The sequence below is a fragment of the Electrophorus electricus genome, chromosome 9 (genome assembly GCF_013358815.1).
Source record: "Electrophorus electricus isolate fEleEle1 chromosome 9, fEleEle1.pri, whole genome shotgun sequence".
Taxonomy (NCBI): Eukaryota; Metazoa; Chordata; class Actinopteri; order Gymnotiformes; family Gymnotidae; genus Electrophorus; species Electrophorus electricus.
The window spans coordinates 12,512,844-12,583,122 of record NC_049543.1 but is presented as its reverse complement, the minus strand read 5'-3'; the positions used below and the strand labels follow the sequence as shown (position 1 = coordinate 12,583,122).

Genomic DNA, 70,279 nt, shown 5'->3' with positions numbered 1-70,279 from the left:
CTTGCATAATATGTCTTTATAGGAAAGAAAGAGAGAGAGAGAGCGTGTGTGGGTGTATGTCATGGTTTTATGTTCTTTTTAGTTTGTTGACATACTGTTCATTCTAATGCCAGTCAACCTTGGAGTCTGAGCTCTTAGAGACGTAGCAAATTCCAGGCAATCCTGAGGGCTTTCTTGACATTTGTAGCCAATATAGCAGCAATCTTGCACCTAGCAACAGGCACACAGTGCTCTGTGTGCTGTGGCTGCACTGGCTAGGTGGGCAGATAAAAGGAGGTGTTGGGTGGTGTTTGAAGAGCTCCATCAGTGGGGGGAGGAGTGGATGATTGGAGATTGGGTGAATCAGGAGGCGTTCGTCACGGTGAACCAGAAGGCGTCACGGAGAACCTTAACCCTTACCCTAACCCTAACCCTTACCCTAGCCCTAACCCTTACCCTTACCCTAGTCCTTACCTAACCCTTACCCTAACGCTTACTCTAGCCCCAACATTACCCTAACCCTAACCCTTACCCTAGCCCTAACCCTTACCCTTACCCTAGTCCTTACCTAACCCTTACCCTAACGCTTACTCTAGCCCCAACATTACCCTAACCCTAACCCTTACCCTAGCCCTAACCCTTACCCTAGTCCTTACCTAACCCTTACCCTAATGCTTACTCTAGCCCCAACATTACCCTAACCCTAACCCTTACCCTAGCCCTAACCCTTACCCTTACCCTAGTCCTTACCTAACCCTTACCCTAACGCTTACTCTAGCCCCAACATTACCCTAACCCTAACCCTTACCCTAGCCCTAACCCTTACCCTTACCCTAGTCCTTACCTAACCCTTACCCTAACGCTTACTCTAGCCCCAACATTACCCTAACCCTTACCCTAGCCCTAACCCTTACCCTTACCCTAGTCCTTACCTAACCCTTACCCTAACGCTTACTCTAGCCCCAACATTACCCTAACCCTAACCCTTACCCTAGCCCTAACCCTTACCCTTACCCTAGTCCTTACCTAACCCTTACCCTAACGCTTACTCTAGCCCCAACATAACCCTAACCCTAACCCTTACCCTAACCCTAACCCTTACCCTTACCCTAGTCCTTACCTAACCCTTACCCTAACGCTTACTCTAGCCCCAACATTACCCTAACCCTAACCCTTACCCTAGCCCTAACCCTTACCCTTACCCTAGTCCTTACCTAACCCTTACCCTAACGCTTACTCTAGCCCCAACATTACCCTAACCCTAACCCTTACCCTAGCCCTAACCCTTACCCTTACCCTAGTCCTTACCTAACCCTTACCCTAACGCTTACTCTAGCCCCAACATTACCCTAACCCTAACCCTTACCCTAGCCCTAACCCTTACCCTTACCCTAGTCCTTATCTAACCCTTACCCTAACGCTTACTCTAGCCCCAACATTACCCTAACCCTAACCCTTACCCTAGCCCTTACCCTTACCCTAGTCCTTACCTAACCCTTACCCTAACGCTTACTCTAGCCCCAACATTACCCTAACCCTAACCCTTACCCTAGCCCTTACCCTTACCCTAGTCCTTACCTAACCCTTACCCTAACGCTTACTCTAGCCCCAACATTACCCTAACCCTAACCCTTACCCTAGCCCTAACCCTTACCCTAGTCCTTACCTAACCCTTACCCTAACGCTTACTCTAGCCCCAACATTACCCTAACCCTAGCCCTTACACCAACCCTTAACCCTAACCTTACCCCTTACCCTAACCCTAAACCTAACCCATACCCTATCCCTAACCCTTATCCTAACATTAACCCTAACCCTAACCTTAACCTTCTTAATGCTATTGTCAGAACATGTCAAGAGTATTGAGCTTGATATAAAATTAAAAGTAGATTTGTGAAAAGTGGGAAAAAATGTTATGAAAATAAAAAGACTGAGCTGAGAGTGTGCAGTCCCACAGGAAAGAACTAATAAATGAATGAACTATCAATTAATGAAGGAACACTAAAATCACTTAACATAGTATCAATTAATCATGAAACATTTTACTCAAACCCACACTCCAGCACACTCACACTCCAGAGCATGACCACTTCAGTACACTCTGTTTCACATTATTAGAACATTTATTTTCCACAAACCTGTCATTTATTTTCAATATTTTCCCTCAGAGCATATTACAAAATGGTACTCGAAATATTATAAATTAATGGTATAAAACATCATTATTCAGTTAATTATAACTTATTATAACCATGTATCTAAAGTGCAGCTTAGAATCCCATAATAGCCCATTCAGGTCATTACAAGGACCGTAAAGGTTGCGCACTGAGGGAGGGTAATTAGAAAAAAACCCACACCAGTGCAGGCAGCTTAGACCTTCACCTGGAAGTAGATCTCACACCTCATAAGACACCATCCTTCACCTGGAAGTAGATCTCACACCTCAGAAGACACCATCCTTCACCTAGGCGTAGATCTCACACCGTAGAAGACACCAACCTTCACCTGGAAGTAGATCTCACACCTCAGAAAATATCATCCTTCACCTGGAAGTGAAGGAGACACCAACCTTCCCTGAGACTCAGCAAGATAACAGTGTAAACATTTTTTGAGAAATTCAGCCCATCTAAGGTTTGCCAGTCTCTCCCAGTCCTGCAGATGCCCAGTACTGCTCAGTTCAGTGGTCCTCTGCTTCCGCACACCTGCTCACCTCTCCTAAACTTTAGAAGACGTCTGGAGGACCAAGGGGTTCAGTTCTTCTGGAGAGAGTACTAGCAGTTGAAGCACTATGGTCCCGTGGGCGGAAGAGCCAGGGTCACCTCGAGGTCAGTTCTAGAACACTCTAGAATTTGACTCTAGTTTGACTAAAGAGACACTGTGGTCTTACAGGGGCAGTGGGCCAGTCAATGCAAGTTCACCTTTCCACGGCTCCAGTTGGGTCAGTTCTGAGCAAGGAGTCCAGAACCTCAGTGTTCACTGTAATGATCAGAGGAACCAGGATCCATCATTGTAGTGCTCTGACTGATGAGTCAGACTGGCGCTCCTATAGGCTGGGCAGGAGACCAGACACAGAGAGCGAGAGAGAGCACGTGCGAGTGTGTGTGTGTGTGTGAGTGTGTGTGAGAGGCTCAGGGTTTGCCAATGTCCACGGTGATTTTTGTGAAGAGTTGGCCTTTCTCCACTTTCACCACAGTGTACGTCAGAGAGTTGATGCCGTCGGTGTCTATCGTTTCTCTCGTGTGGGCAATTCTGTCAAACCTGCACATGAGAGAGTAGTCTTCACATGCCTGTGTGTTTGTGCGTGTGTGTGTGTATGGAAGTGTTTCTCTGCACATTTCACCTCTGAGGGTTAGGATCGTTCATCTTATCTCTTTCGTGATGAATCATCTTGCATTTGCCAGTCATGACATCAGGCCGTGATATGGACATTCCTCTAATCGACAACCTCAGATAAAAGAACAAAACAAACCGACTAAAAACCGGCGATAGTCACAGATAAGAACAGTTCTGATCACAGGCCGCCCTCACAGGCCCCCCCGTACTGAGCAGGTTATGAAACGTCTGCTGTCACTGCACAGCAACCCTAGAACAGACTTAGTTTATGGATTCCCTTAGTCAACCTCATGTCTCTCTTAGAGGACCAGTTAAACCAGTCAGTGGCTCTGTGGAATGACCTGCCGTGTTGTAGGTTTCAGTCCGGGTTGTGTAAGACAGTAACATCTCACTCTTTTAGTGCTCTTAGAATGTTTAAGCACTCAGAGAATAAAGACGTAATTAACAATGTAATTAATTATTCCAAAAGTAGTGTGATAATTCAGTCTCTGATTGGTTAAAGGAACTGCACTGTGACTACAAAAACATGGACTGGGTCTGGATTCATGGGGTAGTGAATGAGTAACAGGTGATGGTTACAGTGGATAGGGTTTATGTGGTTACAGTGGGTGGGGTTTATATGGTTATAGTGGGTGGGGTTTATATGGTTACAGTGGGTGGGGTTTATGTGGTTACAGTGGGTGGGGTTTATATGGTTACAGTGGGTGGGGTTTATGTGGTTACAGTGGGTGGGGTTTATATGGTTATAGTGGATAGGGTTTATGTGGTTACAGTGGGTGGGGTTTATATGGTTATAGTGGGTGGGGTTTATATGGTTATAGTGGGTGGGGTTTATGTGGTTACAGTGGGTGGGGTTTATGTGGTTACAGTGGGTGGGGTTTATGTGGTTACAGTGGGTGGGGTTTATATGGTTATAGTGGGTGGGGTTTATATGGTTATAGTGGGTGGGGTTTATATGGTTACAGTGGGTGGGGTTTATGTGGTTACAGTGGGTGGGGTTTATATGGTTATAGTGGGTGGGGTTTATATGGTTACAGTGGGTGGGGTTTATATGGTTATAGTGGGTGGGGTTTATATGGTTATAGTGGGTGGGGTTTATATGGTTACAGTGGGTGGGGTTTATGTGGTTACAGTGGGTGGGGTTTATATGGTTACAGTGGGTGGGGTTTATGTGGTTACAGTGGGTGGGGTTTATATGGTTATAGTGGATAGGGTTTATGTGGTTACAGTGGGTGGGGTTTATATGGTTATAGTGGGTGGGGTTTATATGGTTATAGTGGGTGGGGTTTATATGGTTACAGTGGGTGGGGTTTATGTGGTTACAGTGGGTGGGGTTTATATGGTTACAGTGGGTGGGGTTTATGTGGTTACAGTGGGTGGGGTTTATATGGTTATAGTGGGTGGGGTTTATATGGTTATAGTGGGTGGGGTTTATATGGTTACAGTGGGTGGGGTTTATGTGGTTACAGTGGGTGGGGTTTATATGGTTATAGTGGGTGGGGTTTATATGGTTACAGTGGGTGGGGTTTATATGGTTATAGTGGGTGGGGTTTATATGGTTATAGTGGGTGGGGTTTATATGGTTACAGTGGGTGGGGTTTATATTGTTAAAGTGGGTGGGGTTTATATTTGAGTAGCTGTGGCTAGTCTCACTGTGTTGATTGGTGATGAGTAACTGGGTTTTTGACTGATCTCAAGCCAGCTTCTCTAACTTCTCAGGAGACTTAAAGGTGCATTAGTCAAGAATAGAGAAACACCACCTCAAACAATTAAGCATTTGAACACAACAACACTGGAACGATTTTTTCACTCTTCGGCTCTGCCTTCCAATCTTGCCCATGAACACAAAGCCACGCCTCTAAGATCTACGGTGGCCAGCGGAGTTCAGTTACAGTTTTCTGGCCAGAGTGGGACCCCCGCATTGGGGGGGTGTGATGGTATATTTTACCCTGATATGTGGTGTTGCGCACTATGAAATGTAGCCTATGGAAAGTAAAATGATAAACTTTTAAAGACTTACAAAGCTCACAACAAGCTTCTAAATGTATTCCCTGCACAATATTCTTTTCTAATGTACTCCCAGCAATGACCTGCATTACATATATTTCCCTTACAGACAGAGATGGGGCGGAGTTTAAGGGTGTTGAGGTGTGTCTCATAAAGTCTGACAGGAGAAAGGTAAGAAAAGGTGGGAGATCAATTAATGCACCTTTAAGGGAAATGTATTTGTTTTTGGATCACAGGCCACTTCTGCCCAGTGACCAGCAGGGGGAGGATTGAGCTCTTTTTTTGTAATCTGCTCACTGGGGGCTTCATCTGGGGATCTGGGGATCAGCCATTTTTTTTGGGGGGGGGGGGGGGTTCTCAAAGTTAAGACAATAATCTGAATTTCAAATAATTCTTAAATTACTTTAAAATGTAATTTCATGTCACTGTATGTTTTAAATGTATACCCCCAGTGTGTCCTTACAGTGTTGGGGTTTATGTCTGGTTATGAGGGACTGGTCCCAGGTCAGTGGAAATGTATGTTTCTCACCTGTTGAAGATGTCGTCATCCTCTCCCCCCCAGCCCCAGTAGTTGTTGGGGAAGCCATTGATCTTCAGGTACTGGTCTTTACTCATTGCAGAGACGCCACCAAAATACTGATTATATGGTAGCCTACAATCCCACACCGCACAATCACACACAATACTACACAGTCACACACAATACTACATAATCACACACAACACCACACAATCATACACAACACCACACAATCACACAAACACCACACAATCATACACAACACCATACAATCATACACAATACTACACAATCACACAAAACACCACAAATGCATACACACCACAAATACTGCAGGAGGAAGTTTGGTTCTCTGCGAATTAGGAGCTCCCTCACCCTCTCTCTCTCTCTCTCTCTCTCTGTGTCTCTCTCGCTGTCTCTCTCTCTGTCTTTCTCTCACTCTGTCTCTGTCTCTCTCCCTCTCTGTGTCTCTCTTGCTCTCTGTGTGTGTGTCTCTCTTTCTCACTCTCTGTGTATGCCTCTGTGTGTGTGTGTCTCTCTCACTCTGTCTCTTGTTCTCTCACCCATAGCCGAACTTGTCCATGGCAACGGCGAGGTGCCGTGGTTGGTCGTAGCAATGGTACATGTTGCGGTCGTCCATGGGGACGATGTCGATGTCGCTGAAGACAAAGCAGTCATAGTCGTAGTCTTTCAGAGCCTCAGCGTAGCCAACATTTAGCAACTTCGCCCGGTTAAACGTGTCCTCTCCATCCTATAGAAACACACACGCAAAAATAAATGCACAAAGATGTAAGAGTTTAGGTTGTAAACACAAAGGTCCAGCTGTTTGTCACCCAGCTGATTGTAATAATTAGTTCTGCCTGCTCTTACAAAGCCAGGTAGTTGTAACAGTTCAGAGTGACACTTTCCTTTCTGTTCAGGCCAAGACATCTGGAATCAAGTAACACAGGAGGGATGTTGGAATGCTCACGAACACAAAAGGACTTCTGAACTGTTGGTGTTGACTGAAGGATTGGGGTCAGTTTCATGAAGGACCCATCAGACAGCGTTCGTGAGTCTCATGATAAACACAGTGTATATAGCACAATTCAGGGTGAACCGCACAAAAGGATATTTATGAGTGACAGCAGTGCTGAATATGTCCTACATCAGAGGCAGTATTCCATGTACTGTCTACTGTTCCCTGGTAGTGTGGTGTGTGGTGGTGTGTGATGTGGTGTGTGGAGTGTGGTGATGGGGTGTGTGGTGTGGTAGTATGGTAGTGTGGTGTGTGGTCATGTTGTTTGTTTCCATGGCAACAGTGAGGGTAGGTATGGGTCACAAGAAGAGTTTTACATGCAATGTCACATGCAAATGACCGAAACCATAACAAGCTTCTGGGAGGCTGAAGCCTGCAGAAGAACCGTCGTGTTTCCTGGTACGGAAGCTGAATCCGTGGCGTGAGGTTATTCCCTGTCGCCAGTGTAGTATTTTATGGACATACTAACAAGTTTCCAGTCAGAGACGTTCAGTATACCCAAACACACACAGATCTGTGTGTGGAACTGTAGTCTGGTGATATGGACAGGCTCCGTCATGTTCAAAAGGACAGACACAATCATGCGAAAGACATTGACAAGGAGCAGGATAGGTCACACCAACCTCAGCCTAATGCAAATAACATCCCAACACTTGCAAATAGCCTTGTTTCTTTGCTAGCCACGCTACCCTTGAGAGTTAAATGATTCCCTTAGGTTTCAGCAGGGCCTTCTGGGTAAGACCAGGTGCCATGGCACTCTTGTTTTTGACTGCACTGTGCTGGAGGACTGACTCAGACAACAGCTGGTGCGTGTCGCTTAATGCGATGTCTTTGGATCGGGGGGGGCAGTCTGCGGGCACTGCGGTCCGGGCGTTCCTTCCAGCTGAGCAGGAGGATTCTGGGACTTTGTGAAATGCCACGTTTTAAAAGCCTCATTTACACCCTGATTCCCATTATCTGACACACACAGTAAGCAATGTTAACACGCATGGTAAAACACTGCCTTAAAAAATACGATCCAACATTAGCACTCCCACATGCTTTCTAGTTGTTTTGTGTGTGTGTATGTGTGTGTGTGTGTATGTGTGTGTGTGTGTGTGTGTGTGTGTGCTTCTTAGTTCAGAAGGTTCCAACAGGACAGGAAACAGGCCGTGTACTGCAACCATGGTCAGTGGTCAAATGTGAAAGTTCAATGACAGAGCTAACAATTTATAGGAACTTCCTAAAAAGCACGCACACACACTCACACTCTCGTAGACTCACACACACACAGACACATGCACCTACAGACAGACAAGCTGGTTAATTTATCAAGAGAGAAAGTGGTTGGAAGGAACAGCAGAGATAGAAGGAATGACTAAGGGAGAGATGGGGAGAGGAAAGGGAGGGTGTGTGTGTGGGTGTGTGTGTGTGTGTGTGTGTGTGTTTGTTTGTATGTGTGTGTGTGTGTGTGTGTGTGTGCTGCTGAGATGTTGTTAGTTGTGTAAACGTTACTCTTGCTATCAGGAGTGTGACGTGTAAGGGAGAGAACTTGAAGCCTGGAACTTGATGCCTACTTCTGGGGTAGGAGGGGCTGAAATAATTGAAACACTTACAAACACACACACACACACACATACCTATGAAACACACATACACACACTTGCACATTCATTCGCTGGTGCGTAAACATAGTTTCACAATGCTTGTGTATGTGTGTGTGTGGGTGTATTATTGTAACAGGAAGGCAGATATTTAACGTGTACAGCACATTCCTGAAAATAAGGTGTAGAGCGATATGACATTTGTTTAATTGTAAACTGTGTGTGCCTATGTGCTTATGGTATAAGAACTGATGAGTTATGGAAAATTGAAAATTAATTGGATTCATAAGATTGCAGGTTATTGATCGAATGTAGCTATTAGAAATAATAAGACTATCTGCTACGTTAACTTAGTATATATTTAACTACTGGCATTGATCTCGGGAGTGTATTCTAATAAATTATGGTGAGATATGAGTTCTGAATATTTACTCACACACCTTAGGCCAATTGGAGGATACTGAGAGGCTAACCTGTAGCCTAATGGTATGATGTAGCCACGTCGTTACCAGCAGGTCTACAGGCTACAGATCATATATTCTCATCATCTCTAATTCAATTAATGCTGGAAGGTTTGAGCGTAAATTTTCCGAACATAGTTTTCACTACACTGGGAGTGTATTCCTTAAATTCTCAATAGATAATGAAAGTTTTTCTAGGGGACACCAATATGTTGTCTGTGTCAAACATCAGTAGATCAATTCCAAAAAGGGAAAGGATTCCGTGCTAATTAAATCCCCAATCCAAACACTGAGTAATATGATCCCCTGTCAAAGTGGACCATAGGCATGATCGGGAACGTTAGTATGAGTTATACAAAATATTGGTGGAACTGCAAGAATATTCCTTCATTAGTGTCTTTGATCTTCAAACTGTCATCTAATCAGAATTATACGCTGACATGGCGATGTTTTCTTATATTGAATTATATATTAAATATATTGTGCTATACAGATATTAAACATTTGCCTTCCTGTTACGAAGAAATGACTTCTGGTCACACTGAAAATTGTTTTACACACACAAGACCACACACATGCACAAGCATTGTGAAACTCTGTGATTACACAACAGTGAATGAATGTGCAAGTGTGTGTATATGCAAGTGTTATCATATACAAGTGTAAGTAGTAGGCTATTTATGTGAAAATGTTTCATATGTGTAAGTAGTGTGTCTGTGTAAGTGTTTCACTGATTTTGCCCTAAACGGCCCCTCATACTGGGGAAGGCTCTCTTTTTCTCTCCCTTTCTTTCTCTCTCTCCATCTCACTCTGTATCTCTCTCTCTGACACACCAGCACACAGGTGTCCTTCTCTTCCACACTCTTTTACACACAGCTGAAGGCTAACAAGGACCTGCTGGTTCACCTGGGAAGCATCTATAGCAGAGGTCACATGCTGCATGAGGACCAGCAGTACTTCACTCAGGCAGTAGTGTGTGTGTGTTTCTCAGTGTGTGTGTGTGCAGTAAGACTGAGGTAGATCTTTATATTTACTAGCTAACTGCGTTTGCCAGAAATGTTTGTGTGTGTGTGTACGCTTTAAGGCTGAGTGTCACCTGCTCAATGATGTAGACCCCATAGTCCAACTGTTGTCTCTGCAGAATGGGATGAAGGTAGTACAGCCAGTATTTGAGGTGGTGCTCTCTGTGTCTATAAGGGATAATGACGGCCACTTTCTGGACAGACAGACACTGGGGCGGTTTGTAGTGTCCCCCCTCCACCAGCAGGGGCTCCTGTCGGATCTCCTCCAGATCCACCGGATCAGAGAACTCCACACGCAATGGACCCACTGTTGGGGGAAGAGACTAGAAGGAGCATGACCTTGGCGGTAAGTGCATTTGTGTTTGTTTATGTTTATATATCTCATAAAATGTGTATACTGCGCAGTAAACAGACTACGCAAAACAGTCGGCTTGTGTTTGTGTCTTCTTACCCATGACAAAGTATGTTTGTTTGAACAAAAGAGAAGGTGTGTGTGTGTGTGCACAACAAACTAAGATAGACACTATGGGTGTGTCTGTGTTTGTGACACGGCGTGAAGGCGTTTGTGTGTGACACGAAGTGTTGAGTGTTTCTAAGAGTTCTATGTATGAGACAGGATGAGTGTGAGTACAGATCTGCACTGTCCTCTCTGGTGATGCTTTATCTTTGATTGCTGCCTGAAGTTTGTGACACACACAGATGTCATCAGTCTTGTTTCACCAGTTAGTTCAGGTCAGAAAACACCACGGACCAGTTATTCATAGATTACAATGTATGTGTGAGAATCTGAGTGTTTCTGTGTCTGTACGTGTGTGTGTGTGTGTGTGCGTGCATGTGTGTGTGCATGAGGGAGGCTATCTAGTTCTACTAGTTACTTTACTAGAATGGTCAGGTCCAAGTTGCTTGAGTCTCAGTAGTTACTTTAGTAGTATGTTTGACTCTCAGTAGTTACTTTATTAGTATGTTTGAGTCTAAGTAGTTACTTTAGTATTATGTTTGACTCTCAGTACTTTGGTAACACTTTATAATAACAATAGTTTATAGAGCATTTATAAGCCTGTATAGTAGTATGTTAGAGTCTTAGTAGTTACTCTATGTAACGATGATCAGTAAGGAGGCTGACACATATGCGGAGAATGTATTCAGGGCAAATCCAGAATCAGAGTCGTTATAACGATCCAGGGTCACCTTACCAACACGCAGAGTACGGGGATACACGATTAACAAACAAAAACACACGAAGGCAAACGGGAAGCACGCTAAAATAAAAGACGCTTGGAAAAACTTAGCCTTAGGGCTAAGAAATACGAAAGCTAGGATAAACAAAGGCACGGAGTACAAAGGAACAGAACCATACGAAATAAACATTAAATAAACAGCCAAAACGAAGGGAACAAGGCAGGACTTAAATACAATCAGTTAAACGAGGGACAGGCGTTGAAAATCAAGAGGGGAGGACAAAACGAAACTATAGAACGGAACTAAAAAACACAAGACAGCGAAAACACAGAACACGGAGGATGGGAGGAACTGATCGTGACACTTTAGTAGTATGTTTGACTCTCACTAGCTACTTTAGTAGTATGTTCAGGTCATTGTCCTGCTACAAATAAAACATCACTGACCAGTTATTTATGTATTACAATGTATGTGTGTGAGTAAAAGGAGAGGTATTTGTGCGTGCGTGTATTCAAAGAGTACGGAGAAAGGCAAACTATAGCTCTACATTTCCTGTTCGTCTATCTTTCTCTCATTTTCTGTCTCTTGCTGTTTTTATCTTTCAGCAGTCATGGGTTTCCGCAATCTAACGGATACAGTACCCATTATTCTTTGCTGCAACAGTTGGCCGCGTCTCCGCGTGGGTTGTTCATCTCTCAGCCACCTTAGGCTCACGTGCCTAACCTCCAGCTTCCTCAGAGAGGAGACACGCATGCATGCGCACCGCTGAGTCCACGAGGGCGAACTTCCGTGTTTTTACACACACTCGTCCAACATTCACATGCATCTCTCAGTGTTTAGGACCCTTAACGTGATCTCTCCCACGCGCAAGGCGAAACATTTTTCGACATGCATTCTAGACCTGGTCCTGTGTTAGCTCGGGTGTGCTTGAGAGGGAAATGATAAGACTGGGCTGGAGTCCTGCCCTCGAGGAGCAGAGGTGGCGAGCCCTGTTTGACGACACCTCACGCGGTTACAGGCGCTTGTTTTTCTTGGTGTTCCAGTTGATTCCACTCCGCATGGTTTTGCTGAGGAACTTATTAAAAGTACCCCCCCCCCCCCATTGAATGAACTTATTTTGTTAATGCATATTTTAGAATTGCAACAAAGATTATAGGCTATATGTCTTTTTATTCTTTTTTATTTTAAAGCAAATAATATTGGCATTGTAAGCCCCACAGTTTCATATGTCCAAGGTACGGTTACATTATTTAAAAATAAAATTATACGGTTTAGATAAGACGGCCATATAAATGACAGCGCAAACGACCCGCTTCGGAATCGATCACCTGGCTTAAAGTTTTAGCACAAGTTGTCACGTACGTACCTAAGAGCGGGGACGTCTCGGGACATTTCTCCAGCGGCGTTTTAAATGCTTCAACACCGTTCGCTTCTTCCGTCACCTCGGCGACATCCTCTGCTCTCGGCTCCGCGATGAGCGCTGCCGTAGTCGCCGCGGGCGACACGAGCTCGATATTCGTCGTGTTCGGCGACGACGTCGAATACGCTTGTACTTGCATATGACCGTCGGCTCCGGAGTTTCTCAAGTAATAGAAAACCATTACGGAGATATGGAGCGCGCACAGAGCCACCACGAGAGTGCAAACTCTACGTTGGAGACAAAAACAATGACACTCCCTCATTACTTTCGTATTACAGAAAACCTATTTGTCATAAAAATGTCCCGGGAGGAAAAAACAAAGTTAGTCTGGCTTTTTTTCCTTAATGCAAAAATACTCCTTCAGTGAAAGGAAAGCATGTTGGCTTGGCTTTGATGTCTTATTTAATCCAGTTGGCACTTGTTCATCGGACCCTTCGGTTTTCTGAAGTTGCTGCATTACGCAGGCTTTAGTGAACAGGAGAGGTTTCTTTTCTGACAGGATGTGGGCGTTATTGACGCTGTCATGAAACCGTAGAATGAGAAAGGAGATGCCTAACTTGGTCCTTAGGGAGTAGCGTTTAAAGTAACTGGCAGATGTGGTATCGGTGTGGTACTCTTTAAGATTTTAGCATCAGTTAACCAAAAGAAACAATTAAATGTTGAACTGTTTACATGTGTTAATAAAGCTAATTGAGTCGTACAACAAATGTAAATTCATTCATAACCCCAATGTGCAAATCCTTTTATTGAATAGTGAGTAGAGTATCATTTCAATAAAACCCACTTTTCTGTCTTCGACAATAAACTCGAGATTAACAGCAGGCAATTACATCGATCCGTCAAACCATAATTGCGTGTCATAATCATAACTTGGTGAACAGCGCCCTCTTGTGTCAGTTCTCGTGAACTACTCTTGTCATCCTTTTTCTAATTGAACCTCAGATGTCAGTAAGAAGTCTTCATAAATATTTCAATTAGGTTGCCTACAATCTTAATAAAAATATTTAGGAACTGAAGTCCCAGAGACCCCAATAAAGGTAAAAAGGATATAGACGTAAAACCGATAACGGAGCCTCGAGAACAGTCCGGTGTAGGCCTACTACTTGAGTCTTTTAGGGGGGTACGCTTAGAGGTATCGTTCTGCCTGTTCACAGGATACAAATATGGATGTGGTGTGTTTGTGTGTGATTTATAAGCATCAGGAGCCCACCCCGTTAGTGGTAAACGTCCATCATCCTAAAAAGACACTTAAACAAGTTTAAAAGATACATAAACGAGTCGCAAACACGCACATTCATATTTTCTGTTTTTTCACCGGTGCAAGAATCTTTGAAAAGAACAAAATGGCTTAAGAAATTGAGTCTTCAGTACTGGGCTACGAGCCTGGGTGCGCTGTGCCGGTTCTGTATGGGCTGACCCGTTACCGAGTGTCTGGCCCGAGACGTACTTGAATGAGGCGTTCAACTACCGAGCACTTCCACTGAACAAAAGAAAAGAAGAGATTCAGAGTTGCATAAGACCCAAGACCTTCCCAGAATATACGCTTATCTTTTTTTTTTCCATCGGCTATCCAATTATACATCGGACATTCCTTTGTTGTAACAAAACTAGTCCATTTCCCACATCTGCCCATTCGTTCACAGCTTCCATGACCACACTCTTTTTAAAGAATAGAGTTGACTAAGATCATATAGTACCCAAGTCTTCGATGCACTCCTCTGTCCTGGAATTTAAGAGATTTTGTCCCAAGGAACATGACCAACGAAGATGATACCGTAAGCTATTGCCCACTTGTCAATAGAAGATAAGTTTGTTTAAATTTAAAAGATATATTTAATTAGAGGTGGGGGCTAGAGTCGCTATTGTTCTATTCTCGTAATCGTTTATCTGTTTATCTGGCGTTGTCTGTCTCTCCAGAATTTACTGCTATGACTGAAGCGACTACACAACGTTAGATCTTAGCTCTAACGCACAAAACGTCGGAAAAATGTCTTGTCGGTCTTTTGTGGTGTTGCCCCTGTGGCACGTTGGCCATTTCCATGTGTCGCATGAAAATATTTTCACGTGAACAGGACAGAGACAGGACCACATATTTTCAGTTTATCTCAGTTCCCGAAGTGCCTCGCGCATGCCTCGAGGTGAGGGGTCTCATCACCGCCACAAAATTGATAAGTTATGCTTCAGTTTCCCCATCGCGGAATCAGGACGTAGTCTGTCCATGAAAACCAACCTAAACAACAGACTTTATTGGATATAAAATCGGACATTATAGGCTCTAAAATCAATAGTACGCACTGTTGTTTTTTTGGGGGGAATTCACTCGCGTGAAATCTGATTCCCTTGGGCGTTGCCTCCTGCACTAACTCAAGTTGCAACCTTCCCTGCTGTTCCTGGCACGGCTCAGAGCCCTAGAATCCTAACACCATGCCAGTGTCCCTGATAAAAACATAATAAATAAACCTTAGTTCTGAGAGAACCCTTGTGTAACGATCCATGGGGTTTTTTCAGCCCGTCGCCATGGAAGCCCTGAATGATGCTAAATCTGGGGAATTTAATCTGACAGCAGTGCACTGTTGGGTCAGTTGAGTCAGTCAGGAATCCTTCATTCTTAATCCCTATTGTTTATCTGTATCAGCGTGGGAAACGATGGGGTTGAAATCATAATTCTTTCCACAGGGTTCTGAAGTTCCAAGTGTGTATATCAGTTCTATTTCTTTGAGTTTCCTAAATTCATTGCTCCCATAGCAAATACTAGCAATGCAAACAGATATGTCATTAATGCAGTGTCCATATATAGCACATAAATTCTGAAATAAAAATTAGATTTTACACTGGAACTCATCTTGAAGCCTCCATCAAGTCCATATGTAGCTACCCTAAACTTCTGTGAAGTCCATATGTAGAGAACCCTGAACTTCTGTGAAGTCCATACGTAGAGAACCCTGAACTTCGGTGAAGTCCATATCTAGAGAACCCTGAACATCTTTTCCTGCTCACTGCCATAGTAGATACAAGGTCAGTGAGGATAGTTAGAACCTAACAGCGTGCTAGGTTAGCGTGTGATTCGTGGAACATGACTAGTGTCTGTGTGATTGGTGGAGCATGACCAAAGCATCCATGCAATTGGTGGAGCGTGACCAGAGTGTCCGTGTAATTGGTGGAACGTGATCTAACAGCCTTTTCTCTCACCAGGAACATTATGGGCTTTCCCTGGCAGGTAACGGGATGTGAGTAACAGCTTGTGCTTTCCTTTATGTTCCAAAGTCATAATGAGTGCAAGTGTTTAAAGTGTTTCAGATGATTCACATGTCTTAACTTCTAAATCCAATTACAGTTTATATAGCCTAAATGAGTATATCTATAAACTTTATTGTGAATCTTCAAGCTGTGTTATTATATGCCATTTTTAAAAAATCCCAGCAATGACCCCATGAATTGGCATCACTCACATGTTCTTGACTCCCAGTGGCTTACACGTGTTCAACAAAACCTGGGACTTGAAGTTCCACCCCCTGCATAGCTCTTTGGGCCGACCCAATAGGAGAATCTCTCAGGCAGCTCTGCTGTGCTGGTGAGAGCGCTTTGGTCCATGGCTCCCATAACTCAAGTGCCGTTCTTATGCCGTTCACCAAGTGTACAGCAGCCACTGCCGGCCTCCTCCTTGGTCGACACTGAGGTGCCCCACCCAAGGCCCCCGAGGCTCAGCTCCCCCATGGGGGATTCCGGGTTGGGGCAGCCTGACATTGCTCCCTGTCCCTGGGGCTCTTTGATCAGCTCCTCCATGGCTTCCACTCATCACCACTATTGCCACTGGAGACAGAGCACTGTGCTGTCTGCCCATGTGTCTGACAGTGAGCTCCAGCTGTAAAACGGAGTCGCACGCCCACTGAAGTGAACATATTAGGACAGACTCCCTCTCTGTTTTACTTCATATGATGCAACCACAGTTCACATGTTTCACTTCCTTCTTTCCGAAAAACCTAGAAGCACCCCCCCTTTATCAGACCCACCCCTAACCAGACCCTAGATAATGCAAGCAGAATGGGTACTTGTGCAGAATTTTCCAGTTTGCTTGATTCAGTTCTGCATTCTGACTGTTGCAACTGTTGCACTTGTTGGCTGTTAATATACCACTAGCTCAAAAACGATATTACTACTATTACTATTACTACTACTACCTCTATTACTATTACTACTATTACTACTACTACTACTACTACTAGTAGTACTACTATTACTACTACTACTACTAGTACTACTACTACTAGCACTATTACTATTACTACTACTAGTACTACTATTACTCTTATTACTATTACTACTACTACTACTATTACTATTACTACTACTACTACTAGTAGTACTACTATTACTATTACTACTACTACTAGTAGTACTACTATTGCTATTACTACTACTACTACTAGTACCACTATTACTATTACTACTACTACTACTACTAGTACTAGTACTACTATTACTATTACTACTACTAGTACTACTATTACTCTTATTACTATTACTACTACTATTACTACTACTAGTACTACTATTACTATTACCACTACTAGTACTACTATTACTATTACCACTACTAGTACTAGTACTACTAGTACTACTATTACTAATACTACTATTACTACTACTGCTACTACTAACAACAATAATAATTATTATCACCAGTCCAAGAACTATATTACTATTACTACTACTATTATTACTATTACTGCTACTACAATTACTAATATTACTATTATTACTACCATTACTACTATTACTAATATTACTACTATTACCACTATTATTACTATTACTATTACCACTATTATTACTACTACTACTACTACTGGTCTCCTATAGTGTCAGCCAATAGGGGCACTAACAGGCCATCACAGGCTCTGGTAATTTCTCTGTGCAGACTCCTAAACGACTCAGTGGGTGTGTAAAAGCTGTGTATATAAACGCATACCTTCTCCAGAAGACCAGCACTGCCCAGAGCATCCTTTACTGCAGAGTGTCCGACACCCGCACTGCTCTCAACTTGGTCCACCAGTGTAAGCAGCCCAGATAGTTGTAGAATGTTTTTGCATCGGTGAGAACCAGGTTCTTTGTACCGAACCACTTTGTTGGAGTACACTGATTTAAAACATCTTCCCTTATAGGAGATCATGGACTTGTCTATTTCAATAAAATTGCCAAAGTACTCTGTTACAAACTACACAGCACAAAAGAAAATTCAATTAACGAGCTAACTTATACTTAAAAGGTAGATAATGTCACAGCCAACCAAAAACGAATCTCATGTTAACATTGACAAGATCCTGTGTCCGAAATAAACAAATCTCATGTGCACATGAAAAGAAAATCTCGTGTTCAGGATTAACGAAGCAGACAGCTGTCAAAGGTTGTTGTGTTAATGAAAGGCACAAACAGCACGGAAAGATCTCACAAACGTCCGTGCATTTCCAGCCACAATTGGCGTGGGAAGGAATCAAAGGACCCCAAACGCACCCGGAAGTGAACTGAAGCTACATGAAGGCTCCTGCAGCGTGACAATAACGGGAACCGGTCACTTGACTGGAATAAATAAATCATAAGAAAAAGGAGCAACTTACTCCCTTCTAGTCATCTCCACAATTTTTACATGCAACATTTATCTAATTGATACCTTTATTTCTCCAACTGGACGGAATAGTTATCTTTAGTCACTAGTGCCACTGAGCTGTCCACTAGCCATACGCCCTCTAGTGGACTTCCAGCGCAATTACTCACCCAACACATTCAGCTAAACTACAGGGCTTGGGGGAGCTAGATTTGTTTATGTTTACAGTCACGTGTGTCACGTGTGATCAGGGCAGGGACTGACTAACACTAATGTGGGCAGTGGTAGCTCAGTGGTTAAGGTAGTTGGAAGGTTGCTGGTTCAAACCCCACCCCTCTCAAGATGCCACTATTGGGCCCTTGAGCAAGGACCTTAACCCTCAAGTTGTTTTTAGTCATAATTGTAAGTCACTGTGGATAAATGTGTTGTAAATTTGTACTCAGTTATACAGGTGGCCAAATTTCCTGTGTTTGGGTTTCCTCATTGGTTGCTTTGGCTTAACAGTGGTTAACTACAGAAGACCTAGAAGATACAGGTGTGTCACACACTGACCCAGCTCTACTAAGCTGGCAGGTCAGATTAGGGCCTCTGGCCCTAAACTAAGTCATCTCATAGTGCTTTGGCTCTTTTACATTTTAGAGAAGAAAAAAAAACCAAAAAAGGTTTCCTTCCTTGGAATTGGAGCTGCAGAACAACACAGACCTTTTGTTGTAACACAGACCTTTTGTTACTCAATCTGTAGTGTAGTTTAATCTGTGTCCTACTTTAACTAAATATTTGTATGCCTAAACCTCTGTAAGCAGAAAGAAAGACTTGTTTAGCGTTTAATGTTTCTAATAAAAGCAGTTCTTAAAACAGCCAAAGAAACACACCACACATATATACCCCATCAACATACACTCCACCCTGCAGATATGCACTTATGCGTGTGTGTATGTGTGTGTGTGGTGTATTCATGTGTGCGTGTGTGGTGTGTTCATGTGTGTGTGTGTGTGTGTGTGTGGTGTGTGTGCATGTGTGTGTGTGTGTTTGTGCGTGTGTGTGCGTGCGCGGTGTGTACATGTGTGTGTTCTCTCTGTGCTGCAGGTGGAAGATGGCTTGTTTGTTCAGCCTCAGCAGCTCCAACATGTCCGCAGACTTCTGAGACCTCCTGAACAGTTTACAGCATGCATAATCACACACACACACAGAAACACACACACACACACACACACACGGCCGTCATCTCCCTCATCGGACTCTACTTGGTGTGTGTGAGTGAGTGTGTGTATTTGTGTGTGCAGGGCACTCTCTGCTACAGGTCATGCAATGTGAGATTTATGTGTGACTTTATCTTTGTTTTCCCAATAGTTCATTTTAACCGAGCAGATTCTGACTTCAGAAGGGATCTTCTTTACCTCTATAATGCCTGGCTCTTATTACACTGCAAGTGAGATCACCTTCGTTTTAATTCTTTTTTATTTATTATTTTTTTGTCCAAAACTTTGCCTTTTTTTGCTTTCTAACTGACCAATATTGGTTTGCTTGTTTGTTTTGTTGTTTGTTTGTTCTGTTTGGTTCATTTGTGGTTCTTTTTGTTTGTTTGTGGTTTTTGTTTGGTTGTTCTGCTTGTTTGTTGTTTGTTTATAGATACCTGGTACGTCACCACGGCTCTAGCTGCGTTGTCGTCCGTGGCTCATATCGGCCATGTGCTGGTCTGTTACAGGTACGTAGAAACACAAAACAGAAGGCAGCAACCCTGCCATGGAAATGGAGCATTAACCAGTTAGAAAGGCTCATTTATGTCTCAAGGAAATTGGAAGGTCCTGCATATTCACCTGAATCCGTTTATCCTTGAACCCCCAGAGCAAACTAAGATGTCATTTATTTTCTTTGTTCATTCGTTCATTTCTAACGAACATCAATGAGCACCAACCTGTTCATTCCACTAACTGAACAGGAAGCACATCAAGAGGCTGTGGGTGGGAAACAGGAGCTTCCTGCCGGAAAAGTACCGCACGCCAAACTCTGCTGATAGCGTGGTGAGTGCATGTGCGTGTGTGTAGACCAGTGACCCAGCTATACTACACACTTAATGTTTCTCCTAGGTTTGCCTCAGCAACTTTATGAAGAGCTTGGTCTTTGGCCAATTCCAAGCTCCGCCCCCTTTAATAATGCTAACCCCAGGCAAGTTTTTGGGTATTGAAGAGGTAGCCTATAAAACACATCCCTTCTGTCCTGTCTGGGTGTTTTTTAGGGGAGGTGGGGTTTGGAATTGGTCAGTTAGCTGTTCCCCTGAGACCCAGCCCTGCTCTTGGAGATCTACCCCCCATGGCTTCGCCCTGCCCCACTTTGCAGGGAGGTGGATGTTCCAGATCGTGGTCAGGCACCCAATGTTGTAGACTCATCTCTGAATAAAACATCATTCTGAAAACATCTCCATGTTCTCTTACATGCTAATCATAATTAAGAATGATCAATAGTAATCAATAACCTGCCTGCAGGCTGCGCTTGCAAAGTACCCGGGTTCCCAGATCGCCTTCGTGCTGTGGGGTGAGTACAAATCTGCCTGTTCCTCACTGTCTTGCTTGAACATGCCTAACTGATGGATTGAATTATTGGATTGGAGAGTTTTGGTTAATCCAACACTGCTCTGTTAACATTCTGTTGCAGGTTATGAGATTGTGCACATCTGCCTCTTTCTGTTCGGCTTCGTGTTTGTGCATCTGGTTGTTGAGCTGATCCTAAAAGATGGATTTTTTTACTGGCTGCACAGTCTGGTTCTGCTTGTGTGAGTGAGAGTACTTTAAGGGCAGATTTCACACCAAACATCATTTGTCTGTCTAATCGTGTATTTTCTGAACTGAAGACGGAGTTATCCAGTAACAGAACACCACCAGTGTGAGCTGATCAGGGGTGGCTGGTATAAGTGCACTAGCGGGTCCAAGCCCTCCCCATCCTTCAGCCAATATAGAAAAACAAGGCAGGTCCCAAAGGAGCCAGGGACCCCTCTAAAGCCTGACCCCCAGTTCAGATGGTCTAGAACCATCACGGTAGCTGATGCTGTTGCATCAGTGTGATAAAGGGATGACAGATGTTATAACAGTACAGTGATTGGCTGACTGATTTTATAACAGTACAGTGGTTGGCTGACTGATGTTATATCAGTACAGTTATTGGCTGACTGATGTTATAACAGTGCAGTGATACTAATTATTATCAACTACATATTTATCAGTTTATTTGTGACTGATGGCGGCTCCTGTGTTCCTGTGTTATGGCACCAGGTCGAATTTCTTCATTGTGATGGGGCTGTTGATGATGCAGGTCCTGCTGGTTCGATTTTTTTTCCTGCAGGACAAACTGTCACCTGAGGACCAGCAGAAGCCCCTGGCTCTCAACAACAGGTGTGAAAAACACGTTATTATGTTTTAATATATAAATAATTGCAGGTCATTTCTGTGGGCATGGATGCTTCAATGCTAGCCAGTGCTTGCATGTTGGTGATCGTCCGTATCTCTCTGTGTGTAAGGCCAACAAAACTGATCTGGGTGATTCATTTAACTAGGAGCTATAAAGGTAGCTAGCATGATTTCAAAGTGTGACTTGTAAACACGTCACCAACAATCCAGGAACCTTATCGTGCCAAACTTTGCTAACCTGCCTGGATAATTGAGTTTCCCCTAAACAGTGCCAGCCTCCGGTTCAGTCAAACTCCCCTGAAGCGGAAAGTAACTCATTCTGAAGACCGTCACTAACTACATGGGTGGGCTTTTTTTCCCAAAGAACCCGTAAATGTCTTCCTTTCCAAACTAGCTAGGAAGGACTTTCATCTAACCTAGCCTTCCTGCTTACTGGCTAACAGTGGATCAGGCGATTCTGGGCAAGTTCATGTGAACTAAATTCTGAGGAGTTTTTTCCCTCCCAATCAACCAATGAGAAGTTTGGAGGTGGTGCATGACCGGAGAGGATTCTGTGTACAACACTTACTAAAACAAAATAACAAACAAGTTTACCTACTAATGATAAAGTTATTGTTCCCTATAGAGCATCAGGATGCCTCTTGGTTGTATTAACATGACTGGTCAAACTAATTGCTTTAATATGATTTTATCCTCCCCAGGAAAGCTTTGTGATTGGTCAAACCAATTTCCGGTGTGTCAGTCCTCTGAAGGAAAGCTTTGTGACCGGTCAAACCAATTTCCTGTTTGTCTGTCTGCCCCAGGAAAGCTTTCCACAACTTTAATTACTTCTTCTTCTTCTACAACGTGATCTTGGGTGTGGGGAGTTGCGTCTTACGACTGTTCGCCAACAGCTTCGTGGGTTTGCTGTTGGTGTCGCGCATCGACAGGACCATCATGCCACGCGGCTACGAGCTCATGGACAAGGGTATGAAAGGGTTCCTCAAAACTGATCTGAAATCAGTTCTGCTCTTTGCTTTATAATGTCTGTGAGCTGCTGTGGTGTCACCTCACTGATGGTGTCAGTCAGAGTGAGCATTGTGTTGCTCATTTAAGGAACAGATCTGACATTTTAAAAAGTAGACTGGGAAGGGTAAAAATTCATATGATTCATTTGATTCATTTATTCATTGCTGGTGTTTTGATCCTGCTTGTTTAGGCTACCGTACGTGGATAGGGATGATAATGGCAGATCATTACCACAGCAACCCTATTATGGTCTGTTTCTGCCACCTGCTACTCAAACTATCTGTGGAGAAACAGAGAGATTCAAAGACTTATTCACGCCTAAACAGCACCTCAGGTAATCAGTCTCAGACATACACGCACGTACACATCACGTGTAGACACGCACCTTTCTTCTCACTCCGCCTCCCCTTCTGCTGTTCCCCAGGCAGTCCAACAGAGGGCAGAGCACGCGCTCGCTGGCTTCTTGTCTACACTCTGCTGAGGAACCCCAAACTTGTCCTACTGAGGAGCAGACAAAAACGCAACCATGATAACCGGGGAGAGCTTGCCTTCGCCTGGGCTCTGACCTCACAGATGCAGCATGACAAGGACGCATCCATTGCACTAGGAGACTTGCCTGCGTGAGCTCTGTATTTCCATGGTTTTCTTAGAGTAACCAAATTTCCAAACACACACACAACCATGCACAGATTAAAATGTGCACTGGTAAATTCTTTGGACACTTACCCTGCTTTCTAACTGACAATGCACCACACTGAACCTTGTGTGGTTACAAATTCCCTGGATCATACACCTGAGCTGCAAGAAATCAGGCAAAAATGTATCATTGTGTTCTGTAGGATCTGAATAATTGTACCACTCTTCCAGTCCAGTAGCAGTGGAAAGGACAAACCTTTTAAATTCAGGGGCTGACTGGCAACCCAGCACTTATTGCCATACGAGAAGAGGAAACAGGGTGGAAAAGTGCATACGACATGCTTCGGCGATTTGACGTGAGCCAGTGCTGCCCAGCAAACTGGCCACTATGCGGTGAAGAATACTGCGCGTTAATCTACCCCTAAAATACGACACGACAGAAGAACCGGGAATTAGCTGCGTTCGGTTTAAACGCTGAGTAACAGCTAAGATAGTAAATTAGCAACAGCTCCTAAACGTTCAAATGGAATTATCACCTCTGCCATGACTGGAAATAAAGAACCTGACCCAAAAGACCTATATCTGCGATGCACCGCTGCACAGGTTTTGTCCAACGAGCGCTGTGGCTGCGACGGTGAAATTCCCGCGCACTAGGATACAATTCGGCCTGCTTCGTGCAGTACCTCGCACAGTTCCCAAGATCCGCCACAGGGTGTCGCCATAAAACTACGAATGATTCAGAAACAGCCCTCAGAAAAACATCAAAAGCAAATAAAATTGCTGCCAAAACTAACATATATGTAAAGTGTGAGAGTTTTAGGTCTTTGTGAGAGACAAAATACTTTTCAAAACTGAAACTAAAACTACTGCCTTGCAGCATTTTGAAAGCCATGGCGTTTCAACGCACGCTTGCTGCCATATGTACTGCCCTTTCAAACACTAGCATGTTTAAGTTCATGTAAATCAAATCATACAACGCTAGAATTATGCTTTGCTTGATGGTGCGTGCGCATATGTGTTCCCATCCACGTTGTCCCTGTTCAGGTGTTACGGTTACCATGGCGATAGCACTGCGTGGTTTTGGTTTAGTTTTGGCGCTGTCCAGTCATGTGTTGCACTTTATTGAATTTACGTGTCTGGTTTCTCCCTGAGCTACCTGTGCATATACGTGTATTCCTATCTTGTTGGGTCGTACATGATATTTTTCTATGTGTCTCTCTTGCTTTTCCTTGCCTGCGGTCTCGCTACGTTTCGTATCCTTACATATTTTCTGATTCTGTGTCTCTGTCTCCCGTTTTATTGTCCTTAATAAACATCACCGTGTTAATACTACTTCGCCTCTACGACCGAGATGACAGATTTAGGCATATTATTACAATTTTGTTGTTGTTGTTGTTGTTACTATTGCTGCACGTTTTTACATAGTTTTGTATTTGTCAGGATTATACATTATAGCTCAAACTATAATCTTACGGATTTAGAGTAGATTCCGCTATTATTGCGACACATTCATTTTTAAGGACCTTATTAAATCTAAATGCCTACTTATATGCGTCATCGTTGTGTAAGGATAGACGTGAAATAACGCGTTAATACATACATACAATATCCTATACAATATATTTTATGACCTGTTTAGCTGGTGAATAAATGGAACCCACACTGTGGGTCTGTAGCGCAATCTACATTTTCGTTGACGTTTGCTAGCCAACGATAGAAATAAAGTTTTCAACAGCATAATATTAAATACAAACACATTAGGCGAAATTATAAGAGCATATTAGTTAATTGTCATTATGATACAGTAAAAATAACGCATTTACACCTGGAAAGAATTACATGTAATGCTATGTACTTACCTCACTGCTCGCCTCAGGACTGGCGACGCGCTCTCAGGTGAACAGTTGTTTTCTCGCTTTACCTCAGAAAGCTTTTCCACATCCTCGTAATGTCGTAATGTGGTAATGTGAAGGTAGGTTTTTACTGGTTTCAATCGCGATGCGATTTGAGAGGTTTTTAAATGCCCTTCATGCCCAGCTGTTTTTTTTTAATCTGAAAAATTTATATTTTTGCAAATAATGTTATATTTTCGTTACCTTCCATCTTTTATCTTAAAATGAAGTTACAATGGGTGTTTTAAATGTTCTTTTAACAGAAAATAACGGAACTAATGGAAAAATATTGTTGCCACAATAGTAAGAGCTTTAATAGTAAATGGTAACTAGAGTGCAAAATTGTGAAGATGATGTAAGTTAGTTAATAATAATGAAGCAATGAAGTTATGTAAGTTAGTTAATAAAAAAAGATACTGGCATATTTTAAACCTAGTTTGTATCTAACAGTATTCAAGAAAAAAAATGACATTGCCCAAGTAGGTTAGATGTTTTGGTAATCTGATAGCAGTCATGGCAAAATTGAAGCATTTTCATGAGGTAAGAATGGCAGATATTTGATGTAAAAATTCTGGTTTGAGTATGTTATGATAAAATCTGAGAGACCCATGTCAGTATTGTATGGACTATACCTAGACAAATGGAGAGAAACACAGAGAGAAGAAGACCGAGGGCACATTTTGACATTTGTTACCATGCACTTTGGAAATTGTTAAAACAGATGTCTAAACCAACTAATGTAATCCCATGTTATCATCTCCAGTCATATCAAAACTGAATATTCTGTTCATCACCCAGAAATGCCCATCTGAGTTTGTGCTGTACAGTTCATCAAATTTAAAAATGAGATACATGCTTCAACTTTAAACAAATATAACTTTAAATACATTCTTACAGGTGAAGATGATGATATTGTAACGCGAGGTGGCCCGAGTGATGCAGGGCGAGGCGCAGGACGCACAGACACCAATGTCTGGGATGTACATTTATTCAAAGACAAAGACAACGGCACTCACACGTGTTACAGACAAAGGACACGAACATGAAACGATTAATATTAAATGAACACGATAAATACATCTAACAATGACGAGTATTACATTAACATTATTACTAACAACAACACACCACATTAACATGTGATGTCAACAATGACCAACGATGCTGCACACCCTCACGTGGGTTTAAATACACAGACAAACGAGGTGCAGGTGTGGCCACTAACGAAGGCCCTCTCACTGCACGTGGCTGGCCAAACCACGTGCCTTGCGGGAGGCGATCGTTCCATGACAGATATGTGTAAGCAGATCATGTTCTCCCTTGATGTCTATCTGTTGTGTGTTGCTGTGTTCTCTAGCTTCCACCTACTGCTGGTATATTCCCACACCCGCTGTCCCTACCTGTAGTCTCTCATTTACAGCACAAACACTTACAACAAAAACCAGATATCACACCTGCATCTTGCTCATATATAGGCCTCCAAAACAGTGAAGTTTTCTGGCACAAGTTTGATTGATTGATTGATTGATTGACTGATCAGTGCTGAAAACAGTGAGGTTCTCCTGGAGACAGACTATGTAAATGGTTACTGTGCATGATGTCCCAAGTACAAAACCTCTACACATACAAGGCAGTGTCTGTGACCATCAAGAACCTGAAGAGGGGTGTGGCCAGTATGCTAATGATGCAGCTCAAGTCTGGAAAGATGGTGGACGTAATGGCTGATGATGACATCGTCAACAAAAGAATGACACAAATGGATGGTCTGCTGATGTCATATAATGGGTTAGTATAGTAGTTGGTGGAGGTAGTTGGAGACAGAATATGCAGTGTGGGGTAATCTGGGGTAGGCCAGGTGAAGCAGTGTGGGGTAAAGGGGTTTAGACAAGGTGGAGAAGTGTGGAACATTGTGTATGTGTGTGTGTGTGTGTGTGTGTGCATGCAGGCTTATGTGTGCCTGTATCACATATAAGGTGATCTGCACAAAACAAATAGAGAACTGCAACACCCAGGAGACACGATGCATTAGTGTTATGTTCCCAAATATATGTGGTTTATGTTGCTGTTACTGTATTCTTCCCAGATGTATGCTGAATTTTCCCTTTATGTTCTTCAGAGACTCCACCTGAGTCCGCTTTCATATGCACTCATCCGGATCAACAGATCAGCTGACCAACAGGCTCCCCTACAAAAGGATTCACGAGAGAGAGAGAGAGAGAGAGAATGCAAATACGAATGTGTTGGTTTTGAGTTTGTTTGTTGTGTGTTTAAGTGAGTTGTGTAAATACACTTTACTCACACTCTGTTTGCTTTCTCTGTGTTAAGGCCTCGTCACCTAGACTAGGGGTGAGCATAGCTGTCTTACCTGCAGCTGACTTGGGTTCAGTTGGTGGATGTAATATCAGCCATAGCCAGGTCAGCACACACACATACACACACACACACACACACACAAACACACACACACACACACTTCACCTTTAGAGTCTTATACTCATGTTGTAGTCTCACCCCTACTATTACTAGTCTTTCAATTCATAAACACCAAAGTCCCAAAACCTAGTCTCATCGGTTTATACACAGCTATGCAATTTGTTTGTTTATCTCTCCATTTCCCTACTTCCCACTCCCTCTCTCTTACAGGTTCTGGGTATGCACAGGAAGTCATCCTTGGGAACAGTCATAAGTCTGAAAGATGGTTTCAGGCAGCCGGCAAAGACGCCATGCGTGTGGTGAAGAGCGTAGATGCCAAGCTCTTCTCTGTGGGCGTGGTCACGAGAAAGACACAGTGTAAAGGATGCCCCTCCGTAAGTTTCTGCACACGTGTCCACCCGTGTATGAGCCTGGGAAACAGCAGTGGGGTTGAGTTTTTGATTTGAGTTTTGAGGGATTTTCATTATATGGCCATTAGGTGTTGTACAAGTGATTGTGTGCAGGTGTATGTATGAATGCGTAAGACACTTTCAGAGTTAGTGTGTTTGCATGCATGAGTGTGTGTGCACAAATTAGATATAAACTCATGACTAAGCATGGTGTGTGTGTGTGTGTGTGTGGCTGTGTGTGTGTGCGCGCACATGCACACACAGCTGAAAACCACATGGAATGTGGTATGTGGACACTGTGGGCCAGCTGTAAGACCTGCTCTATCACTATCTCTGTGCAGCAAGAGCTGCTCGATCACTATCTCTGTGCAGCAAGAGCTGCTCGATCACTATCTCTGTGCAGCAAGAGCTGCTCGATCACTATCTCTGTGCAGCAAGAGCTGCTCGATCACTATCTCTGTGCAGCAAGAGCTGCCCGATCACTATCTCTGTGCAGCAAGAGCTGCTCGATCACTATCTCTGTGCAGCAAGAGCTGCTTGATCACTATCTCTGTGCAGCAAGAGCTGCTCTACCACTAACATTTGTGGTGTCTGATGCTATATCTCTGTCTGTAAGAGCTGCTCTGTCGCTATCTGTTCTGTAAGTGCTGCTCTATCGCATACTGTTCTGTAAGAGCTGCTCTATTGCTGTGTGTTCTATAAGAGCTGCTCTATCGCTGTCTATGTGCAGTAAGAGCTGTCCTATCACTGTCTGTTCTGTAAGAGTAGCACCTGTAGCACAGAGACAGTCAGCAATAGAGTAGGCTGACTGTCTCTGTGCTACAGGTGCTACTCTGTCACTGTTTGTAAGACCTTCTCTACCAACTACAGTGTCTGTTTTGTTTTTGATCACTGGATTGGAATAAAATATCATATTGAAATGCTGGAGATTAATTAGGTTGATGAAAGTGTAGAGCAGTTACTTCAACCTAGACACATGGCAGCGTCAGTGACGCCCATTGTTTGAATAAGACACACAGGGCTCTCCTTCCGAGACTGTAACTAAAGCCTAGGTAATGCAGAAACTGCATAAAACCAAGACGTGTCCATGGAATCCTAGTTTGACGTTTACACAAGGAGGCGATTTGGGAATTGGAAAATGAAAAACAGGTGAAAACAGTTTTTCCTTTTCTGTAGAGAAGCGCTGCACATCTCAGTGATGCTATTTTACTACTTGAGAAACTACGGCGCTGGCGGGTATGCGCTGACCGGGCAAATCGCTGAAGTGACGGAAGAAGCGAACGGTGTTGAAGCATTTAAAACGCTGGAGAATTGTCCCGAGACGTCCCCGCTCTTAGGTACGTAACTGACCACTAAGACAAAAACTTTAAGACAGATGATCGATTCCAAAGCGGCTCGGTTGCGCTCTTTCATTAAGTGTCAATCATATAAACCGTATTTCTAAACAATGTAGCTGTACCTTTTGGACAAACGAACTAGACAGTTGGGATTACATGCTAGAAGGTGATCTGCTTTATAATTAAAAACTAGAAAGTAGACTTCGGGGTGTCTTGCAAAGACCATTGTAACAACTATGAAACTATGACTATTGAATTTACTTGGGTCCTGGGGTAACTGCTTTTCTACAGATGTTCCTTTGTGATTTTATTTCCGTCCGGATCGTCCAAGTAGGTGTTTTTCTTCCTGCTCCCCTGATAAAATTACAAGGCGAATTGCTGTTTCACCAAACCCAGCTAGTTATAGTAGTCATTGACGCAGGTTTCATTTCAACTTGAAAAACTACCTACAATTTTCGTTCCGTCCGGACACAAATTCAGGTGATTTTTCCCCTCGCATTGGAAAAAATATAAATTTAATAAATAGAATTTATTTGGACGCAGTAAGCGAAAGTTATTGCCGCTTGTCGCGCGGCAAACCTGCAGTTTCTACCTAGAAACAGTACAAGCTTAAGTATTCTTGTAATATCATGCAGTCTCGGCCAATGATCAAAACAAAAAATAGCTACTATATGTCACTCAGCAGCACTGTCTAGACTTACATTTTCTTTATTTATTCTTTATTTTATTTTTCTGTGTCCCTTTACACACGGACTACCGCGCCGAGTCACGTCCGGTGTGAAACAGCGAGCCGTTCTGCCTCACCGTTTATGGTGTAAGGCGGGTTAAACTCGTGGTGCGCAGATTCAGCAGCGACCCTGCCGAAATCACAAAACGAAAAATGCAAACGCCTCCCTCATAAATGAAATCAGTCCTGATAGCTATGCCGATTGTTAATACAAGCCCTATCATTATGAAGTGTGTATTATTATGTGTCAGAAATCGAACGTTTATATCAACTTTGATGAATCTACATTAAACATTAAAAGAGTTTTGACATTATTTTCAATTGGAAGATGGAGGGATGAAACAAACAGTAGAAATGATAGATAGTTAGATAGATAGGCAACTATTCAATGCAGTTTTCTGTTTGGTCTCAGTCGTTTAAAAGGATAAAAGGAGTCGAAGTGTGAGTGCCACCGATGCTTCTGTAATCGACAGAACAGGTAAGACACTTACGGATAAAGGAAATAGATTTGTTTATACCGAGAAGGTAGTTAGAGGGAGAATCCAAAATTCGAGAGAGAGAGAGAGGGAGAGAGAAAAATCCAATAACCTGTGTGTTCTATAAGAGCTGCTCTATCGCTGTCTATGTGCAGTAAGAGCTGCTCTATCACTGTCTGTTCTGTAAGAGGAGCACCTGTAGCACAGAGACAGTCAGCAATAGAGTAGGCTGACTGTCTCTGTGCTACAGGTGCTACTCTGTCACTGTTTGTAAGACCTTCTCTACCAATTACAGTGTCTGTTTTGTTTTTGATCACTGGATTGGAATAAAATATCATATTGAAATGCTGGAGATTAATTAGGTTGATGAAAGTGTAGAGCAGTTACTTCAACCTAGACACATGGCAGCGTCAGTGACGCCCATTGTTTGAATAAGACACACAGGGCTCTCCTCCCGAGACTGTAACTAAAGCCTGCGTAATGCAGAAACTGCATAAAACCAAGACGTGTCCATGGAATCCTAGTTTAACGTTTAAACGAGGAGTTGATTTGGGAATTGGAAAATGAAAAACAGGTGAAAACAGTTTTTCCTTCTCTGTAGGAGTCTTTGGATTATGAGGAACACCCAGACTTTTTTCTGCCCACTTTATTCTTTATTTATAGTTTGACAGATTCTTGTGACGGGATACATTTTACCTGGTGGCATGGGGTAACGTAATTACCCGCGTTCCTCAGTGATTTGAGTCCAACCCAAGACCGCCATATCTGTCTTTATCTATTTATTTATTTATTTATTTTTATTAAGCGCTGTGTCGTCTGTCTAGAGTTCTTTACCAACTATACAACGACCGAGAGAAAACTAAATTTCCTCTTACTAGAAGCGGATATATTAAATATAAAAAATCTGAATAGAAGATGGGTGTACGCTTACAGACAAGTGAGTGAAGACTTTAGACCATCTCTAAGTTTTTTAACGTTTAATTAATATTTCATGCAGAAATAAAGTTTTTTACCTGTAAAGGTTAAGGTTTGCGCGTGATTTGTTTGCATAGCCACTCCCACCTCTGTAATATATATCGAGATTTCTTATTCCGTAATAAACACTGTAGGCCTATTCAAATTACGGGCATATGTCCATCCCGTTCGAATAGTACCAATTACTCTTTCTGTAATAGGAAATTCATGGAAAAATTCAGTCATTTTGGTCTTTTCAGTAAAACCTACACTGTCATAGTGGTACTGGGAGTGCTGCAAATCTCAGTGATGCTATTTTACTACTTGAGAAACTACAGCGCTGGCGGGTATGCGCTGAGCGGGCAAATCGCTGAAGTGACGGAAGAAGCGAACGGTGTTGAAGCATTTAAAACGCTGGAGAATTGTCCCGAGACGTCCCCGCTCTTAGGTACGTAACTGACCACTAAGACAAAAACTTTAAGACAGATGATCGATTCCAAAGCGGCTCGGTTGCGCTCTTTCATTAAGTGTCAATCATATAAACCGTATTTCTAAATGTAGCTGTACCTTTTGGACAAACGAACTAGACAGTTGGGATTACATGCTAGAAGGTGATCTGCTTTATAATTAAAAACTAGAAAGTAGACTTCGAGGTGTCTTGCAAAGACCATTGTAACAACTATGAAACTATGACTATTGAATTTACTTGGGTCCTGGGGTAACTGCTTTTCTACAGATGTTCCTTTGTGATTTTATTTCCGTCCGGATCGTCCAAGTAGGTGTTTTTCTTCCTGCTCCCCTGATAAAATTACAAGGCGAATTGCTGTTTCATCAAACCCAGCTAGTTATAGTAGCCATTGACGCAGGTTTCATTTCAACTTGAAAAACTACCTACAATTTTCGTTCCGTCCGGACACAAATTCAGGTGATTTTTCCCCTCGCATTGGAAAAAATATAAATTTAATAAATAGAATTTATTTGGACGCAGTAAGCGAAAGTTATTGCCGCTTGTCGCGCGGCAAACCTGCAGTTTCTACCTAGAAACAGTACAAGCTTAAGTATTCTTGCAATATCATGCAGTCTCGGGCAATGATCAAAACAAAAAAATAGCTACTATATGTCACTCAGCAGCACTGTCTAGACTTACATTTTCTTTATTTATTCTTTATTTTATTTTTCTGTGTCCCTTTACACACGGACTACCGCGCTGAGTCACGTCCGGTGTGAAACAGCGAGCCGTTCTGCCTCACCGTTTATGGTGTAAGGCGGGTTAAACTCGTGGTGCGCAGATTCAGCAGCGACCCTGCCGAAATCACAAAACGAAAAATGGATGTTTAACTCAACCACTGGTCTGGGTGATAAATCTCTCACTCGATATACCTGGGAGATAATTATTTTTTAACTCAAATATCCGGGTTGGCAGAAAATACAACACGATAAACTCGCTCGTCCTGTATTAATTTATATGCGGTCCGGATTCCTGACTTTCATAGCTGAGTAGACGGAAAATGTTTCGTTACAAACGCCTCCCTCATAAATGAATTCAGTCCTGATAGCTATGCCGATTGTTAATACAAGCCCCATCATTATGAAGTGTGGATATATTTTATGTCATAAATCGAACGTTTATATCAACTTTGATGAATGTACATTAAACATTAAAAGTGTTTTGACAAATTATTTTCATTTGGAAGATGGAGGGGTGAATCAAGCAGTAGAAAAGAAATAGATAGATAGGCAAATAGTCATGGAACGCGCCCCTTCCACTGGTCACGTGGTATGGTCCGCCGCGTGCTCTGGGAGTTCTTCGTTGAACGTGTCTTGTTTGTAACCACGCCTCTGTTGCTACGCACAGACCTGCAGCGGTTTAGCCTTGTTACGTTTGTATGTATTTAAACCCTTGTCAGTGTGAGCAGAATTGTTAGTCATTGATCACGTTATAAGTGCGTGTTGGTGTCTGTAGCGTATGTTAATAAACGTTTGTTTCCACCAAGCGAGTCTGTACGTCCTGCTCCTTGCCCCAGCGGCACTCGGGCCGTTACAATATATATATATTGACAGAGTCAACAATTCATTGCAGTTTTCGGTTTAGTCAGTCGTTTTACCCATGATGACTGTATCTTAAAAATGTAGGGAGTTAAAGTAACCAGGTTCCTATGGGAACATGCCAGCTGAAGGAAGAGATAAAAGGAGTATAAGTGTGTGCCACCGATGCTTCTGTAATGGACAGAACAGGTAAGACATGTACGGATAAAGAAAAGAAATTTGTTCATACAGAGAATGTAGTTAGAGGGAGAATCCAAAATGCCAGAGAGGGAGTCAGTCAAAAAAAAACAAAAAAAAAACAATAACAAAAGGGAAAAATACAACAAGGTAAATAAATCCAAAGCAAGAAACAAGCTGGAAAAATCCAAAAAGCACAACAGGGGCAAAGACAAGAAACCACTCAGTACACACAAGGCAGAGTATAAGAACTACTTCCCAGAGAGGCTAAGAAACAGACAGGTTTACATAAGCATGGATAATAAGAAACAGGTGACTTAAAGGTGAGGATGAACAAGTAATTGATTGTTTGGTGGAATGTTGCACCTTTCTGTGAATGGGATTTGGGGAAATGTGATATTTAATGTTGGCTGACCTGGGAGAAACTGGTTGCATGACAACTTCACACTAAGCATTTGGTTCAGTGAGTTTAAATAGAGTAACTGATGCTATTAAGTGAAAAAAGATGAGACAGTAACCCTTGGACCAGCCTCTGTGGTTCGGATATGGTAGGATATGGGCTACATGTATCAAATGGCAAAACTAGCTACATGTAGATCTTTTGTTTGTTCAGTTCTCTCCATACTCATCCAGATGAGTCAAAGGATACATTTCAGACGACAGGAGATGAACTTGTGGAGCACACCACCTTTGACTGATAACAGCAACAGGATGTTCACAGAAGCTGAGATCAGTAATCAAGGATGGCCCCAGTGAGGTTCTATGAAAGAGGAGCTCTGTCCTTGTTATTGGAAAGAACAGTAAAACAATTTGGCCTTTACCATTCTGGCACACTCACTTTTAATGAGGTCGACTTCCTGGAGCAAACACTGGTTCTTTGGTCCGGAAATTGTATTTTATTTGGTTGTTTTAAAATGCAATTTTATGGAAAGTTCTAAGATGCATGATATGCCTTTCAATTATTTGTAGTGCTTGTATAGTTTGCTTTGTGATGGCTGTATCCAATCATGGTACAAACTTTGTTCTTTATTGTCAGTTAAGCCTCTCGTGGCTAACTGTTGGTGCTGCGCTGATATTTTATTGGCTAACCTAGCATCTAAGATTAACAAATTTGTTTGTTGTAGTTGAATCTCTACAACTAATTTTTGAAAATGTATTATACTCTTTACACTTAAATATTATCATGATGCTGTGTACTTTAAAATGGTATAATTGGTATGGCATCATTACTAGAATGATTTGTTAATGAGATTTCTCTGGCTAGTTAACTGTTCTTCAGCTAGGTTGGCTCAGTCCTTTTTTTTTGGTGAACAAGTGTGTTACTTTGTTTCATTATTTTGCCTTTCTTGTTTTTGGCAGAAATCCTGGGAGAAGAATTATTCTCCTTAGACAGTGCGCATGCTCCGCTGTGGACGAGTTGGAGTTACACATCACGTAGTTGTTCTTAATTTGATTGTTGCTTTTTACTGCTGTTTTATTATTTTATGGACCCCACCTTAATTGACTTCAGTTTTGACTGCCTGAAGGTCCAGTCACTTCAACATAAGATTCAGGAGTTACAAGGCAAAAATGCATCACTCAGAAACCAGTTATGAGAGATATAGAAGTACCACTAGCACTACATTGTACATGCTCTAACGTACAGGATGTGACTGCCACTAAGCATTGAGCTACTTGGGTTTCTGTTATGCCTGTTACATCTGCTTAGGTTCCTAGTACACCTGCTTGGGTTTGTTACATCTGTTCCTTATCCAAACAGTAGATTGCCTCTTGCAGGAAATGGTAGCTCTTCCACTAATAATATCAGCAATGTCCGTTTGCTTTCAAAATGATAGCAAACCATTTGAGGTGCGTGACAATCCGGATGGTACCTTGGTTGCTGCTGAGCCTCCACCGATAACCTTGGTGGTTGGTTTCTCCATTTCTAGAGTTATCAAGGTTGATAATGTTGTTGTGGGGTGTTTTCTTGGTGCATACGTATTTTATATTAACTCGGTCACAGTTCTTGCAGGAGGTACAAATGAGAGCAATTGAGAGTAAAGGAAAAAAGTTATAGATGAGCAGCAATATGCACCCAAGTGTTGTGGTTTCTGCTGTGCTCTTGGAGAACATTAGGAAAACTGCAGGATGTGATGTTGATCACACTTTTGTAGGGCATCAGCTTTCTTTAGGTATCGACTCTTCATTTTGATGTACCTGGAGCAAGAGTTAGAAGATAAAATGCAGAGGTTGTGACTTCCAAGGCTCGATCTACCTGCTTCTGAGGGTTACACAGTCATAATGGTAGCGGTGGACAGGGTCCTTCAGTATCTCAGTATACCCCCTTCACACACGTCATGAAGTAATGCCAACCTTATGTTGTATACTAAGTGGTTCAGTTATGGTTTTATCTTCCTGGTTTGACTCCTGCCTGTGTTTCAGACCTCATGTCAATATAATACATACACAATAACTTCACCTCATGTTGTACTGTGTGTATGACAACTACAACTTCACTTGATCTCGAGTCTCTTCCCCCAACAGTGGGTCCGTTGCATGTGGAGTTCTCTGATCCGGTGGATCTGGAGCAGATCAGACAGGAGCTCCTGCTGGTGGACCGGGGACACTACAAACCGCCCCAGTGTCTGTCTGTCCAGAAAGTGGCCGTCATTATCCCTTACAGACACAGGGAGCAGCACCTCAAATACTGGCTGTACTATCTTCATCCCATTTTGCAGAGACAACAGCTGGAATATGGGGTCTACGTCATTGAGCAGGTAACATTCAGCCTTAAAGCGTACACACACACACACACACACACACGGTTATACTACAGTTATTTACAGACAGCTTACTCAGAAAAGCTTCCTGTGTGAATAGAAACATTACCAGGGTTCCCCACAATGCTAACGGCTCCCGTGATGCCTTGTGTCTGCATGTCAGTGTGTTAACCATAGAGGCTAGCATGATTGTGTGTGAATTGTCCTTTTAAACACTCCAGAGGTATAAAACATTATGGAGCTTGTCCATATATCAGCTTGCAGTTCCACACAGCTCTGTGTATGCTTAGGTTTATCGAACATCTCTGCCTGGAAACCTGTGTGACTCTGATCTAAGGCTAGTTTTCTACTAGTTCAGATTAACTTGAAGGTAGGTGTGACTGTTCTGGGATCAGATGAAGACCTCTTAATCTCCAGTATTTGGTGTTTCATATTAAGGCAAATGACTCAGTAATTAGTGTGAATTATTATTCAGATATGAAGGAGTTATTAATCTTAACACCATTATCCACATTAACTACTGTAAATGACTCAGTGGTTTGTGTGAATTCAGTAACCATGTTGAAATGGTTGTAGGAGAGGAAGTTAAAGAGAAAGGATTCCTGCCATGGGTGGTGTCAACACACAATCACACACACACACACACACACACACACGAGAGAGGAGAGGGATACCACATCACCAGATAACAGTAGGTGGTACATGGAATACTAAGTCTGATGTACAACATAATCAGCACTGCTGTCACTCAAAATCATTTTGTGCGGTTCACCCTCAACTGTATTATACACACCGTGTTCATCGTGAAACTCACAAACGTTGTCTGACTGGTCCTTCATTACACCAAACCCATCCCTTCAGCCAACACCAACAATTCAGAAGTCCTTTTGTGCACGTGAGCATTCCAACATCCCTTCTGTTACTCGATTCCAGATGTCTTGGCCTGAACAGAAGGGAAAGTGTCACACTGGACTGGCTTTGTAAGAGCAGGTAGAACTTATTAGTAGAATCAGCTGGGTGACAAACAGCTGGACAACCTAAACTTTTACATCTTTGTGTTTGTCTGTAGGATGGCGAGGACACGTTTAACCGGGCGAAGCTGTTAAATGTTGGCTATGCTGAGGCTCTGAATGACTACAACTATGACTGCTTTGTCTTCAGCGACGTCGACATTGTCCCGATGGATGACCGCAACACATACCGCTGCCATGACCAACCACGGCACCTCGCCGTCGCCTTGGACAAGTTCGGCTTCAGGTGCTGTGTGCGTGTGTGAAAGTCTTTTTAAGAACAGGCACACAGCAACCCTGCTTAGCGATGTTTAGCCGAAGGGCAGTCAGGGACAGTGTCATTCTTTTACCCATGTACATGTCTTGTTTGCCAAAACAATATCTTGTTTTAAAATCCTCTTAAATCCTTAATGTACTGTTAGCTGCCATCAATGGTGTCAATGATCTAGTGTAATAATATTGTTACTATTATAATCATATTATAATGGGGGGGGGGGGGGGGGTGGCCATGGCACTACTACACTTCCTTGTAACTAATACCATCTTTACACTCCATTTTACATGATAACAGAAAGAGACAATGAGATGGCACAGACGTGTCCTTCTTATAACTGTACTTCCTTACAATTAATACTGTGAGGGAATTTGCAGACTAATGTAACCTCAGCAATGTTCTAGGTCTGTGTCTCTGTATTGTCTGTGTGATTTGTTTTGGTTGTGTGGGATTGCAGGCTACCATATAATCAGATTTTTGGTGGCATCTCTGCGATGAGTAAAGACCAGTACCTGAAGATCAACGGCTTCCCCAACAACTACTGGGGCTGGGGGGGGGAGGATGATGATATCTCCAACCGGTGAGAAACATACACTTCCACTGACCCACTGTAACCAGGGCAGTGTTTAAGGTACTTGACTTGTAATCGGAAGGTTGCTGGTTCGAGTTCCACCGCTGCCAAGTTGACACTTTTGGGCCCCTGAGCAAGACCCTTAACCCTCAATTGCTCAAGGTGTACTCAGTCATAATTGTAAGTTCCGTTTTTATTCTCTGAGCATGTACACATTCTAAGAGCACCAAGAGCGAGATGTTGCTGTCTTACACAACCTGGACTGAAACCCACAACACGGCAGGTAATTCCACAGAGCCACTAACTCGTTTAACTGGTCCTCTAACAGAGACATGAGTTTGACCAAGGGAAGGCTGTTCTAGGGTTGTGGTGCAGTGACAGCAGACATTTCATAACCTGCTCAGTACAGTGGCCTGTGAGAGCTCATCAAAACTGTTCTTATTTGTGAATGTCGCTGCTTTTTGGTCAGTTTGTTTTGTTCTTTGATCCGAGGTTGTCGATTAGAGGAATGTCCATATCACGGCCTAATGTCATGATTGGCAAATGCAAGATGATTCATCACGAAAGAGATAAGCTGAACCCTCCTAACCCTCAGAGGTGAAATGTGCACACGCGCGCGCACACACACGTGCGCACACACACGCGCACACACACACACACACACATACACACACAGGCATGTGAAGACTATTCGCTCATGTGCAGGTTTGAAAAAATTGCCCACACGAGAGAAACAATGGACACTGACGGCATCAACTCTCTGACATACAATGTGGTGAAAGTGGAGAAAGACCAACTCTTCACCAAAATCACCGTGGACATTGGCAAACCCTGAGCCTCATACTCTCTTAAAGTGCTTAACCTCTTGGACCTCCAGCTGTCTTTTAAGGTTTAGGAGAGGTGAGCAGGTGTGCAAATGCAGAGGACCAGTGAACTGGGCAGTACTGGGCAGTACTGGGCATCTGCAGGACTGGGAGAGACTGGCAAACCTTAGATGGGTATTTCTTAAATATTACATGCTTATCTGTTGGCTAGTGGTTCTTGCGAGTGGGAATCTCAGAGAAATATTTATATACATATTCTACATAGGTTTTCATGTTCCACTGTGAAATTGAATATATATATATAAAACTATGCTGGTAGACTTTAGACACAGTTACACTAAGTTATAATTAATGAAATAATGATGTTTTATACTATTCATTTGTAATATTCTGAGGAGTACAAATTTTCAAAATCATTTTTTCATGGGGAAAATGTCTAGGTTTTGTGGAAAATAAATGTTCTAATAATTTGATTGGTGGAGTAAAAATCATTCATTCATTCTTATTTATGTGCCGTCATTCTTTTAATGAGCAAATCTGAAGCAGTGTGATTTCGTTAAACACCTCCTTGAAGGAAAACCAGGTAGAAAAAAATCTGTCAGAACAGTGAGAAGTGATCTTTCATCTATCAAACCTTCATCTATTGATCTTTCATTCACTTATCCAGCTGGTCATTCTTATCATTTGTTTCATGGCTACACACTCTACACTTTTGCCTGTTCTTTTAAATCTATTATTGCTCCACTTTTCACGAATCTACTTTCTTTTTTTTTTTTTTTAATCAAACAGAAATCTTTGAGTCTGAGAGGTTAGAATCTCCTGCATCTGATATCTCCTCCTACTACTGTAAACCAGCCATGTCATTGTTTCAGATGAAGAAGCTACTCCCTTGACCCAGAATCCCTGGACTATAGAACTGTGACTCATCACATCTCCCACTCTGACCACCACATAAACCATTAGAAAGGGCTACAGAAATTTACATTTACATTTGGCAGACGCTCTTATCCAGAGTGACTTACAAAAGTGCTTTGTCATTTACTTACAGAATGTATCCTAGCCAGTCCAGTAGTTTAGAGTCCAAGATGCCAATTAACTAAAATACTGTGGAAATACAGGGATCAATGCTGATACTTAGAAGTGCAAAACATTACTTTTTTGGTAGTTACAGTGGTTGGGGTTTACAGTTACATTATTTAGGTGATGCTTTTATCCAAAGCAACTTACAATTATGACTCAACACAACTTGAGTAAGTGAGGGTTAAGGATCATGCTTAGGGGCCCAACAGTGGCAATTTGGTAGTGGTGGGGTTTCAAGTACCTTAACCACTGAGCTACCCCTACAAAACAAATTGGTGCCAACATCTAATACACAGGACTGTGTTATGACCAAACAACTACAACCACACAACCCACACCTTTATATTTGAAAAGTAGATTCAAACTGCTAATAAATCTCAATAAGGAAACATAGACTGCAAGGCTGCAGTAACGTTTCTCCCAGTGCAATGGCCAGAGTGTTAGTGTTGTCACCAAGTTCTGATAAGCTGTCTAAATTCACTCACATAGCCTACATTTGTAAGAAACTATGCTTTGTCCAGTATAATTACGACACTGGAAATCATAAACTACTAGCTGTCAGCCATGGTGTTGAACTGTGGTGTTAAACCATGGTATTAAAGAATGGTGTTGAACTGTAGTGGTGAAGAATGATGTTGAAGTGTGGTGTTCAAGAACAGTGTTGAAGCATAATGCTGAACTGTGGTGTTCAAGAATGGCATCACTGTTTTTAGGGAGAACATCACCCATTCTTGGTCATTCCAAACCATAGGAATGTATCACTCTTGCATAAAACTAAACATCTAACCCCATGATGCTGGTCTCCATTTTGTAACAGATTCCAGTTTCAGATCACTTACAGCCTTAAGAAGAAAGCTGGTGAGGAAGCAGGAGGCAAATCCGTATCTACGGAAAACCAGGGATGAAAAAAGAAACAAGCAACCAAAACAGAGGATGGCCAGACATAAAAGACTCAATCTTGGCACATTACTCCAGAAAGAGACAAAACAAGATTAGATCCAAACATGCAGAAATAAACAGAAAACTACAACAGAGCAGGACATCACAGAGACAAAACCATCTTTTTACCATCACTGTCTTCTTTCTCCTCTAGCAAGGACTTTATCCTGACAGTATTCTGAACACTGACCTAATTGTCACATGAGGATGTGTATCTGATAAGACACTGCAAAACACTTCTGTGACCACTCTGGACCAAAGTGTCCATAAATGTAAATGTAAACAATAGGTACAATGCTGGCTGTCCAGAGGGGAAACGGGTGAGTAGAAATACAGGTCAAGGAAAGAAACAGCTGAATGTGCTCAGAAAGAAGCAGGACAGGACTGGGTAGGGACAAATGAATGGAGACAGGGAGGAGTACAGAGACTAGCACATGGTTAAGGTGACAGACACGGAAGCAGAAAGGCAAACCATGACCTGACTCCAAGAAAACCGACACCTTACCCCCTAACTTCCATATAACTTCCCACCTTCTTAATGAGTGCCATCCAGAGGAATTTTGACAAAAGTGAAAATTTAGAGGTCATTAGTAGTAAATTAATAACACTAAAAGAGCTCTGTGCTGGACAAAAACATGACAGTGAAGAGATTATCTGTACAGTGTCAGATGAATTTCTGTAAAGTTAATCCTAACCGCTAACTGTTGAGAATTTACCTATTCAAAAACAAGCAGTAGCCACCAAACTGAACGCGACTTCTCAGCGGTTCAGCAACTGTATCTGTTAGGTGGGCTCAAACGCAAGTCAGCTTGGTGACTTGACAGCCTACTGGGTGAGCAACCACACACTAATGGTGGGCCCGTGTGCAGAACAGTTAGATCGTGGAACAGGTAAAACAAAAAAAAGTAAATAACCAAAAGAGCAGTTCAACCTCGGCCACTTTGTTGCAAGGCAGACAAAGACCCGCTAGACTGCGGCAGCTATAAAACTACCTGTGCGTATTCCTTCAAAGGAATGGAGGATGACAAAACTAGAGGGAAAAAAAACTAAACACCACGGCGAGTGTGGGAAAAGGGAGAACGGCAGCCCCAATGCCCTGGGGAAAACCAAACTAAAACTTCCCAAACAAAACCAGAATACAGGGAGGAACTGTAATGACTAAGGGGAGCCTTGGAGAGAGACAAATTTGAGGGGGGAAACTGGAGAGCGGAGGGAGGGGACGTATAAAAACATGGATACCCTCACAATGCAGAAGTAAGGTGTAGCACAAGGGCTCACAGTTACCAGCTAGGAGCTTGGTTCAGAACTTTGGCAAAGACCCAGCACTCAGTGATTGGGTCACTGGGCTTATATATGCCTAGCCCAGCTGTTGGTCGTTAAGCCTGAGTAGTGGCGTGCCTGACTCGAGGCCTCCCTCTGGTGGCCAGAGGGGGCTTCGGCCTAGCACCAACCCTTAAAGTATCAGAGCAACACTAATCTTTAGTATGAGGAAGGCGGGCCGTGTCGTCCTCATTTAATTTAATGAAATGTTTTTTTTAAAAAGAGACGTGATCATACCATCATACCTCCACTTAGTGGTTGATCATAACAAGACTGAAAAACAGGTTGTGTATTTATTACTTTACCTCCACACCATTTTCTGTTTATTACTATAAAAGATTACATTAATGGCACAGGGAAACAAAAAGCCTAAATATAGACCAGCTAGCCGTAATAACCACATATTACATACACAAATGCTAATTAATTAGCGTAATATTGAACATGGTTCAGTATACCCGTAACAGTTTATTTAGTTGGGTCAGCTACATAGACGGTCTATGCAAGTTATTATAACGTAATAATCCGCATTCCTAACTTTAGAATCGGAATGTTTGATGCCGTCATCGCAAATTTGCTGAAGAGGGTTCGTAATGAAGCAACTCCTGGCCTGGTTTGAACAGGGTAGGGAATGTCAGGAAGGTCAGAACAGCTGCTTCTAAAAAATGACGCCTAGCTCCGTGCGCGGGTATAACGGCATCATTGCAGGTCGTTGTGATTTACTGTTTTCCGCCATGGATTTTCGCTTGACAGGTGTTTTGTCACATCGCTTGGAAAGACAGTCGACACATGGTCATCTTCTGCTTTGTCTTTAAATACAGCTTAGACAAAATTATTTTGGGTCAAATAAACGCGACTTAAGCTTTGCACGAAACTATTAAAATACGTTCCATTTACATATTTCATACTCTCTCTCTCTCTCTCTCTCTCTCTCTCTCACGTGAAATAAAGGTCCTGTCATGTTTTTGAACCGAACTACTCATAAAGAAGATCTTCTCCTGCAGGTCAGGTCAGAACAGTGCGTGCGTGTGCTCCAACCGCCCTTCCCGTGCATGCTGCAGTTATGTGAACTGAGAATGGTGCGGCGCGCGTGGATGAGAACAGCTCGCGCGACCCAGCAGCGCACTCACAACGCCCTCCACCCGGAAGCGCGCGCTTTGCAGCGCATGTATGAAAACACAAACACACACATAGAGGGGTACACATGGGATAAATGAGAGTCCCACCCATCGGACACAACACTGCTGATGCTGAGATGTTTTCAGATACTGCAAACTTATTGTAACAGAGACATACAGCAAGGGCTCATAACAGCTGGACAAAGAGACTCGAGACAGAAACAAGATACATAACAGTGTGCGTGCGTGCGTGTAACAAAGCTATTGGGGGCGACAGAATTGCCACGAGTTCGCTCTTAGCGCCTCTAAATGTTCGCGCAGTAACACATTTTCTCCGTTTCTTACGCCGTGCACACTGATGCGATTCGAAGAGAAAACAGCAACACAGAAACCGGCGAGCCGGATGCGGGAACAGCACGCGCTGGCCAGCCCCCCCGCCGTTTCCCCCACTGAACCGGGATGTGGTTCTGCGCAACAACCAGCGCGCGCATCCGGACGAACAGATTAACTCTATGGTAGCAAGATTTCATTGTCAATAAATAAACATGTCAACCTTGTTTCTGTCTCGCCTTCTGATTCCTTCGATTCTTCAAATTGTTGTAATTTGCAAAAAATGTTTGATCTGGTTTAGAATATGTGGAAAACGTCCTGGTGTTCAACTAAGACTCCTTCATGCAACACGTCATTGTACCATAGAGAGTAGGCTAACGAGATAATCATACGATGATAACAGATGATGACAATTCGCTCTACAGTTTATTGAGAATAGATTCACTCAGCGGGCTGTTTTGAAGGTCATACAGTCTTTTCTTCTCGTTTGCCTACTTGGCGTTTTGTAGCGAGCATCGCTGTAACGCAGTCGCGTTAACGGGATCACATCTCTGTCGACTGCTGTTACTGACTAAATCATCATCACTTTCCACTACTGCCGCGCAGTCAACCGGAGAATCCTTCGAATTCATCTCTAAAATTAAACAGCGCACTACATTTTAGACTCTACATGGCACATTTCATTGAAGATTTAGCACCGAATAAGCCATATGACGCACAAGTAGGCTTAGATGAGTTTGATAGACCAGTCGCTTGATCAATCCCTTTCCTATAAGTGCAACGGAACTCGTTTTTCGGAGCTTGTCATAAAGTGACGTTTAGACAGCGCTTTTCTGTTGATAGGTGATCGTACGACGTTTGACACGGAAACTTCGGAATTTAACGAAATGTTCCACGCGCTCGGAGGCGTCATGTGATCTTTGCCTGGCTTCATTTGCGTAATTACCGGTGAGAATGATTTCATTCAGGAGAGTACAATGTGATTAAAGATCAGCATATTTAGTTAACTACCTTATTGCGGTTGTAAACTGTGCAAGCGCCAACCTGGCAAGTCAGATTATTAATCACAGCCGGTAGACAACTGTGAGACTTGGCTCTCGCGCTGATTGGCCGCACTGAGATCGCGCGCCCCACTCACGTATTTTCATCAAGCACTGATTGATGGGCTGTAGTGGCTCGGATGCGCGGAGTGTGTGTCGACCTCCCACTCATGCCCCGCAGATGAGCAGTGATTCTCCACTCTCGGTGCGCTGTGGGTTAATCATTAGCGGATACTACGTACTTAGTACCGGAGCGTGGAGTTTGGAGTCTGCCCTCGCTGGAGATAAGCATAATTGAAGCAACAGCCTACCTGCTCTCTGTGCCGCATACGCCTGTCTGCTCTTTCGCCCTCACGTCAAGCTTCTCTCTGAACTTTACGGGTTACACGGCGAGCCGGCCATGCAGCGACTCGTCGCTTTTCTGCTGTGCGCGACTGCCCTCGTCGGCGTCCCGTCGCAAGGTAAGGGCTTTTCCTTCTCTCATGGTCAGAATGAGACTTCAGAAGCAGACTGATGTGTTTGGGAGTGGTTCTTCACTTTCATTCATACCCTGGAAAGATTAAATCGTAGTATTTTATTTTTAGTTTATTTATTTATTTATATATTTATTTTTTTAGGTCAAACCATTAAAATCAATTTTATCTGATTTCTTCTTGGTGTCAAAGCAGTAAAGATTAGTGCTAAACTGGTCAGGAATACCCGTGAAAAACGAAATGGCATTTTAGGTTTTAGTTGCAAGTTTTTCAATACAACACATTACTAATAACTGATAGTTTACATAAAGCTCCAGATGGCAACTCTAGTTTCATTCATTCTATGCCCAAAATAAGTTAATGATTAAAAAGCTGAATTGAAACTGAATTGTATACCTTTGGGTAACATCTAAACTTGTGCTAGACCAAGCTTGTACTTCTGATAGCAGTCATGGTAAAAGTGGTGCATTTATATGGCCTAGAATGGCAGATGTGTGATGTCCAAAATCTGATTTAAGGATGTGAGGTTGTGATGAAATCTGAGAGTGACACGTCAGTATTGACAAGGCTGGACTCTACCGAGAGAGAGAGAGAGAGAGAGAGAGAGAGAGAGAGAGAGAGGCGACACATATTGACACTTGTTACAGAGCACTTTGAAAAAGCAGTAACAGAGATTTAAACCAACTTTAACAGAATGTATCTTTAAATAAATTATTGCTAGCATAGGTTAAGATTGTCCCTATGTGTAAGCAGATCAAGTTCTGCCTTGGAGCTGGTATGTTGTGAGGGTAACTTGTTGCTGTTATCTAGCTCCCACCTACTGCCGGTGTAGATAGGGCTGAATTCCCACCCCAGCTGTTACAACATGAACACTTAAAGCAGATATCGCACTAAATAGCACACTGAGTGAGCCTCAAACACAACACTCAAGCATGCCCCTTTGTGCTGTGAGAGTGATCTGAGTGCACAGGCAAGACACCCTCTGTAAAATATTAGTTATTCCTCATTTATCATACGTTCAATGTTCTGAGATCATCTCAGATGCGATAAACTGTTTAGTGAGTGCAGGTGTTTCTCAGACACTGCAGTCTCTGGTGACTAAAGACTCTGTGGGGGTTAGGAGTTCTCTACCCAGAATGCCTCTGTCCTCTGCCACTACCCCATACCAGGCCACAGGTCTTAGGCCATCTGGCCATGGATTCTCCTTTGACTCAAACCATCTTGAGTAAACATCTCCTGCTGACCTGGAGCCAGCCACAGCTTGTATCAGCATGGTGTGTGTATATGCGTGTGTGTGTGCGGTGTGTTTGATCAGGTGCGAGTGCAGGCCCCCGGCTGAACAATGGCTGGCTTTACCGATTCCACTACAATGTGGAGCTTGGCCTGAACCGACCCAGGGCATCTGCCAGGGGGACTGCTGGCTTCCAGATCTCCAGCGATGTAGACATCAGCCTGACCTGGAGGAACCCAGAGAACCAGGACGAGCAGCTGCTCCGTGTCCAGGTGAGGGGACACCTGTGGTTGGGTCTTCTACAGGAGTTTCTCTCCATAAGTGTTGTACAAGTGAGAACCAGTAAGCACAGAGGTTCTCTTTAAGGACAGCACAATACATTTCACTGTCTCATCTTTCAGATCTCAAATGTTCAGCTGCAGAGTGCAGTTCAACGCTCGGGTAAGAACAACATCTTCCATGGTTCTACAACAGAGAGCATTCTGGGTAGAGAAAAGCTGGAGGCACTGCAGAGACCCTTCATGTTGCTCTGGAAGATGGGCAAGGTAAACAAAAAAGTCTGACAAATGTCTGTAAACAATGCAGTAGGCAAATGACAAATAGTGATATAAAAGTATTATAGTATTCCTCTTCACACACAGTAAGCAATGTTAACACGCATGGTAAAACACTGCCTTAAAAAATACAATCCAACATTAGCACTCCCACATGCTTTCTAGTTGTTTTGTGTATGTGTGTGTGTGTGTGTGCTTCTTAGTTCAGAAGGTTCCAACAGGACAGGAAACAGGCCGTGTACTGCAACCATGGTCAGTGGTCAAATGTGAAAGTTCAATGACAGAGCTAACAATTTATAGGAACTTCCTAAAAAGCACGCACACACACTCACACTCTCGTAGACTCACACACACACAGACACATGCACCTACAGACAGACAAGCTGGTTAATTTATCAAGAGAGAAAGTGGTTGGAAGGAACAGCAGAGATAGAAGGAATGACTAAGGGAGAGATGGGGAGAGGAAAGGGAGGGTGTGTGTGTGTGTGTTTGTTTGTGTGTGTGTGTGTGTGTGTGTGTGTGTGTGTGCTGCTGAGATGTTGTTAGTTGTGTAAACGTTACTCTTGCTATCAGGAGTGTGACGTGTAAGGGAGAGAACTTGAAGCCTGGAACTTGATGCCTACTTCTGGGGTAGGAGGGGCTGAAATAATTGAAACACTTACAAACACACACACACACACATACCTATGAAACACACATACACACACTTGCACATTCATTCGCTGGTGCGTAAACATAGTTTCACAATGCTTGTGTATGTGTGTGTGTGGGTGTATTATTGTAACAGGAAGGCAGATATTTAACGTGTACAGCACATTCCTGAAAATAAGGTGTAGAGCGATATGACATTTGTTTAATTGTAAACTGTGTGCCTATGTGCTTATGGTATAAGAACTGATGAGTTATGGAAAATTGAAAATTAATTGGATTCATAAGATTGCAGGTTATTGATCGAACGTAGCTATTAGAAATAATAAGACTATCTGCTACGTTAACTTAGTATATATTTAACTACTGGCATTGATCTCGGGAGTGTATTCTAATAAATTATGGTGAGATATGAGTTCTGAATATTTACTCACACACCTTAGGCCAATTGGAGGATACTGAGAGGCTAACCTGTAGCCTAATGGTATGACGTAGCCACGTCGTTACCAGCAGATCTACAGGCTATAGATCGTATATTCTCATCATCTCTAATTCAATTAATGCTGGAACGTTTGAGCGTAAATTTTCCGAACATAGTTTTCACTACACTGGGAGTGTATTCCTTAAATTCTCAATAGATAATGAAAGTTTTTCTAGGGGACACCAATATGTTGTCTGTGTCAAACATCAGTAGATCAATTCCAAAAAGGGAAAGGATTCCGTGCTAATTAAATCCCCAATCCAAACACTGAGTAATATGATCCCCTGTCAAAGTGGACCATAGGCATGATCGGGAACGTTAGTATGAGTTGTACAAAATATTGGTGGAACTGCAAGAATATTCCTTCATTAGTGTCTTTGATCTTCAAACTGTCATCTAATCAGAATTATATGCTGACATGGCGATGTTTTCTTATATTGAATTATATATTAAATATATTGTGCTATACAGATATTAAACATTTGCCTTCCTGTTACGAAGAAATGACTTCTGGTCACACTGAAAATTGTTTTACACACACAAGACCACACACATGCACAAGCATTGTGAAACTCTGTGATTACACAACAGTGAATGAATGTGCAAGTGTGTGTATATGCAAGTGTTATCATATACAAGTGTAAGTAGTAGGCTATTTATGTGAAAATGTTTCATATGTGTAAGTAGTGTGTGTGTGTGTAAGTGTTTCACTGATTTTGCCCTAAACGGCCCCTCATACTGGGGAAGGCTCTCTTTTTCTCTCCCTTTCTTTCTCTCTCTCCATCTCACTCTATCTCTCTCTCTGACACACCAGCACACAGGTGTCCTTCTCTTCCACACTCTTTTACACACAGCTGAAGGCTAACAAGGACCTGCTGGTTCACCTGGGAAGCATCTATAGCAGAGGTCACATGCTGCATGAGGACCAGCAGTACTTCACTCAGGCAGTAGTGTGTGTGTGTTTCTCAGTGTGTGTGTGTGTGTGTGCAGTAAGACTGAGGTAGATCTTTATATTTACTAGGTAACTGCGTTTGCCAGAAATGTTTGTGTGTGTGTGTACGCTTTAAGGCTGAGTGTCACCTGCTCAATGATGTAGACTCCATAGTCCAACTGTTGTCTCTGCAGAATGGGATGAAGGTAGTACAGCCAGTATTTGAGGTGCTGCTCTCTGTGTCTGTAAGGGATAATGACGGCCACTTTCTGGACAGACTACACTGGGGCGGTTTGTAGTGTCCCCCCTCCACCAGCAGGGGCTCCTGTCTGATCTGCTCCAGATCCACCGGATCAGAGAACTCCACACACAATGGACCCACTGTTGGGGGAAGAGACTAGAAGGAGCATGACCTTGGCGGTAAGTGCATTTGTGTTTGTTTATGTTTATATATCTCATAAAATGTGTATACTGCGCAGTAAACAGACTACGCAAAACAGTCGGCTTGTGTTTGTGTCTTCTTACCCATGACAAAGTATGTTTGTTTGAACAAAAGAGAAGGTGTGTGTGTGTGTGCACAACAAACTAAGATAGACACTATGGGTGTGTCTGTGTTTGTGACACGGCGTGAAGGCGTTTGTGTGTGACACGAAGTGTTGAGTGTTTCTAAGAGTTCTATGTATGAGACAGGATGAGTGTGAGTACAGATCTGCACTGTCCTCTCTGGTGATGCTTTATCTTTGATTGCTGCCTGAAGTTTGTGACACACACAGATGTCATCAGTCTTGTTTCACCAGCTAGTTCAGGTCAGAAAACACCACGGACCAGTTATTCATAGATTACAATGTATGTGTGAGAATCTGAGTGTGCTTCTGTGTCTGTGTGTGTGTGTGTGTGTGTGTGTGTGTGTGTGTGTGTGTGTGCGTGTGTGTGTGCATGAGGGAAGCTATCTAGTTCTACTAGTTACTTTACTAGAATGGTCAGGTCCAAGTTGCTTGAGTCTCAGTAGTTACTTTAGTAGTATGTTTGACTCTCAGTAGTTACTTTATTAGTATGTTTGAGTCTAAGTAGTTACTTTAGTATTATGTTTGACTCTCAGTACTTTGGTAACACTTTATAATAACAATAGTTTATAGAGCATTTATAAGCCTGTATAGTAGTATGTTAGAATCTTAGTAGTTACTCTATGTAACGATGATCAGTAAGGAGGCTGACACATATGCGGAGAATGTATTCAGGGCAAATCCAGAATCAGAGTCGTTATAACGATCCAGGGTCACCTTACCAACACGGAGAGTACGGGGATACACGATTAACAGACAAAAACACACGAAGGCAAACGGGAAGCACGCTAAAATAAAAGACGCTTGGAAAAACTTAGCCTTAGGGCTAAGAAATACGAAAGCTAGGATAAACAAAGGCACGGAGTACAAAGGAACAGAACCATACGAAATAAACATTAAATAAACAGCCAAAACGAAGGGAACAAGGCAGGACTTAAATACAATCAGTTAAACGAGGGACAGGCGTTGAAAATCAAGAGGGGAGGACAAAACGAAACTATAGAACGGAACTAAAAAACACAAGACAGCGAAAACACAGAACACGGAGGATGGGAGGAACTGATCGTGACACTTTAGTAGTATGTTTGACTCTCACTAGCTACTTTAGTAGTATGTTCAGGTCATTGTCCTGCTACAAATAAAACATCACTGACCAGTTATTTATGTATTACAATGTATGTGTGTGAGTAAAAGGAGAAGTATTTGTGCGTGCGTGCGTGTATTCAAAGAGTACGGAGAAAGGCAAACTATAGCTCTACATTTCCTGTTCGTCTATCTTTCTCTCATTTTCTGTCTCTTGCTGTTTTTATCTTTCAGCAGTCATGGGTTTCCGCAATCTAACGGATACAGTACCCATTATTCTTTGCTGCAACAGTTGGCCGCGTCTCCGCGTGGGTTGTTCATCTCTCAGCCACCTTAGGCTCACGTGCCTAACCTCCAGCTTCCTCCGAGAGGAGACACGCATGCATGCGCACCGCTGAGTCCACGAGCGCGAACTTCCGTGTTTTTACACACACTCGTCCAACATTCACATGCATCTCTCAGTGTTTAGGACCCATAACGTGATCTCTCCCACGCGCAAGGCGAAACATTTTTCGACATGCATTCTAGACCTGGTCCTGTGTTAGCTCGGGTGTGCTTGAGAGGGAAACGATAAGACTGGCGCCGGTGAGGTCGGCTGCCGTCACGACTGCTCCGTCCACACCTGGCACTTTTTTCGATCAATCTACATAGCACTCACCTCAAGCCGTCTGTAACCCCGGACCCAAGATGGCCGACGGAGATCCTGAGGGAAAACGGAAGACGCGGCGCGAGGAAAAGGCCGCGAGGGAAGCGAGCCGGTGTCAGGAACAGGCTGAGGGTTCGGGCACACCGAGCTCCCTTACCTAGCATCCTGCTAGCCAACGTCCAGTCTCTGGATAACAAGCTAGACGACCTCCGGGCCAGGATAAAGTTCCAGAGGGGCATTCGGGACTGCAATCTCCTCTGCTTCACCGAGTCGTGGCTGAACCCAGCGGTACCAAACCACGCTATCCAGCAGGCCGAGTTCTTCTCGGTTCACCGCATGGACAGGACGGCAGATTCGGGGAAGTCGAGAGGCGGCGGAGTGTGTGTGATGGTAAACAACAGCTGGTGCAACAATGCCAATGTTGTTACTCTCACCTGCTCCTGCTCACCCAACCTGGAGCTGCTCGCCCTCAAGCTTCGTCCTTTCTACCTTCCCCGGGAGTTCACTTCGGTCATCATCAACACCGTGTACATCCCACCTCAGGCTAACATGGACACTGCACTGTGTGAACTTCATGAGGCTCTCACACAGTTTCAGGCACAGCACCGGGACGCTGCACTTAGTGTGGTTGGGGATTTCAACAGCGCTAACCTCAAGCGTGCGGTGCCCAACCTTTACCAGCACGTAACCTTCCCCACCAGGGGAAATAGGACACTAGACCACTGCTACACCCCATACAAGGACAGCTACAAGGCACTAGCTCATCCACCGTTTGGTAAGTCGGACCACGCCGCCATCTTCCTCCTACCAAAATATAAACAACGGCTGAAACGGGATGCTCCGGTTCAGAGGGAGGTAGCGCGCTGGACAGACCAATCGGTGGCTGCTCTGCAGGACGCTCTGGATGACGCGGACTGGGACATGTTCCGGCGCAGCACTGATGATGTCAGCGAGTTTACGGAGGCAGTAGTAGGATTTATTGGGAAACTGGTGGACGACACGATCCCAAGAATCACCATCAAGAAATTTTCCAACCAGAAGCCCTGGGTGGACAGAACCATCCGCGAGGCTCTGAACTCTCGAACTGCTGCCTACAATGCGGGGATCATCAGCGGGAACATGGACGAGTACAAGTTTGCAGCACACGGAGTGCGCAGGGCGGTGAGGGAGGCGAAGCGGCGCTACGGGAAGAAACTAGAGACACAGTTCCAGCAGAGTGGCTCTAGATCCCTGTGGCAGGGACTACGGATGATCACAGACTACAGGAGCCCACCCTCCGGATTGATGAGTGCGGATGAGTCTCTGGCGAACGAGCTGAATACATTCTTTGCTCGCTTCGAGGCTACATCTAGCAGCGCTAATGCTAGCAGCACAAATGCTAACGGCGCTAGTGCTAATGGCACTATCGGCGCAGCCAATGGCACATGCGCGGGGCCCACCATAGAACAGCGCCCTCTCATCATCACGGAGAGTGACGTGAGGAGAGTGTTTAAAAGGGTGAATACCAGGAAGGCGATGGGACCAGACGGTATCTGCGGGAGGGTCCTCAAAGCCTGCGCAGATCAGCTAGCCCCGGTATTCACCGACATCTTCAATCTCTCCCTGACTCTCGGTATTGTCCCGTCCAGCTTCAAGCGGTCCACCATCGTCCCCGTCCCGAAGAAACCTCGACCCTCCGACCTCAATGTCGCCCTCACATCAGTCGTGATGAAGTGCTTTGAAAAGCTAGTCAGAGACTTCATCACATCTTCACTGCCAGCCTCCACGGACCCACTTTAGTTTGCATACCGCCACAACCGCTCCACTGACGATGCGATTGCACATCTGCTCCACACTACACTGACTCACCTGGACGAAGGGAGGGGAAATTATGTTAAAATGCTATTTGTCGACTACAGTTCAGCATTTAACACCATCATTCCCTCCCTACTCACTACTAAGTTGGGAGATCTAGGACTGCATACATCCCTGTGCGACTGGATCTCCAACTTCCTAACAGACAGACCACAATCAGTACGGGTGGGAAACTGCGCCTCATCCACCCTCACCCTCAGCACTGTAGCTCCTCAGGGTTGTGTCCTAAGCCCCCTGCTCTACTCACTGTACACCTACGACTGCACAGCCACTTCCAGCTCCACCATCATTGTCAAGTTTGCTGACGACACTGTTGTCGTGGGTCTGATCTCGGACAACGACGAGAGGGCCTACCTGGAGGAGATTAAACACCTGGAAAACTGGTGCCAGGAAAATAATCTCCTCCTAAACGTCAGTAAGACAAAGGAGCTGATCGTGGATTGCAGCAAGAAGCAGGAGCGGCACTACCAACCTGTGAGGATCAGTGGAACCACGGTGGAGAGAGTAGATAGTTTCAGGTACCTTGGTGTTCACATCTCGCAGGACCTGTCCTGGTCCCGCCATACCAGCTCCCTGGCAAAGAAGGCTCGTCAGCGTCTTTACCACCTCAGACGCCTAAGGGACTTCAGACTGCCCTCCAAGGTACTGCGGAACTTCTACACCTGCACTATCGAGAGCATCCTCACGGGGAACATCACAGTCTGGTTTGGGAATAGCACCAAGCAGGACAGACAAGCATTCCAAAGGGTAGTGCGTTCAGCAGAGCGAATCACTCACTCGGAACTTCCTGACCTGCAGACCACCTACTACAAGCGGTGCCAAACCAAGGCCAGGAAAATTGTGAAGGACCCCACCCAGCCCAACAATAGACTCTTCTCTCTGTTGAGGTCAGGGAGGCGCTTCCGCTCCCTGAAGGCCAAGACAGAGAGGCTGAAGAGGAGCTTCTTCCCACAGGCCATTCGGGCCCTGAATCAGGGAAACTGATAAACTGTGGGGACCACCACCACCACGTAACATGACTGTATATCTGTACATCTCTACATATCTGTATATCTGTATATCTGTACATCTGTATATATAGATTTAGATTTATACTCAATTAACCTGTTACACAACAACTGTAGATATGGTATTATACAAAATGGATCTGTACATTCTGTAGATTGTGTACATATATACCCAACCATATACATTGTACATTGTGTATATAATCATAATATACATATATTGTACATACATTGTTAATATATTTTTGTACATACATAGAATATATGTTTATCTGTATATATATCTTTTTCTCTATGCACCCCTGGTTCTCTTCCTCAGTTTGGACAGAGCACTCGCCACCATTTCACTGCGTGTTATACTGTGTATGACTATGTATGTGACGAATAAACCGAACTTGAACTTGAATTTGAACTTGACTGGGCTGGAGTCCTGCCCTCGAGGAGCAGAGGTGGCGAGCCCTGTTTGACGACATCTTACGCGGTTACAGGCGCTTCTCTGTTTTTCTTGGTGTTCCAGTTGATTCCACTCCGCATGGTTTTGCTGAGGAACTTATTAAAAGTACCCCCCCCCCCCCCCCCCCATTGAATGAACTTATTTTGTTAATACATATTTTAGAATTGCAACAAAGATTATAGGCTATATGTCTTTTTATTCTTTTTATTTTAAAGTAAATAATATTGGCATTGTAAGCCCCACAGTTTCATATGTCCAAGGTACGGTTACATTATTTAAAAATAAAATTATACGGTTTAGATAAGACGGCCATATAAATGACAGCGCAAACGTACCGCTTCGGAATCGATCACCTGGCTTAAAGTTTTAGCACAAGTTGTCACGTACGTACCTAAGAGCGGGCACGTCTCGGGACATTTCTCCAGCGGCGTTTTAAATGCTTCAACACCGTTCGCTTCTTCCGTCACCTCGGCGACATCCTCTGCTCTCGGCTCCGCGATGAGCGCTGCCGTAGTCGCCGCGGGCGACACGAGCTCGATATTCGTCGTGTTCGGCGACGACGTCGAATACGCTTGTACTTGCATATGACCGTCGGCTCCGGAGTTTCTCAAGTAATAGAAAACCATTACGGAGATATGGAGCGCGCACAGAGCCACCACGAGAGTGCAAACTCTACGTTGGAGACAAAAACAATGACACTCCCTCATTACTTTCGTATTACAGAAAACCTATTTGTCATAAAAATGTCCCGGGAGGAAAAAACAAAGTTAGTCTGGCTTTTTTCCTTAATGCAAAAATACTCCTTCAGTGAAAGGAAAGCATGTTGGCTTGGCTTTGATGTCTTATTTAATCCAGTTGGCACTTGTTCATCGGACCCTTCGGTTTTCTGAAGTTGCTGCATTACGCAGGCTTTAGCGAACAGGAGAGGTTTCTTTTCTGACAGGATGTGGGCGTTATTGACGCTGTCATGAAACCGTAGAATGAGAAAGGAGATGCCTAACTTGGTCCTTAGGGAGTAGCGTTTAAAGTAACTGGCAGATGTGGTATCGGTGTGGTACTCTTTAAGATTTTAGCATCAGTTAACCAAAAGAAACAATTAAATGTTGAACTGTTTACATGTGTTAATAAAGCTAATTGAGTCGTACAACAAATGTAAATTCATTCATAACCCCGATGTGCAAATCCTTTTATTGAATAGTGAGTAGAGTATCATTTCAATAAAACCCACTTTTCTGTTTTCGACAATAAACTCGAGATTAACAGCAGGCAATTACATCGATCCGTCAAACCATAATTGCGTGTCATAATCATAACTTGGTGAACAGCGCCCTCTTGTGTCAGTTCTCGTGAACTACTCTTATGTCATCCGTTTTCTAATTGAACCTCAGATGTCAGTAAGAAGTCTTCATAAATATTTCAATTAGGTTGCCTACAATCTTAATAAAATATTTAGGAACTGAAGTCCCAGAGACCCCAATAAAGGTAAAAAGGATATAGACGTTAAAACCGATAACGGAGCCTCGAGAACAGTCCGGTGTAGGCCTACTACTTGAGTCTTTTAGGGGGGTACGCTTAGAGGTATCGTTCTGCCTGTTCACAGGATACAAATATGGATGTGGTGTGTTTGTGTGTGATTTATAAGCATCAGGAGCCCACCCCGTTAGTGGTAAACGTCCATCATCCTAAAAAGACACTTAAACAAGTTTAAAAGATACATCAACGAGTCGCAAACACGCACATTCATATTTTCTGTTTTTTCACCGGTGCAAGAATCTTTGAAAAGAACAAAATGGCTTAAGAAATTGAGTCTTCAGTACTGGGCTACGAGCCTGGGTGCGCTGTGCCGGTTCTGTATGGGCTGACCCGTTACCGAGTGTCTGGCCCGAGACGTACTTGAATGAGGCGTTCAACTACCGAGCACTTCCACTGAACAAAAGAAAAGAAGAGATTCAGAGTTGCATAAGACCCAAGACCTTCCCAGAATATACGTTTATCTTTTTTTTTTCCCATCGGCTATCCAATTATACATCGGACATTCCTTTGTTGTAACAAAACTAGTCCATTTCCCACATCTGCCCATTCGTTCACAGCTTCCATGACCACACTCTTTTTAAAGAATAGAGTTGACTAAGATCATATAGTACCCAAGTCTTCGATGCAATCCTCTGTCCTGGAATTTAAGAGATTTTGTCCCAAGGAACATGACCAACGAAGATGATACCGTAAGCTATTGCCCACTTGTCAATAGAAGATAAGTTTGTTTAAATTTAAAAGATCTATTTAATTAGAGGTGGGGGCTAGAGTCGCTATTGTTCTATTCTCGTAATCGTTTATCTGTTTATCTGGCGTTGTCTGTCTCTCCAGAATTTACTGCTATGACTGAAGCGACTACACAACGTTAGATCTTAGCTCTAACGCACAAAACGTCGGAAAAATGTCTTGTCGGTCTTTTGTGGTGTTGCCCTTGTGGCACGTTGGCCATTTCCATGTGTCGCATGAAAATATTTTCACGTGAACAGGACAGAGACAGGACCACATATTTTCAGTTTATCTCAGTTCCCGAAGTGCCTCGCGCATGCCTCGAGGTGAGGGGTCTCATCACCGCCACAAAATTGATAAGTTATGCTTCAGTTTCCCCATCGCGGCCCCAGGACGTAGTCTGTCGATGAAAACCAACCTAAACAACAGACTTTATTGGATATAAAATCGGACATTATAGGATCTAAAATCAATAGTACGCACTGGGTTTTTTTTTTTGGGGGGGGGGGGGGGGGGGGAATTCACTCGCGTGAAATCTGATTCCCTTGGGCGTTGCCTCCTGCACTAACTCAAGTTGCAACCTTCCCTGCTGTTCCTGGCACGGCTCAGAGCCCTAGAATCCTAACACCATGCCAGTGTCCCTGATAAAAACATAATAAATAAACCTTAGTTCTGAGAGAACCCTTGTGTAACGATCCATGGGGTTTTTTCAGCCCGTCGCCATGGAAGCCCTGAATGATGCTAAATCTGGGGAATTTAATCTGACAGCAGTGCACTGTTGGGTCAGTTGAGTCAGTCAGGAATCCTTCATTCTTAATCCCTATTGTTTATCTGTATCAGCGTGGGAAACGATGGGGTTGAAATCATAATTCTTTCCACAGGGTTCTGAAGTTCCAAGTGTGTATATCAGTTCTATTTCTTTGAGTTTCCTAAATTCATTGCTCCCATAGCAAATACTAGCAATGCAAACAGATATGTCATTAATGCAGTGTCCATATATAGCACATAAATTCTGAAATAAAAATTAGATTTTACACTGGAACTCATCTTGAAGCCTCCATCAAGTCCATATGTAGCTACCCTAAACTTCTGTGAAGTCCATATGTAGAGAACCCTGAACTTCTGTGAAGTCCATACGTAGAGAACCCTGAACTTCGGTGAAGTCCCATATCTAGAGAACCCTGAACATCTTTTCCTGCTCACTGCCATAGTAGATACAAGGTCAGTGAGGATAGTTAGAACCTAACAGCGTGCTAGGTTAGCGTGTGATTCGTGGAACATGACTAGTGTCTGTGTGATTGGTGGAGCATGACCAAAGCATCCATGCAATTGGTGGAGCGTGACCAGAGTGTCCGTGTAATTGGTGGAACGTGATCTAACAGCCTTTTTCTCTCACCAGGAACATTATGGGCTTTCCCTGGCAGGTAACGGGATGTGAGTAACAGCTTGTGCTTTCCTTTATGTTCCAAAGTCATAATGAGTGCAAGTGTTTAAAGTGTTTCAGATGATTCACATGTCTTAACTTCTAAATCCAATTACAGTTTATATAGCCTAAATGAGTATATCTATAAACTTTATTGTGAATCTTCAAGCTGTGTTATTATATGCCATTTTTAAAAATCCCAGCAATGACCCCATGAATTGGCATCACTCACATGTTCTTGACTCCCAGTGGCTTACACGTGTTCAACAAAACCTGGGACTTGAAGTTCCACCCCCTGCATAGCTCTTTGGGCCGACCCAATAGGAGAATCTCTCAGGCAGCTCTGCTGTGCTGGTGAGAGCGCTTTGGTCCATGGCTCCCATAACTCAAGTGCCGTTCTTATGCCGTTCACCAAGTGTACAGCAGCCACTGCCGGCCTCCTCCTTGGTCGACACTGAGGTGCCCCACCCAAGGCCCCCGAGGCTCAGCTCCCCCATGGGGGATTCCGGGTTGGGGCAGCCTGACATTGCTCCCTGTCCCTGGGGCTCTTTGATCAGCTCCTCCATGGCTTCCACTCATCACCACTATTGCCACTGGAGACAGAGCACTGTGCTGTCTGCCCATGTGTCTGACAGTGAGCTCCAGCTGTAAAACGGAGTCGCACGCCCACTGAAGTGAACATATTAGGACAGACTCCCTCTCTGTTTTACTTCATATGATGCAACCACAGTTCACATGTTTCACTTCCTTCTTTCCGAAAAACCTAGAAGCACCCCCCCTTTATCAGACCCACCCCTAACCAGACCCTAGATAATGCAAGCAGAATGGGTACTTGTGCAGAATTTTCCAGTTTGCTTGATTCAGTTCTGCATTCTGACTGTTGCAACTGTTGCACTTGTTGGCTGTTAATATACCACTAGCTCAAAAACGATATTACTACTATTACTATTACTACTACTACCTCTATTACTATTACTACTATTACTACTACTACTACTACTACTAGTAGTACTACTATTACTACTACTACTACTAGTACTACTACTACTAGCACTATTACTATTACTACTACTAGTACTACTATTACTCTTATTACTATTACTACTACTACTACTATTACTATTACTACTACTACTACTAGTAGTACTACTATTACTATTACTACTACTACTAGTAGTACTACTATTGCTATTACTACTACTACTACTAGTACCACTATTACTATTACTACTACTACTACTACTAGTACTAGTACTACTATTACTATTACTACTACTAGTACTACTATTACTCTTATTACTATTACTACTACTATTACTACTACTAGTACTACTATTACTATTACCACTACTAGTACTACTATTACTATTACCACTACTAGTACTAGTACTACTAGTACTACTATTACTAATACTACTATTACTACTACTGCTACTACTAACAACAATAATAATTATTATCACCAGTCCAAGAACTATATTACTATTACTACTACTATTATTACTATTACTGCTACTACAATTACTAATATTACTATTATTACTACCATTACTACTATTACTAATATTACTACTATTACCACTATTATTACTATTACTATTACCACTATTATTACTACTACTACTACTACTGGTCTCCTATAGTGTCAGCCAATAGGGGCACTAACAGGCCATCACAGGCTCTGGTAATTTCTCTGTGCAGACTCCTAAACGACTCAGTGGGTGTGTAAAAGCTGTGTATATAAACGCATACCTTCTCCAGAAGACCAGCACTGCCCAGAGCATCCTTTACTGCAGAGTGTCCGACACCCGCACTGCTCTCAACTTGGTCCACCAGTGTAAGCAGCCCAGATAGTTGTAGAATGTTTTTGCATCGGTGAGAACCAGGTTCTTTGTACCGAACCACTTTGTTGGAGTACACTGATTTAAAACATCTTCCCTTATAGGAGATCATGGACTTGTCTATTTCAATAAAATTGCCAAAGTACTCTGTTACAAACTACACAGCACAAAAGAAAATTCAATTAACGAGCTAACTTATACTTAAAAGGTAGATAATGTCACAGCCAACCAAAAACGAATCTCATGTTAACATTGACAAGATCCTGTGTCCGAAATAAACAAATCTCATGTGCACATGAAAAGAAAATCTCGTGTTCAGGATTAACGAAGCAGACAGCTGTCAAAGGTTGTTGTGTTAATGAAAGGCACAAACAGCACGGAAAGATCTCACAAACGTCCGTGCATTTCCAGCCACAATTGGCGTGGGAAGGAATCAAAGGACCCCAAACGCACCCGGAAGTGAACTGAAGCTACATGAAGGCTCCTGCAGCGTGACAATAACGGGAACCGGTCACTTGACTGGAATAAATAAATCATAAGAAAAAGGAGCAACTTACTCCCTTCTAGTCATCTCCACAATTTTTACATGCAACATTTATCTAATTGATACCTTTATTTCTCCAACTGGACGGAATAGTTATCTTTAGTCACTAGTGCCACTGAGCTGTCCACTAGCCATACGCCCTCTAGTGGACTTCCAGCGCAATTACTCACCCAACACATTCAGCTAAACTACAGGGCTTGGGGGAGCTAGATTTGTTTATGTTTACAGTCACGTGTGTCACGTGTGATCAGGGCAGGGACTGACTAACACTAATGTGGGCAGTGGTAGCTCAGTGGTTAAGGTAGTTGGAAGGTTGCTGGTTCAAACCCCACCCCTCTCAAGATGCCACTATTGGGCCCTTGAGCAAGGACCTTAACCCTCAAGTTGTTTTCAGTCATAATTGTAAGTCACTGTGGATAAATGTGTTGTAAATTTGTGCTCAGTTATACAGGTGGCCAAATTTCCTGTGTTTGGGTTTCCTCATTGGTTGCTTTGGCTTAACAGTGGTTAACTACAGAAGACCTAGAAGATACAGGTGTGTCACACACTGACCCAGCTCTACTAAGCTGGCAGGTCAGATTAGGGCCTCTGGCCCTAAACTAAGTCATCTCATAGTGCTTTGGCTCTTTTACATTTTAGAGAAGAAAAAAAAACCAAAAAAGGTTTCCTTCCTTGGAATTGGAGCTGCAGAACAACACAGACCTTTTGTTGTAACACAGACCTTTTGTTACTCAATCTGTAGTGTAGTTTAATCTGTGTCCTACTTTAACTAAATATTTGTATGCCTAAACCTCTGTAAGCAGAAAGAAAGACTTGTTTAGCGTTTAATGTTTCTAATAAAAGCAGTTCTTAAAACAGCCAAAGAAACACACCACACATATATACCCCATCAACATACACTCCACCCTGCAGATATGCACTTATGCGTGTGTGTATGTGTGTGTGTGGTGTATTCATGTGTGCGTGTGTGGTGTGTTCATGTGTGTGTGTGTGTGTGTGTGTGGTGTGTGTGCATGTGTGTGTGTGTGTTTGTGCGTGTGTGTGCGTGCGCGGTGTGTACATGTGTGTGTTCTCTCTGTGCTGCAGGTGGAAGATGGCTTGTTTGTTCAGCCTCAGCAGCTCCAACATGTCCGCAGACTTCTGAGACCTCCTGAACAGTTTACAGCATGCATAATCACACACACACACAGAAACACACACACACACACACACACACACACACACACACAGCCGTCATCTCCCTCATCGGACTCTACTTGGTGTGTGTGAGTGAGTGTGTGTATTTGTGTGTGCAGGGCACTCTCTGCTACAGGTCATGCAATGTGAGATTTATGTGTGACTTTATCTTTATTTTCCCAATAGTTCATTTTAACCGAGCAGATTCTGACTTCAGAAGGGATCTTCTTTACCTCTATAATGCCTGGCTCTTATTACACTGCAAGTGAGATCACCTTCGTTTTAATTCTTTTTTATTTATTATTTTTTTGTCCAAAACTTTGCCTTTTTTTGCTTTCTAACTGACCAATATTGGTTTGCTTGTTTGTTTTGTTGTTTGTTTGTTGTTTGGTTCATTTGTGGTTCTTTTTGTTTGTTTGTGGTTTTTGTTTGGTTGTTCTGCTTGTTTGTTGTTTGTTTATAGATACCTGGTACGTCACCACGGCTCTAGCTGCGTTGTCGTCCGTGGCTCATATCGGCCATGTGCTGGTCTGTTACAGGTACGTAGGAACACACAACAGAAGGCAGGAACCCTGCCATGGAAATGGAGCATTAACCAGTTAGAAAGGCTCATTTATGTCTCAAGGAAATTGGAAGGTCCTGCATATTCACCTGAATCCGTTTATCCTTGAACCCCCAGAGCAAACTAAGATGTCTTCATTTATTTTCTTTGTTCATTCGTTCATTTCTAATGAACATCAATGAGCACCAACCTGTTCATTCCACTAACTGAACAGGAAGCACATCAAGAGGCTGTGGGCGGGAAACAGGAGCTTCCTGCCGGAAAAGTACCGCACGCCAAACTCTGCTGATAGCGTGGTGAGTGCATGTGCGTGTGTGTAGACCAGTGACCCAGCTATACTACACACTTAATGTTTCTCCTAGGTTTGCCTCAGCAACTTTATGAAGAGCTTGGTCTTTGGCCAATTCCAAGCTCCGCCCCCTTTAATAATGCTAACCCCAGGCAAGTTTTTGGGTATTGAAGAGGTAGCCTATAAAACACATCCCTTCTGTCCTGTCTGGGTGTTTTTTAGGGGAGGTGGGGTTTGGAATTGGTCAGTTAGCTGTTCCCCTGAGACCCAGCCCTGCTCTTGGAGATCTACCCCCCATGGCTTCGCCCTGCCCCACTTTGCAGGGAGGTGGATATTCCAGATCGTGGTCAGGCACCCAATGTTGTAGACTCATCTCTGAATAAAACATCATTCTGAAAACATCTCCATGTTCTCTTACATGCTAATCATAATTAAGAATGATCAATAGTAATCAATAACCTGCCTGCAGGCTGCGCTTGCAAAGTACCCGGGTTCCCAGATCGCCTTCATGCTGTGGGGTGAGTACAAAGTCTGCCTGTTCTTCACTGTCTTGCTTGAACATGCCTAACTGATGGATTGAATTATTGGATTGGATAGTTTTGGTTAATCCAACACTGCTCTGTTAACATTCTGTTGCAGGTTATGAGATTGTGCACATCTGCCTCTGTCTGTTCGGCTTCGTGTTTGTGCATCTGGTTGTTGAGCTGATCCTAAAAGATGGATTTTTTTACTGGCTGCACAGTCTGGTTCTGCTTGTGTGAGTGAGAGTACTTTAAGGGCAGATTTCACACCAAACATCATTTGTCTGTCTAATCGTGTATTTTCTGAACTGAAGACGGAGTTATCCAGTAACAGAACACCACCAGTGTGAGCTGATCAGGGGTGGCTGGTATAAGTGCACTAGCGGGTCCAAGCCCTCCCCATCCTTCAGCCAATATAGAAAAACAAGGCAGGTCCCAAAGGAGCCAGGGACCCCTCTAAAGCCTGACCCCCAGTTCAGATGGTCTAGAACCATCACGGTAGCTGATGCTGTTGCATCAGTGTGATAAAGGGATGACAGATGTTATAACAGTACAGTGATTGGCTGACTGATTTTATAACAGTACAGTGGTTGGCTGACTGATGTTATATCAGTACAGTTATTGGCTGACTGATGTTATAACAGTGCAGTGATACTAATTATTATCAACTACATATTTATCAGTTTATTTGTGACTGATGGCGGCTCCTGTGTTCCTGTGTTATGGCACCAGGTCGAATTTCTTCATTGTGATGGGGCTGTTGATGATGCAGGTCCTGCTGGTTCGATTTTTTTTCCTGCAGGACAAACTGTCACCTGAGGACCAGCAGAAGCCCCTCGCTCTCAACAACAGGTGTGAAAAACACGTTATTATGTTTTAATATATAAATAATTGCAGGTCATTTCTGTGGGCATGGATGCTTCAATGCTAGCCAGTGCTTGCATGTTGGTGTTCGTCCGTATCTCTCTGTGTGTAAGGCCAACAAAACTGATCTGGGTGATTCATTTAACTAGGAGCTATAAAGGTAGCTAGCATGATTTCAAAGTGTGACTTGTAAACACGTCACCAACAATCCAGGAATCTTATCGTGCCAAACTTTGCTAACCTGCCTGGATAATTGAGTTTCCCCTAAACAGTGCCAGCCTCCGGTTCAGTCAAACTCCCCTGAAGCGGAAAGTAACTCATTCTGAAGACCATCACTAACTACATGGGTGGGCTTTTTTTCCCAAAGAACCCGTAAATGTCTTCCTTTCCAAACTAGCTAGGAAGGACTTTCATCTAACCTAGCCTTCCTGCTTACTGGCTAACAGTGGATCAGGCGATTCTGGGCAAGTTCATGTGAACTAAATTCTGAGGAGTTTTTTCCCTCCCAATCAACCAATGAGGAGTTTGGAGGTGGTGCATGACCGGAGAGGATTCTGTGTACAACACTTACTAAAACAAAATAACAAACAAGTTTACCTACTAATGATAAAGTTATTGTTCCCTATAGAGCATCAGGATGCCTCTTGGTTGTATTAACATGACTGGTCAAACTAATTGCTTTAATATGATTTTATCCTCCCCAGGAAAGCTTTGTGATTGGTCAAACCAATTTCCGGTGTGTCAGTCCTCTGAAGGAAAGCTTTGTGACCGGTCAAACCAATTTCCTGTTTGTCTGTCTGCCCCAGGAAAGCTTTCCACAACTTTAATTACTTCTTCTTCTTCTACAACGTGATCTTGGGTGTGGGGAGTTGCGTCTTACGACTGTTCGCCAACAGCTTCGTGGGTTTGCTGTTGGTGTCGCGCATCGACAGGACCATCATGCCACGCGGCTACGAGCTCATGGACAAGGGTATGAAAGGGTTCCTCAAAACTGATCTGAAATCAGTTCTGCTCTTTGCTTTATAATGTCTGTGAGCTGCTGTGGTGTCACCTCACTGATGGTGTCAGTCAGAGTGAGCATTGTGTTGCTCATTTAAGGAACAGATCTGACATTTTAAAAAGTAGACTGGGAAGGGTAAAGATCTGAAAAATTCATATGATTCATTTATTCATTGCTGGTGTTTTGATCCTGCTTGTTTAGGCTACCGTACGTGGATAGGGATGATAATGGCAGATTATTACCACAGCAACCCTATTATGGTCCGTTTCTGCCACCTGCTACTCAAACTATCTGTGGAGAAACAGAGAGATTCAAAGACTTATTCACGCCTAAACAGCACCTCAGGTAATCAGTCTCAGACATACACGCACGTACACATCACGTGTAGACACGCACCTTTCTTCTCACTCCGCCTCCCCTTCTGCTGTTCCCCAGGCAGTCCAACAGAGGGCAGAGCACGCGCTCGCTGGCTTCTTGTCTACACTCTGCTGAGGAACCCCAAACTTGTCCTACTGAGGAGCAGACAAAAACGCAACCATGATAACCGGGGAGAGCTTGCCTTCGCCTGGGCTCTGACCTCACAGATGCAGCATGACAAGGACGCATCCATTGCACTAGGAGACTTGCCTGCGTGAGCTCTGTATTTCCATGGTTTTCTTAGAGTAACCAAATTTCCAAACACACACACAACCATGCACAGATTAAAATGTGCACTGGTAAATTCTTTGGACACTTACCCTGCTTTCTAACTGACAATGCACCACACTGAACCTTGTGTGGTTACAAATTCCCTGGATCAGACACCTGAGCTGCAAGAAATCAGGCAAAAATGTATCATTGTGTTCTGTAGGATCTGAATAATTGTACCACTCTTCCAGTCCAGTAGCAGTGGAAAGGACAAACCTTTTAAATTCAGGGGCTGACTGGCAACCCAGCACTTATTGCCATACGAGAAGAGGAAACAGGGTGGAAAAGTGCATACGACATGCTTCGGCGATTTGACGTGAGCCAGTGCTGCCCAGCAAACTGGCCGCTATGCGGTGAAGAATACTGCGCGTTAATATACCCCTAAAATACGACACGACAGAAGAACCGGGAATTAGCTGCGTTCGGTTTAAACGCTGAGTAACAGCTAAGATAGTAAATTAGCAACAGCTCCTAAACGTTCAAATGGAATTATCACCTCTGCCATGACTGGAAATAAAGAACCTGACCCAAAAGACCTATATCTGCGATGCACCGCTGCACAGGTTTTGTCCAACGAGCGCTGTGGCTGCGACGGTGAAATTCCCGCGCACTAGGATACAATTCGGCCTGCTTCGTGCAGTACCTCGCACAGTTCCCAAGATCCGCCACAGGGTGTCGCCATAAAACTACGAATGATTCAGAAACAGCCCTCAGAAAAACATCAAAAGCAAATAAAATTGCTGCCAAAACTAACATATATGTAAAGTGTGAGAGTTTTAGGTCTTTGTGAGAGACAAAATACTTTTCAAAACTGAAACTAAAACTACTGCCTTGCAGCATTTTGAAAGCCATGGCGTTTCAACGCACGCTTGCTGCCATATGTACTGCCCTTTCAAACACTAGCATGTTTAAGTTCATGTAAATCAAATCATACAACGCTAGAATTATGCTTTGCTTGATGGTGCGTGCGCATATGTGTTCCCATCCACGTTGTCCCTGTTCAGGTGTTACGGTTACCATGGCGATAGCACTGCGTGGTTTTGGTTTAGTTTTGGCGCTGTCCAGTCATGTGTTGCACTTTATTGAATTTCTCTGGTTTCTCTGGTTTCTCCCTGAGCTACCTGTGCATATACGTGTATTCCTATCTTGTTGGGTCGTACATGATATTTTTCTATGTGTCTCTCTTGCTTTTCCTTGCCTGCGGTCTCGCTACGTTTCGTATCCTTACATATTTTCTGATTCTGTGTCTCTGTCTCCCGTTTTATTGTCCTTAATAAACATCACCGTGTTAATACTACTTCGCTTCTACTTCGACCGAGATGACAGATTTAGGCATATTATTACAATTTTGTTGTTGTTGTTGTTACTATTGCTGCACGTTTTTACATAGTTTTGTATTTGTCAGGATTATACATTATAGCTCAAACTATAATCTTACGGATTTAGAGTAGATTCCGCTATTATTGCGACACATTCATTTTTAAGGACCTTATTAAATCTAAATGCCTACTTATATGCGTCATCGTTGTGTAAGGATAGACGTGAAATAACGCGTTAATACATACATACAATATCCTATACAATATATTTTATGACCTGTTTAGCTGGTGAATAAATGGAACCCACACTGTGGGTCTGTAGCGCAATCTACATTTTCGTTGACGTTTGCTAGCCAACGATAGAAATAAAGTTTTCAACAGCATAATATTAAATACAAACACATTAGGCGAAATTATAAGAGCATATTAGTTAATTGTCATTATGATACAGTAAAAATAACGCATTTACACCTGGAAAGAATTACATGTAATGCTATGTACTTACCTCACTGCTCGCCTCAGGACTGGCGACGCGCTCTCAGGTGAACAGTTGTTTTCTCGCTTTACCTCAGAAAGCTTTTCCACATCCTCGTAATGTCGTAATGTGGTAATGTGAAGGTAGGTTTTTACTGGTTTCAATCGCGATGCGATTTGAGAGGTTTTTAAATGCCCTTCATGCCCAGCTGTTTTTTTTTAATCTGAAAAATTTATATTTTTGCAAATAATGTTATATTTTCGTTACCTTCCATCTTTTATCTTAAAATGAAGTTACAATGGGTGTTTTAAATGTTCTTTTAACAGAAAATAACGGAACTAATGGAAAAATATTGTTGCCACAATAGTAAGAGCTTTAATAGTAAATGGTAACTAGAGTGCAAAATTGTGAAGATGATGTAAGTTAGTTAATAATAATGAAGCAATGAAGTTATGTAAGTTAGTTAATAAAAAAAGATACTGGCATATTTTAAACCTAGTTTGTATCTAACAGTATTCAAGAAAAAAAATGACATTGCCCAAGTAGGTTAGATGTTTTGGTAATCTGATAGCAGTCATGGCAAAATTGAAGCATTTTCATGAGGTAAGAATGGCAGATATTTGATGTAAAAATTCTGGTTTGAGTATGTTATGATAAAATCTGAGAGACCCATGTCAGTATTGTATGGACTATACCTAGACAAATGGAGAGAAACACAGAGAGAAGAAGACCGAGGGCACATTTTGACATTTGTTACCATGCACTTTGGAAATTGTTAAAACAGATGTCTAAACCAACTAATGTAATCCCATGTTATCATCTCCAGTCATATCAAAACTGAATATTCTGTTCATCACCCAGAAATGCCCATCTGAGTTTGTGCTGTACAGTTCATCAAATTTAAAAATGAGATACATGCTTCAACTTTAAACAAATATAACTTTAAATACATTCTTACAGGTGAAGATGATGATATTGTAACGCGAGGTGGCCCGAGTGATGCAGGGCGAGGCGCAGGACGCACAGACACCAATGTCTGGGATGTACATTTATTCAAAGACAAAGACAACGGCACTCACACGTGTTACAGACAAAGGACACGAACATGAAACGATTAATATTAAATGAACACGATAAATACATCTAACAATGACGAGTATTACATTAACATTATTACTAACAACAACACACCACATTAACATGTGATGTCAACAATGACCAACGATGCTGCACACCCTCACGTGGGTTTAAATACACAGACAAACGAGGTGCAGGTGTGGCCACTAACGAAGGCCCTCTCACTGCACGTGGCTGGCCAAACCACGTGCCTTGCGGGAGGCGATCGTTCCATGACAGATATGTGTAAGCAGATCATGTTCTCCCTTGATGTCTATCTGTTGTGTGTTGCTGTGTTCTCTAGCTTCCACCTACTGCTGGTATATTCCCACACCCGCTGTCCCTACCTGTAGTCTCTCATTTACAGCACAAACACTTACAACAAAAACCAGATATCACACCTGCATCTTGCTCATATATAGGCCTCCAAAACAGTGAAGTTTTCTGGCACAAGTTTGATTGATTGATTGATTGATTGACTGATCAGTGCTGAAAACAGTGAGGTTCTCCTGGAGACAGACTATGTAAATGGTTACTGTGCATGATGTCCCAAGTACAAAACCTCTACACATACAAGGCAGTGTCTGTGACCATCAAGAACCTGAAGAGGGGTGTGGCCAGTATGCTAATGATGCAGCTCAAGTCTGGAAAGATGGTGGACGTAATGGCTGATGATGACATCGTCAACAAAAGAATGACACAAATGGATGGTCTGCTGATGTCATATAATGGGTTAGTATAGTAGTTGGTGGAGGTAGTTGGAGACAGAATATGCAGTGTGGGGTAATCTGGGGTAGGCCAGGTGGAGCAGTGTGGGGTAAAGGGGTTTAGACAAGGTGGAGAAGTGTGGAACATTGTGTATGTGTGTGTGTGTGTGTGTGTGTGTGTGTGTGTGTGTGTGTGCATGCAGGCTTATGTGTGCCTGTATCACATATAAGGTGATCTGCACAAAACAAATAGAGAACTGCAACACCCAGGAGGCACGATGCATTAGTGTTATGTTCCCAAATATATGTGGTTTATGTTGCTGTTACTGTATTCTTCCCAGATGTATGCTGAATTTTCCCTTTATGTCCTTCAGAGACTCCACCTGAGTCCGCTTTCATATGCACTCATCCGGATCAACAGATCAGCTGACCAACAGGCTCCCCTACAAAAGGATTCACGAGAGAGAGAGAGAGAGAGAGAGAGAGAGAGAGAGAGAGAGAGAGAGAGAGAGAGAGAGAGAGAGAATGAGAATGCAAATACGAATGTGTTGGTTTTGAGTTTGTTTGTTGTGTGTTTAAGTGAGTTGTGTAAATACACTTTACTCACACTCTGTTTGCTTTCTCTGTGTTAAGGCCTCGTCACCTAGACTAGGGGTGAGCATAGCTGTCTTACCTGCAGCTGACTTGGGTTCAGTTGGTGGATGTA

The 70,279-nt window shown here is 43.1% G+C and overlaps 5 protein-coding genes and 2 long non-coding RNA genes across 14 annotated transcripts; 4 read left to right on the top strand and 3 right to left on the bottom strand.

The window, feature by feature from the left end:
• Positions 1–2,140: 2,140 nt before the first annotated feature.
• On the bottom strand, positions 2,141–13,090 carry LOC113583542 (beta-1,4-galactosyltransferase 1-like). Of its 2 annotated transcripts, XM_027019911.2 has the most exons (6): positions 12,469–13,090; positions 9,998–10,230; positions 6,403–6,590; positions 5,849–5,971; positions 3,320–3,424; positions 2,141–3,237 (listed from the first exon to the last, which is right to left on the bottom strand). In XM_027019911.2, the coding sequence occupies exons 1-6, from the start codon at positions 12,782–12,784 to the stop codon at positions 3,108–3,110; spliced, it is 1,095 nt and encodes a 364-aa protein (XP_026875712.2). In that variant the 5' UTR covers positions 12,785–13,090; the 3' UTR covers positions 2,141–3,107. The 2 variants fall into 2 exon arrangements, with proteins under 2 accessions (XP_026875712.2, XP_026875713.2); XM_027019912.2 differs by lacking the exon at positions 5,849–5,971.
• Positions 13,091–19,168: 6,078 nt separating this feature from the next.
• On the top strand, positions 19,169–24,701 carry LOC113583541 (stimulated by retinoic acid gene 6 protein-like). 5 transcript variants are annotated; one of them, XM_035529614.1, is made up of 10 exons: positions 19,169–19,371; positions 19,475–19,553; positions 19,754–19,829; positions 20,064–20,145; positions 20,608–20,656; positions 20,777–20,894; positions 21,391–21,510; positions 22,329–22,492; positions 22,724–22,867; positions 22,958–24,701. In XM_035529614.1, exons 1-10 carry the CDS (start codon positions 19,291–19,293, stop codon positions 23,155–23,157), a joined length of 1,113 nt encoding a protein of 370 aa, XP_035385507.1. In that variant the 5' UTR covers positions 19,169–19,290; the 3' UTR covers positions 23,158–24,701. The 5 variants fall into 5 exon arrangements, with proteins under 5 accessions (XP_035385507.1, XP_035385506.1, XP_035385508.1 ...); XM_035529613.1 differs by having other exon boundaries at positions 19,169–19,377; XM_035529615.1 differs by adding an exon at positions 20,361–20,484 and having other exon boundaries at positions 19,169–19,553.
• A 1,569-nt stretch (positions 24,702–26,270) lies between these two features.
• Positions 26,271–55,699, bottom strand: LOC118242011 (beta-1,4-galactosyltransferase 1-like). Of its 2 annotated transcripts, none has more exons than XM_035530116.1 (3): positions 55,182–55,699; positions 49,333–49,564; positions 26,271–27,246 (listed from the first exon to the last, which is right to left on the bottom strand). In XM_035530116.1, exons 1-3 carry the CDS (start codon positions 55,495–55,497, stop codon positions 27,174–27,176), a joined length of 621 nt encoding a protein of 206 aa, XP_035386009.1. In that variant the 5' UTR covers positions 55,498–55,699; the 3' UTR covers positions 26,271–27,173. The 2 variants fall into 2 exon arrangements, with proteins under 2 accessions (XP_035386009.1, XP_035386011.1); XM_035530118.1 differs by lacking the exon at positions 26,271–27,246 and adding an exon at positions 47,050–47,098.
• On the top strand, positions 31,581–40,255 carry LOC113583532 (beta-1,4-galactosyltransferase 1-like). The gene is made up of 6 exons (XM_027019900.2): positions 31,581–31,825; positions 36,124–36,356; positions 37,429–37,616; positions 38,101–38,223; positions 38,707–38,811; positions 38,920–40,255. Exons 1-6 carry the CDS (start codon positions 31,606–31,608, stop codon positions 39,047–39,049), a joined length of 999 nt encoding a protein of 332 aa, XP_026875701.2. The 5' UTR covers positions 31,581–31,605; the 3' UTR covers positions 39,050–40,255.
• Positions 36,709–45,247, bottom strand: LOC118242013. The gene is made up of 3 exons (XR_004776493.1): positions 45,177–45,247; positions 37,153–37,302; positions 36,709–36,961 (listed from the first exon to the last, which is right to left on the bottom strand). It is a non-coding gene; the product is annotated as an uncharacterized LOC118242013 (long non-coding RNA).
• On the top strand, positions 45,259–49,341 carry LOC118242012 (microsomal triglyceride transfer protein-like). Of its 2 annotated transcripts, none has more exons than XM_035530120.1 (4): positions 45,259–45,326; positions 46,654–46,841; positions 46,971–47,114; positions 49,107–49,341. In XM_035530120.1, the coding sequence occupies exons 1-4, from the start codon at positions 45,266–45,268 to the stop codon at positions 49,254–49,256; spliced, it is 543 nt and encodes a 180-aa protein (XP_035386013.1). In that variant the 5' UTR covers positions 45,259–45,265; the 3' UTR covers positions 49,257–49,341. The 2 variants fall into 2 exon arrangements, with proteins under 2 accessions (XP_035386013.1, XP_035386012.1); XM_035530119.1 differs by lacking the exon at positions 49,107–49,341 and adding an exon at positions 47,332–47,630.
• A 6,519-nt stretch (positions 55,700–62,218) lies between the features above and the next one.
• LOC118242037 lies at positions 62,219–63,206 on the top strand. Its single transcript, XR_004776517.1, has 4 exons — positions 62,219–62,298; positions 62,497–62,572; positions 62,810–62,891; positions 63,107–63,206. It is a non-coding gene; the product is annotated as an uncharacterized LOC118242037 (long non-coding RNA).
• Positions 63,207–70,279: the final 7,073 nt, after the last annotated feature.

Bases quoted from the DNA above. Each gene is read 5' to 3' on its own strand.
- LOC113583541 (XM_035529613.1), top strand. From the start codon at position 19,291: ATGCATAATCACACACACACACAGAAACACACACACACACACACACAC. The intron at 19,378-19,474 runs GTGAGTGAGTGT...TTTTCCCAATAG, and splicing joins TCGGACTCTACTTGGTGTGT to TTCATTTTAACCGAGCAGAT. The intron at 20,657-20,776 runs GTGAGTACAAAT...ATTCTGTTGCAG, and splicing joins GATCGCCTTCGTGCTGTGGG to GTTATGAGATTGTGCACATC.
- LOC118242012 (XM_035530119.1), top strand. From the start codon at position 45,266: ATGCAGCGACTCGTCGCTTTTCTGCTGTGCGCGACTGCCCTCGTCGGC. The intron at 45,327-46,653 runs GTAAGGGCTTTT...GTGTTTGATCAG, and splicing joins CGTCGGCGTCCCGTCGCAAG to GTGCGAGTGCAGGCCCCCGG. The intron at 47,115-47,331 runs GTAAACAAAAAA...TTCTTAGTTCAG, and splicing joins TGCTCTGGAAGATGGGCAAG to AAGGTTCCAACAGGACAGGA.
- LOC113583532 (XM_027019900.2), top strand. From the start codon at position 31,606: ATGGAAAAATTCAGTCATTTTGGTCTTTTCAGTAAAACCTACACTGTC. The intron at 36,357-37,428 runs GTAACATTCAGC...GTTTGTCTGTAG, and splicing joins GGGTCTACGTCATTGAGCAG to GATGGCGAGGACACGTTTAA. The intron at 37,617-38,100 runs GTGCTGTGTGCG...GTGGGATTGCAG, and splicing joins TTGGACAAGTTCGGCTTCAG to GCTACCATATAATCAGATTT.
- LOC118242011 (XM_035530116.1), bottom strand. From the start codon at position 55,497: ATGAGGGAGTGTCATTGTTTTTGTCTCCAACGTAGAGTTTGCACTCTC. The intron at 49,565-55,181 runs GTACGTACGTGA...TTCCCCCAACAG, and splicing joins CGAGACGTGCCCGCTCTTAG to TGGGTCCATTGTGTGTGGAG. The intron at 27,247-49,332 runs GTGACACTCAGC...ATCCTTTTGTAG, and splicing joins GAGTCTACATCATTGAGCAG to GGGAGCCTGTTGGTCAGCTG.
- LOC113583542 (XM_027019911.2), bottom strand. From the start codon at position 12,784: ATGAGGGAGTGTCATTGTTTTTGTCTCCAACGTAGAGTTTGCACTCTC. The intron at 10,231-12,468 runs GTACGTACGTGA...TTCCCCCAACAG, and splicing joins CGAGACGTCCCCGCTCTTAG to TGGGTCCATTGCGTGTGGAG. The intron at 3,425-5,848 runs GTGAGAAACATA...CTTTTATCTGAG, and splicing joins GATGACGACATCTTCAACAG to GTTGTCGATTAGAGGAATGT.